A 54,689-nucleotide genomic window follows, 5' to 3' on the forward strand; every position below is an offset into this window, starting at 1 on the left:
TTCAAGAGAAGGTTGGATGTGTATCTAGCTGGGGTAATGTAGGCCCAGCGCTCTTTCCTGCTTATGCAGGGGGTCGGACTCGATGATCCATTGAGGTCCCTTCCGACCCTAGCATCTATGAATCTATGAATCTATGAATCTGTCCATGGATAGCAGCTGATAGTTAAGCAGATGTTAGGAGTGTGGAAATCTGGTGGTTGGCACCAATTCCAAACAGGGGGTTACAAACCAGAGTTGTGCATTTGATGACAGTCACTGAAAAGTTTTGGCTAAATTCCTCTCTCAGTTATACCAGGGTGAGCTTGCCTGCTGGGCTTGGGACTTCAGTTTGAGCGGCTTACTTCAAATTTATGTCAGTGCCACTGGAAGCAGAGTTTAGCCCACATACTTCACAAACAATACAACACTTAAAAAATTAAATTTAGTCTCCTTCCTGCATTTCTTTGGTAACGAGGGGTGCAGGGCTTTTGGCTGTGTGTTTCCCATGCAACTTGCTGTGTGTTAATACTCCCATAAGTAAGTGGGCCTTGCTTTGTGAAAGCCAGTGTCCTCGCTCAAGAAGGGAAGAACTCATTAGATCTGTAATAAATAAAAGCAATTTCTTTGTTTTTGTGTTCTCTTTGGGCACGCCTACATAAGACACTTCACTGTGCAGGACAGCTAATTACTGTGCAGTAAGTGCCACGTCTACACATGCAGATACTTGCTGCAAAGTATTTGGTTCTAATCATGAGTACGTTTGCTACCTGCAAATGCAAGTAGCAAATTTACTTGTAATTAGCAACTGTGCAGCAGTGCACATGTACACTTGACTGGGAGCAAATGTATTCCTGGTCAGCTGGGCAGCAGGGGCCTGGGACATTGCTCTCTGCCCCTGAAAGCTGCCTGCTGCCAGGTTGGGCTCTGCCACTGGAGCCCAAGCAGGAACAATGTTCCTCTGCCCCAGCAGCAGGGAGCTCCCAGCCCCAACTCCACAATCATTAGGCCACAGCTGGGAGATCCTTGAGCTGGTGCTGGCATTAAATATCCCCCAGCCTAGGTCCCATGACTGCAGGGCTCAGGCTCCCAGCACAGGTCCCACAACCATGGGGCGTAGGCTGGAAGATAAGGTTTTCCCAGCCTGGGTCCTGTGACTCCTGGCCTCTGGGCTAGCACCCAGGGGAAGAGGTTGGTTGCAGGACCGCAGGTACCAGGAGCAGTCTGCTGCTAGGAGCAGCAAATCAGCTCCCGCAACCCTGCACATATAGACATGTGCCTGAAAGTGTTTGCTCTCAAGTAATTTACTTGACAGTAAATTGCTCCCAGATCTTTTGTGCATGTAGATGTGCCCTCTGTGTACTTAATGAGAGATGGAAGAGGAAGGGTTTGCGAAGTCTAGCAGACTCTACCCATCTTCCTTACAAATTCCCAAGTTAGCTTTTTGCCCTTTGAGAGGATGGGAGAGAATGTGGGATCTAAAAGTGGCAAACAATGATAGCCTGTGATAGCTGGTTTTCCTTTTCTCAAGATATTTTAAAGAAGTGAGGAGGACAGGGAAAGGGAGGGCATGTGGGTTATACTCTAGGAGCCACATTCTGTTACCTTTCCTCATATGGTGTAGTTAATCTAGATGGGTGCTACTGAAACCAAAGCCCAAACAATTCTTGCTGGAGATTCAGCAAGTAAGGAGATTCTGGTTGCTAGTACAGTGTTTGGGTAGTTGTAGCAGCTGTAGGGACTCATAGGTACTATGGTGCCATAAATCACATAGTTATATATGTATGTATCCCCATCATACAGTGTGGTTCATGATTGCCATGATTTTGCCAACCACCTCAGTATGACTGCCATGACTTAGGCATGATTCTATATCTCAATTAGCCTGTCCACAACATGAGCAAAAGAAGCTCAGGTTAGAATATGGACAACTGGCTGTGGATTGCATAAGAGACTAAAAGAAGCAGAAGGAAGCAGATGTTGAAGCTTTCAGATACCAAACCCCATACCACAGAGCACTGAATGTTCCATGCCACAATTTGTGCTATGTGCATCTTGTGATCCCCAAGCAGTCATTTCAAGTGCTTATTTTTATCTCTGTTAACATGGAACCCTTTTTAAACATTAAAAACTAAACCTGGGAACTTGCTGCCAAATCAATTTGTCCAATTTGCCTAGGGCAGCTCTGCCTAAAAAGTCACTGCGGCTTTGCAAACATAAACAAACAATGCTATCGCTTACAGTGCAGTGAAACTAGTGCAGAGATAACTGCAACTCAGGTGCTAATTTATAGGTCCCAAATCTACAGTAAAAAGACCAATGAAAATTCTTATTTTAGTACAAAATAGTAGCCCTGTAAAGAAGAGTTGTTATTTTTCATTCAATTCCCTTTGTCTTCCATTCTGCTTCCATCCTTTTCCATCTGTGACTTCGTTGGCACACCAAAGGTCAAGATTGATATGGTTGCACATGTGCCCAGGCTGAAAATAGGAAAAATGAATATGCCTTGCACGATAAAGAGAGGCTTCTCCAGGAACCGGTGAACATCTCCATCCTTGGAGGTTTCTAAAGGCCTGGTTTGACAAAGCCCTGGCTGGGATGATTTAGCTGGAGATGGTCCTGCTTTAAGCACGGGGTGGACTAGACTAGATGACCTCCTGATTTCCCTTCCAACTCTAATTTTCTATGATTCTATGAAATGGCAACTGAGGTACATCTATATTAGTACAGAACAGGAGAGTAGACAGTACAGAGCTAGGTCAGATACTGGGAGCAGAGACCATGATGGGCTAAGACGGTAAAATACCCTGTACTGGACTCCATATTGCTGTGACCAGATTGCTACTAGCACCCAAGCTTGCTTGTTTTTAGCTGCACCCAGTAGGTTGCAGTCTAAACAAAAGTATACTGCAAAAGTTCTGCACCTTCACTTGCTTTTTAACGAACAGCTGTTTTCCATAGCCCACTCCTTGAAACTCACATGTAGTCACAACAAAAAATCATACTTCCTGTTTCAGAAACACATGATGGGCGGAATCGCTTTGCTGTCAGTGGTGTAGGGAAACAAACCAACAATAAGGCATTTATTTCTCCATGTAGATGACTTTCGTTTCAGAGGAAGGAGAGCAACACATAGAGAAGAAATACTTTTAAAGGCCTGGATCTTCAGTCCTCTCTCCAGCCACTTTGGGCAACTTGGTTATAGGAATTCTCAGCTGAACTGGGTGCCTAAAATTAGGCATCTAAATCCATATTTAAACACTTAATATGTGGCTTGACTTCAAGAGATGCTGAGTACCTACAAGTGAAGGTACTGAAGCCCACACACACTTCACAGATTTGCATAATTAACAATATAAATGGAAAAAAACTCTGAAGCGTTTTCAGTGATCACCTGAATAGGCTCCCTCTATGCATTTATAGTGACTGGACATGTGTGTATGATTCTGAGCTTAAGTATGATCAAGCATCAATCCAGTCTTTTGTTTTTATTGGAAGGACCTCTTTAACATGGCTTTAATACATCATTATGGCAGAAAACCACAGACCATGATATTAAAATTAACATCATATGCAGGAACACACAATGCTACATGTACACCATCAAGATGAATTATAGGCACCCGGGGACCCCCAGGTTTGTTTCCTGAAAATATATTTTTAGTTTTTTACTGTAACATAGGATTTACCATGCTGGTCCAAGACATGATTGTTGAGCCATGATGCCTGGTAACCTGCTGCCAAAAATGATTAATACCTGATGTATCAGAGTGAGGTGAAGAACTTCCATCATGCAACCAGTCTACTGAGCTATGGCATACATAGAAAGTAAATGTTTTTCCTGACTCTTGTGGTTATCGGTTTACACCCTGAAGCATGAAACTTGACTCCCTTAGTGTTATTGGAGCTTCTACTGGTACAAATGGTGCTGGTTATAAACCTGTCAAGCCTTTTTTTTAAATCTAGCAGGAGCATTTGACATTATGACTCCCTGCAGCATGAATTTCACTGGGTGACTACACACTATTTAAAGGGGTATTTGCTTTCCTTGACTAAAATGTAAAATGCCATCCATTTTATTCCCCCCACCCCACCACTTTCTTCTTGTACTAAGGACAAAAAGGAGGAATGCATCCATTCCTGTACATTTTTCACTCATAAGTACCTACAACAAGTCTTTTCCTTTACCAGGTTCTTGCATAAAATAAAATGTTCTGCTAATATTTTGGTGTTTTTGATAGGGGGGATAACAGAAAGGAGTCCAGCAACTTGCAAAATCAGGTCCTCTGAGGACCACTGGCTCTATTGATCCTTGCTCATTCCAGAGACTAAATATATGAAAATTATACATTTAATTTTCATATATTTGGTCTCTGGAATGGGCAAGGTTCCATAGAACCAGTGGTCGTCAGTGGACCTGATTTTGCAAGTTGCTGGACACTTGAAAGGGAGTTCTTCTCATAGGGCTGGATCCACTGTTCTTGTGGAAAACCTCTCAGCCCATTCACAAAATTATGATGAATGAAAGTGGGTTTTTTTCCAAATCTGCCTGGAAATTTTAGAGTTACTAGTTAGTGGTGGACCTAAGTCCTTATGTTTGATGTTAGCCCTGACAGAGTTAAGTGTTCCAAAGGTTAGCTATTCCATACATACAGACATCTAGGTTATAGATAATGTGTCAGCAGAAGGTGATCAAGAATATCTAACATAGTTCCTGAGCTTTATACATTTTAGTTTGGTCCCATTACCCTACTTCCTCAATTGAGATGTTACTTGAACAGAAGTGATTTCATACTATGGGGTTACTGGCAGTGACAGAGAGGAAGCTTTGTCATTTATTTTTACCCCAAATATGAATTCTAACACATTATGGATCACTACACTTCCTGTGCTAATGGCAACACATTGGGACCATATGTTCCGCTGAACTGAGTAGACAACATCCAATTAGGAAGGAAAATACACAGAATTGGAAGGAGAGAAAAAGCAAGCACAACACCAACAGACCACTTACATTTGGTCCCCTTTTCTGCAGCAGTTTCTTAGGGGTTCAGGAGAACTCAAAGAAAAACATTCTGTTTGGATCCAGTGGCAGGATCCAGTCTATGTTTGGCATAGATTTCCCAGGGTACAGAAGTATGTGTATTTATGATCTTATCTATCTAGCTGCCCATTATGTGTGCAATTACAGTACAACTATCCCTGTATCTGGGCAATTTTCCTGTGTGTAATAGATATGCAGGCAATTATGGGAAATTCATATATCACATCCAACTGGGCTTCCCTGTTAAAAGAGAATTTAGAGCCAAGGATTTTGTACCCCCTGTGGTACCAGAAGCTGTAGATTGCAATCTTAAAAACAATAAACTCTCTAGTATGGCAGGGGCACATTTCAAAACCTTACTCTGTTACTGAGAGACCCAGTTGAAGTAGGCCAGGCCTCAGTTCTAAGTTTGCTTTTTTGATAGTAAAACAAAACGGAGTTTGTTGTAACATTCACAATGAAGCCTGGGTTACTGTAGTAATGATTTTCAATTTATTCATTAGACGTTTCCTGTTTTCCTGAAATCTGACTTTTTTTTAATGGTCTAACTAAAGCTTTGAAAACAATGAAATGATTTGAACTGGTGAAACTCAAGCCAGGACTTTGAATGAATTTTAATAAAGACATAAAAGGCCTTGTGTAATTTTTTTTACTTCATTTGGCCAAGCATGACTGAAACAAGCAACATTGTGTGATATTTATTCCCTCTGGCATGCTCCACAAAGTTGCTGCACAGAGTTAGCAGGCCCTATGTTTTTCTAGGTGGAAGAATCTAAAACCTGACATGAGACAATGCCACATTATTATATTTTATTGCTGCTGTGAACAATTGCACATGATCAGAAGTTAAGGACCTGAAATAAATGACAAGTAGATCTGACATTCACATGAGACATTCAGTGCACAGTTGACTAATTAGCTGCACAGTAAACACCATGGCATCTACACGTGCACCCCTATTAGACCAGAGCAAACTAATTTATTTTGCAACAGGATAGTAGTTGTAAATACAAGTACTAGCCTGATGTGAGTAAAAAAACTCTGCAGCAGTGCATGTGTAGACACTGCCTGGGGCATGAGGGGGCTTCAGTATGGGGCACTGCCTGCCGGCTAGCCTCACACTGAAGCTCCCTCATGCACCAGCCAGCGCCTCTGCAGAACTGCAGTCCTGATTTGGCAGGCTGTGGCCTTGGGGGCTGCAGCCCAGAGTTGGCAGGCTGACCCCTGGTGTCCCCTGCCAGCCTGGGCTGCTCCTACTTGGTTCAAAGTGCTGTGCATGAATAAACTCCAGAGTTTATTGCTGTGGGGTTTATTGCTCCCGGGTGCACATACAAATGGCACACCCAGAAGCAATAAATTCCACAGCAATAAGCTCCAGAGTTTATTCATGCACAGTAATAGTACATGTAGATGTGTCCACTATGTGCATTTTATCTGAAGGAGGATGTGTTTCAGTGATGGCTAAAATGACCCTACATATATCTTCACTGAGACAATGATATAAAAAATTAGATGAAGTGTTAAAAAGTGCTTTGAGGTTTTAGGAATATGAAAGTGGACATACCAGTGTAAGCATAAAGTGCAGCATCTCCAAATGTCAGTCTTTGAGCAGGGATAATTTTAGGGTTTGTGAAGGTCTCAAGCTGAGGAAAGTCCGTTTTCTTTTCTGCTCTACTCACTGGATGTAGTAAGTGGATCAGGCAGTACAGTGTGTTTCTTCTCCTGTCAGGCTGCTCATCAGTGGCAGAGCTTAAGAGGTCTTAAAAAATTGAGACATAAGCATTTACTTATTCAGCTTAATCTTCAAGATGGGACTGACTGAAGTTCATCTTTCATCTTCTCCCCTTGTGCACTTCACCTCTCTTGATATAAGGTATTTGATCAATAATCCTCAAAAGTGAAATTGGTTTTGCCAATTTAAAAGGCTCAGAAATACAAGAGTGTTTCAAATTCTCCTGCTGGGAGGTCTGTATTTCTGCTGCTTGGGTAGGGGTGGGGAGATTAATGAAAGACCAATTCCCACAATATGGACAAAACCCACAGAATACTTCTGCCAATGTAGGAAATAGAATTGCTCCATAGGCAAAATGTTAGGTCCAAAGGCTGAATGAAAACTGTAAATTTGTTGGTGTTTTCCCAAATTTATGCAGCTGAGCAACAGCTAAAGGTTGTCTAGCTCCTTCCTGCAGAGGATTAACGCTTTGTAATGGAGCCCTATTTTAGCACTCAACAAATCCTGCCCTCCTGGAAAGCTGCACTTTTCAGACACTGTATAAGGTTATTTTGACTGTGTCTGCTGAGGCTTTGTGTCTTAGTGCAGCTATTTTTATAGTGCATGGCTATAGAGCTTACAGCATGAGGAATGGTTTAATCCCGCAAGTCTGAGCATCTCTGTATTATGTGTGCACTCCTTGCATCTGGTCCTTGCTTGAACCCCTGTATATAACCATTGCTGCTGTTGTACTGCAGCCAAGCCTGCAGGAGGCTTCTAAATACATCACCATAACTTGCTTATTAAACTTCAGTAAAGATGATAAGCAGATTCATTTTTATTTGGGGAAAAAACAGAAAAATGATAACATGTAAATGGAAGTTTCCACTGTAGGAAAGGACAGATGCTGCAGCTTCAGTGGCAGCCAGCAGCATTTTCAAAGGCTATACTGGTGTATGAAAGGGGCTAGGGTGGTGAACAACAAGTTTAAAGTATGCTCAGCTTCCTCTCCTATGACACATGTTGTCAGAAGAGCTTTAAACTGGCTGTTTGAGAGAGAGAAAATGGGAGGATGTCTTTGGGAAGGTTCAGGCTTAACATCCAGAAGCTGCAAGTTGGAGTCTTCTGTTTCTTTAAGTGCTTATAACAACTTTAAAATGTTTTCTTTCTTTTGACTGTTGAAGGAAACACATTACTGACTGCCACTATCTATATTTTTATTATTGGATCATTAGAAGTTCACTAAGTGTTGCTAGTGGTGGTCTGAACCCGGAGTGTATGAATGGGTATGTGGGAACATGTATTTGGATGGTCTTAACTACTCAAGAGGCTCCAAGAAAAACTTAGGTTGGGAATGTTGTCTAGAGCCTGTCACAAAGTGTACTATTGGATAAATGGTGCCTGATGGTCTCTATTAAAGAAGAGTAGTTACATTCTGCTAACATTGTACAGTAGCTGGGAGGTGCTGGGCTAGAATTGTCATTAGTATTTCTAATATTTTATGTGTGAGACAAAATGAAGGCAGGTGGAATGGTTCTTTATGTACAGGCTCACTTCTAACAAAGTTTCCTTTAAAGGGGTTTATTATACCTCAGTCGGTGTAAAATTCCATTGTATATCCTTAACTACTACTGGCCTGGTTTGAATTTACATCCAAAAATGCCAAGTGAACCCAGGCAATGACTCCTGACTTTTCTCTTTGGTTTATAAATAACATGCACAAATGCAAACAACAATTGTAGTCTTATCTGCCTCTCTGCTATCTCCGGCTATGACTCAGTGGGCGCGCCTAAACAAGATGCTACTGCACAATCATTATTGAGCATTTATTTAGTGCTTGTATTAACAATTAGTAAATAAATTTGCAGTAACCAGAGTTACTGTGCAGTAGCTTTACTAAATGTCTTTTAGGTGATGCTGCTGCACAGTAGCCTAATCATACTGGGCAGTAGCATATTAGCACTGTCCATGCTATGATGCTCTATTGCACAGTTTGTTTTTTGGCTACTGAGCAGTCAGTGTGGATGCACTTGTGTAGATGCGCTGAATATGTCTGTGCACATTTGGGTAGTTCTCGGTGCTCCCGTTTGTGCTGTACCTAAAACAGTGGAATGCTTTGATTCTGTGCTGTGTAAGTTTCCACTCATCCAATTCACAGCTCCATTTTCATCACCTGTCTTTTCAGATCAGTAGTTTACTGAAGAGCCTGGGTTCATGAACAAATTTTTACATCTTTAGAAATAAAAAAGGACAGATCCTCTCCATTGTCTACACAGGAGCTATACCAATTTTATCCAGAGGGTGGAGCCCAAAAGTTCAATACAATGAAACAGCAACAGTAACTGATGCACCAATAAATATAATATTCATTAAAAAGTATCACATTATCCCTGTTTTCCTGTGCAGATAATACAAGGAAAGCATATTGTTATTTCAGCCAGAATGTCTTTTTATAATTGCATTGACCTTGTCTTTGAGAGCCGGTGGAGACTAAGTTATGAGGAAAGATTAAAAAGTATTAAATATGTATGGCTTGGTCAGAATAATGACTAAGGGGAATTGCATAACAATTTGCAAGTATTTGAAGGGAGAGAAATTATTTAGGACAGTGCAAGGGTTATAAATAATTAGATGAAATTGCAAGTGGAAAATTTGAAGATGCATTTCAAGAAGTTCTGGGCACTGTGTTCTATTAGACTGCATCTCAAGGGAGGATGGCAGGTAGAGCATTAGAGAACAAACTGGAAGGAACAATCTTGTCCTAGTGGAGACAAGTGTCCCATTGACTAGATATTTTGATTAGTATTTTTCTATCTTCAACTTTTTTGTTTTGTCATTGTATTAGAACTGAGAATGTAGATAATAAATATTTCCCTTGTGATGGTATTACTACACACTATCTCCAGTAAGCAAATAAATCATAAGACACAAAAGACAATACCAAACTGTAATTGCAAACAATTTATACATGCACACTTCTGGTCTATGCAAAATGACCTTGTAGTATTTTCTCCCTTTCCTGTTCATTTCACATAACAACTTCAACTTAAACTAAGGCTTAACTTTAACAAAAGGAGTATTTGGATGATCAGGCCTATCTAGGACTGTAAACTCTTGAGGGCATAAACTATCTTTTATCATATAACTGTACAGCACCCAGCACAATTGTGACCTGCTTGACTAATCAACAGTGTAATGTAATCAAATGATACAAACAAATAATCATCAAAATCAGTCCTTGCATCAGAACCTTTCATATCCATATCATTAAATTTCTTTGCATCACTGTTACCAACATCATCCATATAAAGACTTTTATTCAGAGCTGCAAAACTTGAATGCCCTATTGATAAATTCAAAGGTATCTCCCCTCACTTCACTTAATAAAGTATTGGTTACTATAGACACAAGCCATCTTTCATTGCAACTTCTTTGCTCTTTAAAGATTTGATCAAGGCTCAGGTGCTGCAATCCATCAATTCTGAGGATGTAAGGAAGAGATTGTGCTCCAGGTTATCAGCTCCTGCTTCCCTGCTACAGTATCTTTTCCTTTGGGGTCTCAAAGGATCATGATGTTGATAAAAAACCTGGAAAACATTATGAACTTTTCACAGAAGCTGCTTTAAAGAAAAACACAAATCCTATAAATCTTTTGCATGTGTTGCAGCTAGCATTAATTGTAAGATATAAGGCAGCAAGTTTTTCCTAATCTTAAGAGATGTAACAGAGCCACAACTCCTCCCACAGACTACAACAGGAATACCAGGTACTCAGCAGGCACATATACACGTGCTTTTAAGGTGAAGCAATAAACTCTGGAACTTATTATGCTGGAGTTTATTGCCTCCAGGTGCTCCATTTACATGTGCCCAGGACCACAGCACATTTAGCCTGATCGGAGCAGCCTTGCCTGACAGGGGGCCCAGGGCACCAGCCTGCCAAGTTAGGACTTCTGATTTGGCTCAGTGTGGTGCAGAGGGGCTGGCTGGGGCAGGAGGGTGCTTCAGTGCGGGGCTAGCCAGCAGACAGCCCATGCAGTGAAGCACCCTCAGTGTCCCAGCCAGCCCTGTCAGTGTCTACACATGTGTTGCTGTAGAGTAAAGAACTCTACAGCAGGATAGTACTTGTATTTACAAGCACTAACCTGCAGCAGAGTTAATTAGTTCACTCTGTTCTGACAGCATTGCAGGTATAGATGTTGATGTTTTATTGCAGAGCTCCACAGTAAATGACTCCTACGGACATAACCAGCACCTGAGATTGCAGGGTAAAATTCACCCCAGTGCCAAGGGACAAAAGATGACCTGAGTAGTGCATAGGCCTCGTTCCAACCTCCTACACATGGGAGAACTTGCACTCATGCAAACTAAAATGTACTCCTTGCACTTTCAATAGATTACAGTTACTTCATTATAGTCTTCAATGAGGTGGGAGAATGCATTGCTTTACCTCTCAGTACTGGTAACCCATTTCATTCTTTCCAGTGGGCACAAGTTTGTTTTAAACCAAAAGCTTATTTCACCTTCTCCTGAAGCATTCCCCTGTACAAGTGGAGCATCAAAAAACGCTGATCCATACAAGAGACAAGCCTAGTTGTCTTTCAGAATAAACTACAAGCCTCTCAGGCTTCAAAGGATGTTGTTCCAAATAGCTTGTATTCAATGTGGCTAAGTGCCTGCATCTATAGGTGACTATGTCTCAGCATTCAGCTGCTTCAAAAGACAACAATGTCAGAACAGGTCAGCTACTGTGTGTCTTTTACTGTTACAAGTGGCTATAAAAATCTAATTCTGAAGTGACAGTCCTTCTACAGGTAGTGCAGATATAAAGATTGTGACCAGAGCATGAAGCCAAAGTATTAATAGGATGGTAAATCTGCTGAGTTTTCTCCTTTTGCTTTCCTTACTTCTGTCTCTGGCAACCACCAATCTTCACTCTCCCTGACTTCTTGGTAAAACACAATCCTCCATGGTGAGCAAGTCTTCCCATTTGTGACATCAATGTTGAAAATCTTCATCAAGCCTTTGAACCCAAATCTTGGTGGGCCTGTAGGCTCAGTAAGCCTGCGGCAAATTCTTCAGGTAAGAGTTCCTTTGGACCATGTTCATTACTCACGTGATGCAAGTGATCAAGCACCGGTCATCGGTCACTAGCTGCCTATGGAAATCTGGCTGTTGGGGTCTTAGCTGAATGGTATGTTTGTGCATAGATGCACTCATGCAGAAATTCAACTGTTACAGCATTATGTGGGAAAAATATAAAAAATTATATTGGACTATAATCATAGTTCAAGTGTACAATGTTAATAACTTCATTTAAAGATGTTGGACTGACTGGAATAACAATCTGCCATGATAGCTAATTATATATATCCAGAAATCTTGTAAAAAGTTTTTCAAACTTAAATAGCTGCACAAGTTCTGTTTAGTAGAGTAGGGCTCTCAACCCTTGAAATGCTGGTCCCCCTTGTGTGAAATGTGGTATGTTTAACAGTGAACAGCAACATTACATGTTCTTATGAAGGAAATGGGACTCTTCAGCCTGGAGAAGCAAAGGCTCAGGGGTGACTTGGTGATAGCCTATAAGTATGTAAGGGGTGTGCATCAGAAACTGGGAGAATGTCTGCTCGCCAGGGCACCCCGAGGTCACAAACTGCTGGAAGACCATTTTAGATGGGATATAAGGAAATACTTCTTTACCATCTGAGTCTCCAGAGTCTGGAATAGACTCCCCCCAGAAGTGGTGCCAGCACCTACTCTGGACATGTGCAAGAAATGCCTGAATGCTCACCTTGCTGAGGTCATCTGACCCCAACTGACTTCCTGCCCTTTGGGCAGGGGGCTGGACCTGATGATCTCACAAGGTCCCTTCCAGCCCTAACATCTATGAAATCTATGAAATCTATGAAATGGAAATAAAACTTACTGAAATGACACTACAAAGGGAACATCAAGGAACAGGAATTGAGTTACTGAAATTGGAATTTAGCTAGGACATTGTCATTAAGGCAGCTTACTTTTTAAATACACCCTGGATCTTTTTCTGGCCATATGTGATTGTGCTTTTGTTGCGCTTTATCAAAAGATATAGCTTAGTGCCTTCTAATAGCATACTGCTGTGTTTCTTTAATATTATCTTCTAAAATCTTCTTATTGCATAACCAGCACTACTTGAGTTCTGCTTGGAACTCCTCCTCCAACTGATAAGTAGACTCAAGGATAAATTTTGGTTGCATCTCAGTCTGAAGTGGCTGGGTTGTAAGGATTAGTATTGGTTACTATATAAACCTGTTAAGAAACCAGTTTCTCTACATACAATTCTTTATTGAATATTTCAAAACATTCACTCTACGGGAGTTTTCCAACTAAGCCTCAAATGGAGTTGCAACAGACATCAGCATCTCTGTTCAACGGGTCGCTACTTAATTTACACACCTGTGCCAACAATCTCAGAAAAAAATGGAAACACCAAAGGAGACTTCTTAGCTTCCAGGGATAAAAGAAGATAAATCTTTAGAAAAAGCATTGGCATTTCAGGGCAATTTTAAATTATATGCCATCATGGTATACAGATTTAATGCATCAGTTGCATGTTTCTTAAGAAATATTTACTATAGCAACATTTCCATCATATGGTATATCCCATCTCTCGCCATATAAATCCTGTCAATGAAAAGGAATTGTGAAGAATATAAGACCTTATATGGAGTAAATAAAGAGCAATTGATGGAACCAGACGAATCTGTGAAATATGGAAGGCATGCTATGAGCAAAGAAAAGACCTCATAATTCATAGCTAGTGAAGCCACAAGTGAATTACTAAGGCCTTTCATCATACATGGAATGATTCTGTTCCACAGATGTTCACTTTGTCTTATGATGATTTGGCAGCAGATTTAAAATAATATTTCATTCTTTTTATTAAAACATGAAGGTATATTTCTGTTGCTTCAGGTTGAACAGAGCTCTTCTCTGTGGGTAAAGAACATCTACTAACGAAATCAGAGGGATACTCTGGGATTTGCTTTTCTCAGTCCCAGAAGGTAAAGTGACACATATTTCAAAACACCTCATTTATTTGACAGTCAATCAAAGATTTGTCTTTAACAATGGAAAGGTACTTAGTTGGGAAGGAAAATGTTGCTGTCCTATAAAATGGGTTCTTTGTTAAACACCAGCTATAACTAAAACTAGATGCTTTGACTGGGGCAGCCTGTTGAATCAGCAGCTATAATATACTTGTACATTATAGATAAGGTACATTGTGTGTATACATTTTATATCTGAATCAGTAGCAATTGAAGTCTTGCCTAAATTTAAAGGTTTTGCCAATGCAGGTAAATTGGTAAAGGTACACTAGAAAATCGCTGTTATGGAGATACAGCTTATACCAGGAAAATAGTTCTTTTTGGACTCTGGACTTTCCCCAAAATCATAATCTGTATTGTCAAAAGGATAACAGTGTCTATATTTGAGCCTTTGCTCATATAGCTGCACATAGTAGCACTGCTAAAACTTTCTAGTGTGAACCAGAGCTGGTCCGGGAATTTAATGATTCTAAATGAGCAAAATGGCTGCAATGTGGTTACTTAAAAAGCAGGTTTGAATTCTGAAACACTTAATTCCCAACACATGTACTTGTGCTGCTGTATGGGATATAGCAGTCAGGAGCTATTGCATGGGTGAGTAAGTGATAATGGTGCGTGCACATCCACTACTTTCCTGAGCAGCCTGTCTTGTGCAGTAGAAGGTGTGTCCAAGTGCCCTGTGGCAGAGAATGAAGCAGGCTCTTTAAGATGCAACACACTTTGTAGTTTTTAAGAAGATTGTATTTTTTAATTTGTTTAAAATTCATCACATCCATATAAATATAGCAGGAGCTGGCAATATTTAGGGGCAGGGAAGCACTTTAACAGAGATTAAAGGTTGCAGCAGGTGCTTCCCAGCTCTATGGAACAGATCTGGCTTGCAGCCCATAGGTTGCCAACCCCTGGAATAATACAGCATTGTATTGTAAAGCAACAATTGCTTGGTTTGTATTTTGGTTTTAAAAGTATCAAAGTCTAGAAACAAATTTTAGTTTTATATTAAACTCAGTTATGAATTCAAATGAACTTAAATTAAACTACAGGAACAAACCATAGATAGGGAATGCTATGTTTGTCTGGATGCACGGAAACTCCATCCCAAAAGGATATCCAGTCACAGCCAGAAAGATATTCAGAACCTGCTCATTTCCTATTAATTCTCAAAATGCACAATAGTTAGACGCTTGTGGAAATACTAATTAAACAGATTAACCACTTAACAAATGTCATATGCATCACAGAATGTGAGGTGTATGCCGTAGGCTGGTGAAGCAGCATTTCCTATTTCAATAGTAAAAAGATATTTTAAAGGTAAAGAATATTTTTGTGATACAATATTAAATGCTTTTAAAGCAAAATGGTAAAACACACATTAGTTAAAATGTTAGCATAAACAATTTCTCATTATTATCACTATAACTTTGACAGAGAGAGGCAACACCACTTAGAAAGACAAAGGTGGGTCGAGATACATCTAAGAAAGTGATGACCATGCCCCCCACTCCAGTGGAAAATGAAACCACACCTAGACTGTGCCAATCTGACCAAGGAGATAAATTCCTTCCAGACCCCAAATGTGGCAGTCAGTCTGACTCTGAGCAGAGCAGCGAGAGCCATAAACTTTTCCCAACATCTTTAAATCTTCTTTCAACATTTAGCCAGTGGTGGAATTTGCTTTGTTTGCCTGCTGCTAAGCAAAACATTGGTTAATGAGGTCCAAGAAGCATGCAAGGTGTGTTTGGAAACCACTCCTTAATCTAAACAAAAACATGAATATGAGTCAATACGTGAATGTCTGACAAACTTTTTAAACTTCGTTTTGACCACTTTGAGTGCATCCAGATAAGTGCAGAAGTTCGTTTCCCTGGGGGCAAGTAGCGGCAGCCCACCTTGCACTGCTACTTGTCCCTGGGGAATGTGCCATGCATGCTCCGGTGCATGGCAGGGTATCCTGGGTGAGGTAGGGGAGGCTGGGGCCCCCAATTGCCCCCAACAGCCTTAGCTGGGATCCTGGTAGGAAGCCTGTCTGACAGTGGGATTGGGGCTCCGGCTAGCCGGGCTCCGGTTTTGGGTGGTGCATGGTTTTTTTTGGAGTGGGTTTTTTTTGACCCAGGGTCAACCCCCCCCCAACGGTGGCAGTGTGGGAAACGCCTGCACGTGCGGCATGTGGCATATTGCAAGTCTGTGGTCATTTGGACAGGGCCTTTGATATTACCTCTGTCTCAAGTGATAAATAGAAATGGAACCCTCCCCACCCCCCGGAAAAAAACTAACCCTGGATTAAGATAATTCAGTGCTTCTATTTCAAGAAGTTCCCGTGCATACAGGTTTCCTTCACTTGATGCTGCATGTGCATTGCAGGAAAAATGGCGCGTAACTCGAATTCAGCGATTCTATTTCCATAAGTGTCAAATCAAACCTTTCTGAACACCAGGCCACGACTACAACAAACCTAAACATTTTGAAGATTTTTAAAACCAAATCGAATGTTAGTAACGTCTCACAGTTTGACTTTAGAGGCCAAAAGCAAATGGGGTAAATAGTTCATGGGCCCTTTGTCACTTCTAATGTGAAAGGCCTTGAGAGAGGGAGTGAGAGCATGCTTCCTGCCAAGTATCTTTGGTCCTTTCCCTTTGGGAGAGTGGACATCTTCGGTGCCTCAGTGATACCCTAGGAGCTTTATTATTATGAGTTTCGTGGCCGTATCTTTACAAAAACCCTTGGCCGTTAGTTGAATGAGTGCAAGTTAGTCGAACGAGAGCAAATGAGATGAACAGGAGGCCCATTTTGAGGCTTGAGTGAAAACTGGCTTTGTCCCTCAAAATTGCACTGGCCCTTCAGCGTTCCACTGCAATTTAGATCAACAATGCCTGGATCGCTACTGATCAACAGGGAACTAAATGGCTGAGGTGGTCTTGCTCCTAGCAAATGTTTTGAGCTCGCTTCAGCTGTGAGAAAAGGGAGTATTTTTGTGCGGTGTGCGAGCTTCGAAGGAAAACCACAGGAAACAGCGAGACACGATCCCTGTTTTTGGAAGAGCGCGAGGTCGGGCTCAGGGAAGTGAGCTAGGGACAGGCCCGAGGGCTGCTCGTAACCGAACGGTGCGGGCACCACCTAGCGGGCACGGGCCAGGCTCGCTTGGTAGCCTGTATTTTTCCATTCCCCACCATGGCCTGCGCCTCAGCCCAGCTGCAGGCCTCATGAGCCCGGTTGTGTCCGAGTCTAGATTTTGGGGGGCCGAAGTGAAGGAGAACATGCAAACGTACGCAACTTTATTCATGACGAGATGCAAACAAGGAGGGTTGTGGCAGGAACAACACAACCATACAAAGAAAGGAGAAAACACACACACCATAACCCCACCCGCCAGCAGTTACCCGCGGCCATTTGAACAGCGCCCGCAGAACGCTCAGCCCTAGCAAGCGCCTGATTGGCTGAGCTTCCCGCGCCCAGATTGGCGGAGGCGGGGCTCCGTCGAGCCCTCCCCGACAGTTTCACCTGCCCCTCCCCCCGAGGCCCCGGCGCTCTACAGCCGCCCGCGCTCGACCTCTCAGGACCCCGCGGGCTGCCCAGGGTACTGCCTGACTCCTGGGCACTCGAGGGTGGCACCTGGAATCCCCCCGTGGGGCCCTCCAGGAGCTTCCAGGCTGGACCGAAACTCGGCGGAGGGCGCGCAGCCTCTCCCCGGCTGGCGTCTAGGGCCCCGACGGCATTTCCGCGCCGGCGTTCGGGAGGGGCGGCCGCGCCCCGGGAGGACCCACGGGGGCGGGTCCTGGCGCTGGGGAAAACGCGCCAAGTTCCCCGTGGTGGGGAGCGCGGGAGTGGGGTGTCCCGCTGTCTCCATAGCAACTGGGCGGGGGTGCGTGGCCGCTCGCGGTGTCCCGCGAGGATGTAGCGGGTGAGGATGCGGGGACCGCCCTGCCCCGGGGCGGTGGGCGCTGAGTTCCGGGAGGGGGGGCTGTCCCGTGCGGGGCGGTGACGTCAGCCCACGTCACAGAGTCTCCCCCACTTCGTGGGGGGATCCCGCGCTCGCCCGCCCACGTGCTCTTGTGCGCGTTTGACAGGCGCTACCCGCCTCGCCCCGCCAGCCAGGGAAGATGCCCGGGGTGCTGCCCAGCGAGCCGGCAAGAGGGAGCCCGTCTAAGAAGAACCGGCTGTCCCTGAAGCTCTTCCAAAAAAAGGAGGCGAAAAGAGCCCTGGACTTCACGGAGGCGCCACCGGACCATGAGCACGCAGGGTGCGAGTACGGCCGGGGCGCAGAAATGTAGGTAACCCACCGCTATCCAGTGCAGACCTGTCTTGTGCATACTTTATTTTCCTGGGAGCCCTGAGCCCCTATGGCAGAGCAGGACCTGCTCGAGAAAAGATTAGACAGGCACCTGGCGGGGGGTATCTGACCTCACCCTGCTTTCCTGCCTAGCACAGTGGGGTTGGACTCAATCTACAAGGTCCCGTCTGACCCTTGCAATCTACGAGATTTAGTAGGCGGGAAGGGCCAGGTGTCTCCATGCCTGGACTGTTTGCATCCAGGCAGGTGCAAAATTGCCCTCCCCACCCCGCTTCAGGCAGCCTGGGCAAACTTCTCCAAGCACCTGATAAGGGTTGCATGAGCCAGCTGAATGCAACCAAACTGACCCGGACGCATGGGCCCTAAGGCCGAGTTCACATCTGCCATGAATGTTTCCTCCGCCCCTTGGGTGAATTGGTTTGTTTTTTTTTTTTCATTCTCTTGCGGAGGGTGCAGTTGCTAACCTGAGTTAACAGGTGGCGGCACCTCAGATTTACGCACCCGGTGACCCAAATAGGAAGGTGACTGTATGCTTTTGCAAAACCAAAAGCTCTTTTTCAAAATGAAGTGAATCGTGCTCAGGAAAATGCCAGGGTTCTAATGTCCTATTTCTAATACATGTACAAGCAGTGGGAGTTGCGGTACTGCTTCATTACATGCCACCAATGTGTGTCAACCCTAAAAGGAGGCTACCAACTCACTTCCTTGCAGATAGTGACTAGGGCTAGGTGAGTAAAGGAGAACTAATCAAGCATGTTAAAGTATAAATGCACTGATGGTTACTTAAAATTAAGGTTACATTACCTCAATACAATATGTTACAAGTCTAATGTGTCCAGACTCATTTTTGGTTTTCTCCACGGTGGGTTGAGTCTTTCTATAGTTTATTTTCAGGAATTTTGTCATGGGAGTTGAGTGGGGGCAAGAATAGAAAGCACATGGCAGTCTTTTCAGTGCTGTAGTAACTATGAACAAGCTAAACCTAGAAAAGCTCTCCTTAGATGTTCATGTTGATTGAAAGGAAACCAGCCTCCTGATAACAGTCTGGTAAATATAGATCTGTCCTTGACTACCTTTACTGTAAAACTTGTATATAGTCCTAGAAAGTAGTGTCTATTGAATATGTCTTTCCTCGAGCATGCAACGTATTTGTATCCATTGACAACTTAGAAAGTAATCACTTTGGTACCATCTGTGGTTTGTTGACAATGTACAAAAATTAATATACACAAGTTAGTGCAAGTGTTTTAAACAGAAAGTGAAACTATTGAAAGAAGCTAATAAGGTGGCAGAGAGCAAGAGGAATATGTTTTAGGATGAAATATTTTTGCAAGTTTTTATACACTTTCTTATCTCTTCAATAGTGATCAGGTTGTTCCTGCAGCACAACCACCTTCACCCATTAGCTGTGAGAAAAAAGACAACATGTTGCCTTTTGTGGGGCTGAATAATCTTGGCAACACTTGTTATCTTAACAGCATACTTCAGGTGAGTTTGTTTTAGAAACTGGAAAAGAGATCTGAATAGTAGATTTGTAGTGTGACCAGAGTGTATAGAGGAGGAACTCCCATTATATAATGGATAAAAATGAGATTGCACCTCTCTGCACCATAGGTTATGGATATGGTGCATCTCTCGCTACTAAGGATCACGTGGGAAGTTTTGTAAGGATTAACTATTTTGCCCCAAACCACTTCCTCTGTGAATTGGCCATGCCAATTCTTTGATTACACTACGTTTCTTCTTTACTGGGTGGACTGGCCCATGTACGTGTTTACTGGAATTTATAAGGCTTTGGGTTTTTTTTCTTCCAGTCTACTGCATATTCCTTTGCTTTACAAACTTTATCAATGTGCAGAATTAAAAAAAACCCAAAAAAACTACTATTTGATTCTGTTTGCAATTGTGCATTACCAGTCTTGCAGAAAGCAGTCCATCTAATTCACAAGACCCTGAAACTGAAACTAGTAATTTCATTACTCAAATTTAGTAAAGTGGAACTAATGACATAAATAATGGAAAGCAAACAAAACTTTTTTATAATTGGTTTTTCATTTTCATTAAAGAATCTGAAACCACAACATTTCCTGTGTCTCTAAACATGCAGCTGTAGCGGAAAGCTTCACTTTGGATTTCTGAATATTTATATGCCTTTGCTAAAGCTATGGGACAAATCTAAAGTGTTAGAGGTGAGATTTTTCAAAAGTGCCCAAAGAATCAGGTGTCCAACTCCTAATTAATTTTAAACTTAGTGGGGTTGGCCACTTATTCCTTTGGAAAATATACTCATAACACTTTTTAAACTTGCTCCCATGCTTTAGCAAAGAAAAACATAAATATTTAAGAATTTAAAAGTAAGCTCTTCAAAAGTAAGAATACTTCCTAAAAAAAAGCTGAAGTACTTAAGGCAGACAAGGTTCTTTGCATGAATCTGATATCTTTTATTAGACCATTGCAAAGAATCTTGTCTGCCTATGTCCTTAGACCAGCACAGCTACAACCTACACCCCTGAACTATTTAATGCAGTTATGCATTTTGGTAAATGTATGCTGAATGGCAGTGAAAAATATTACTTTTGAAGGATGATGCTGGTTTAAACAGTTGACTGATGTTCTTCCTTTACTTACCTGCAGGGATGTTGGAAGGATAAATTCATTAATGTTTGAGAGTTTACATGATTTACACAGATACCTGGGTAGGAGTTCCATACTGTTGTGCATCAATTTTTAATGTCACTGTTACATTAATAAAAGGTGTATAAAGTGTTCTCTCCTCTACCCTTATTTGTATGCACTGGCCCATGGAAATCTGCATCCTTGTTTGTTATGCCACCTTGGGAGAAGCAGAAACACATTTTGGTTATTGACATGGCCTGGTGCAACTTCTGCTCACCTCATATTCTTTTCTTGTTTTAAATTGTTGCTGATAGGTGTTATATTTTTGCCCTGGCTTTAAATCTGGAGTGAAACATTTATTTAATATTGTTTCAAAGAAGAAAGAAATTTTAAAGGATGAAGGAGAGCAAAAATCAGAAAAGGTGAGTATATGTGCATTACTATACCTATCATTAAATATTTATTTTCTTCTAATTGTGTAAGTAACCACATGTTCCATAAGGTAAGATGTCATCTTTTCTCATGCTGTGCATAGTAAAGTGTTTTCTTTACCTCTTGTTGAATGAAAGAATATAGTTGAATTATTTAGATGCTACCCACCAACCTTGTATCTTGAAGGTTTTATAAGCAAGGATTTCACTTTCTTGAAAATCAAGATGTCTCATCACTCACTTTTCTCATGGTGCAATAACTTAACCTAGGATTCTTTTTTTAACTAGATGGAAATGTTGTTGGTAGTTTGGGGGGTAATAGAATATCAGGTGAAAACATCTTATTGTTCATATTTCTTTCTTTCAGGCAAAAGAACAATGTATTTAGTCTTAGAAGCATCTGCTTTTACCCTTCTGGCAATGATGATCAGAAAAGAGACAACAAGGAGGAAGGGAAGAAAGCTCACTGTGTTCAGAAGCGAAAATTCAAATATTTTCTTTTATGTTTTCACAGGGAAACTGTAAAGATGATTCAAGGGCAAGTTGTGAACTGATCTGCAGTTTGCACTCCTTGATTCTTTCAGTTGAACAGCTTCAGGCCAGCTTTCTCTTAAATCCAGAAAAATACACGGATGAACTTGCTACTCAGCCAAGAAGGCTACTAAATACACTTAGGTATAAATGAAATGTCAGAAACGTTTACTGAAATTTTTTATAGTTGTATATTGTGATCTCTAAAAGTTTTGTGGGTAGGTATTCTTAAATTTGAGACTTAATTTCTGGGCTTTTCCATATTTTGTAGAAGAGGCTACATCATTTTGTAGCAAGCATTCTGCTCTGTGAGAGCAGTTACATATGGAAAAGGATATAATTCCAGTCAATTTCAGTAGGGCAATGAAGTGGCAAGACCAGGAGAGAATGGCTCCCTTGTTTGTGGTTCATCTTTATGGTACCAAAGTCTGAGACCAAGTCGGAGGGTATGACCATGAAAAGGTTCTGATTACTGAGGCACATATCTAGCAAAGGACTTTGACAGATGCTAATTTTGTAGCCTAAAGTATTCTCACTGATATAAGTAGGACTACTCATATTTATTGTCAAGTATTATTTAAGTGCTCTGCTGATTTAAGGTCCATGGGGCCCAGCATCTTCCAAGATTTGAGTTTGTGAGTGGGCCATTAAGTTATAACCAGGGATCCTGGCTTTCTCCGATTTTAAAATACATTGCAAATTCTCTGATTTAAAAACCCTAAAATCCATGACTATAAAATTAAAGGCCCCCCACAGCTGCCCTGCTGGTGCTTCTCACTCACCGCCCCCCTCTGGCCCTGCTTATGCCTCTCATTCTCCCAGCCCCCAGCAGGAGGTAGCAGCTGCTGTGGCAGAGCAGAGCACTGCTCCCCCCTGATGCCTTCCTGCTGCAGTCTCAGACAGGGGAGGGCAGCTGCTTGCTGCAGTGTGCACTCCTGGGGGCAGCGGGGGACCCGTGTCACTCAGATCTGCATGGGGGGCGGGCTGTGGCTTCAGCGGGGGGTGGTAGTGCAGGTTTGCACGGGGCTGCAATCCCGCAAATCTGTCACATGTAGGGGATGTGTTGCCAGGCCGGCATGGAGCTTGCAGTGGCAGACAGCTTCTGCGTGGCTCCGCTGTTCCATGCCGCAGCAGGTTGCACCCACTAGGCTGTGGAGGTGCTGGGGAAGGGCAGCAGGGCGGAAAGCCTGAGCCTGCAGTGCTCCTGTCCTGCGCACAGATTTGGGGGGGCACAGGTAGGCTGGCCATCATAGGGGACATCTGCTACTCTGTCTTCTTTTGATATGAAACCCGACACCTTTATGTCTTCTATTTTTCTTCTTCAAGAGAAAAATAGAGGACATAAAGACGTCCATTTTTGTATTAGAGGACAACCAGCCTGTCCTCCTATGATGGCCACCCTAGGTGCAGGTTTCCCCTGCCCTAAAGGGAGTGCATGTTGCAGTCAGGAGCCAGGCCTGCTGTGTTGACCCCCCCCCCTGCCAATGAGCTGTCCATAGCCCCATCACACTTTCTGCTAGGGCCCTGTAGCTGTGTGTTGTGGCCTCAGCCCCCACTCTGCCTGACTCCCTCCCTCCCTTCCCTACAGGGGGCTAAGTTTCCCCCCCCATTCCACTTACCTGCAGGAGCTGCTCTTCAGGCTGCCTGCAGCCATGTGCAGGTACATACACATTACAGCCCCTGCCTGACTACCTTCCTCCTGCTCCCTCCCAGCCCCCTGCAGAGGGCTCGTCCCAAAACTGCAAAATCTGGGCTGCTCCAGTAAAATAAGAAACCTGCCTCTGGTAAAGGCAAAATCCATGATTGCCATCATCTGCTTTGTAAATATTCTTAGCTGCTGCATATTTAGTTTTTTCTTGTTTTGTTTCTGTTCCATGAATTTTAACACTGTGCCTAGCTCTTTGTACATTGTGGAAATAGCTGTTGTTTAATAACTGAGGTGAAGTGATAGTGTTTGTTGAAAATATATCTTGACATGGATCGTGTGGTAGTTTTTCTATTACTATGTAGCAGTGTCTATCAGTGGATGTGGGGAATTAGGGCCCTGTGGTGACAGTCAGGAGTAGATCCAGAGTAAAATACTGGATAAGATGGATCATCTTTTCTTGGCTTTAATTTTCTCACCTGTAAAATGTTCATAAATACTTATTGCATAATATTGAGGTTTGTATGTTTGTAATGTATCGTTATGCTCATGAATCTCTGACAACAGGAAAAATTCACCAAAATATACCTGTATCAGTTGTCTGTTTTTATTGCTGTTGTCCTTCTAAGATGATTAGAGCTACTAAAAGTTAGCCAGTTCCTAAAAAACTTTAAATCTGTCCTTTTTGTTGAATGTTGCCTCCTCCACCCTGTCTTATGGAGTGTTCCTCTTGCCAGATACACATGCAATCACTTTTGTATAGGAATTTTGGTTGTACGACTAGCTGGCCACGTGAGCCAGTATGTGTATAATTTTATAAACAAGTACTTATCTTTTTTTTTCCTTTTTATAGAGAGCTGAACCCTATGTATGAAGGGTACTTGCAACATGATGCCCAGGAAGTATTGCAGTGTATCTTAGGTAACATCCAGGAAACTTGTCAGCGTTTGAAGAAGGAAGAGTTGAAAAATATGCCACTAGAAGAGTCTGTAGCACAACTGGAGGAAAAGCCTAATCAAAGTATTGAAAGCAATGGCACAAACAGCCCTGGTGAGGATGATGACAATATGCCAAGTGCTCACATTGCAGAGGAATATGAGGACAAGCTACTCAAAGGAAATGGGAAAAGGAAAAGTGAAACTGAGGGTGGGAATGCAAAGAAAAAATCTAAAGTATCAAAGGAGCAAAATGCAGTAGAGGAAAATCAGAGACAAACCAGGTCAAAGAGGAAAGCAACAGGGGAAAAACTAGAACCCCAAACAGATGCCATTGCTAAGTGCTGTGTTGAAAATGAGACTGCAAAGCCAACCCAGAAGAAGTCACGAGTTAAAATAAACTGGTTAAAATCTTCAGGAAAACAGCCCAGCATTCTGTCCAAATTCTGTACTTTGGGAAAGTTAACAACAAACTTGGCATCCAAAGACCAGAAGAAAGAAACTGATGTTGGTGGACTTAAAGAGGCATCTGTGAGGTGTGAAAATGGTAACTATATAAAAGAAGAATATTGTGAGCCTGTCTCTCTGGAAAGTGCTGGTCAAAAAGGGACTGAGAAAGCAATAAAAAGTGAAGGTTTGTAAAAATCGTGTAAGACTTAAATAGAGTGTCACTTGCCTGACTGCCAGAGGTGGGTCTGGATCCAGCCTTCGGGAAAAACTCCCATGGTCTGGATCTGGCTTGTAGTGGGGCTGGACAAGTTTGCCACTGCTGGTGTACAGAATAGAGCAGTGATTCTTAGCCAGAGGACTGTTGAGTCTTCTAAGGGTGTTTTTGAGGCACCCCAAAAATTAGCACTTTAGGTGTGCAAACATCTACACAATACACAAAGTAAACCCAGAGCATTTAAATAGGAATCCATGTTGTCAAGAATATTCTGACCTGCTGTAGTCTTGCTGAGTTCATTACAACAGAGGAATTGCTTTACTATTTTTCCATAGTCAAACAATGAGTGAAAGGTAAGAACTGGCATTCTCTGAGGGGGGGGTGCCCTGAGGCTAAAAATTGAGAACCACGAGAATAGATTATGGAATTGCAGACTTAAAGTCAAAGATGTTGGGGTCCTGGAAAGAGACCTATTAGCAATTTGTTTAATGCTGGCATTGACAGTATATTAATGATTTAAAAGAAATTATTCAGGATGGGATTCAGTATTAAAGGATAAAACCAAAACCTAGTTTTAAAACAATTTGCAAAATTTGAGCAGAACCACATTGAGACAAGGATTTTCAAGTAATGCCTTATTCAGTACTGAACAGCTATCACATTTCTACTGATATGCAATAATACACATATTTGACTCTGAAACTGTGATACCATGCATGTTGTATATAGTGACCGTCCAGGAAGAAATACCCGTAACTGCCCTTCTTATGTTCTTGTCTGAATACAGAATTTCTTATACTAAGACAAAGAATATGTTATGTAACTTTCTTTAGGTGCAGAGCTAGCTGTTTATGAATTAGTGGAGAAACTCTTCCAAGGTAAACTGGTGTTGAGAACACGATGTTTGGAGTGTGAATGCTTTACTGAGAGAAGAGAAGACTTTCAGGACATAAGTGTGCCTGTGCAAGAAGATGAACTTTCTAAAACCGATGAAAGTTCTGAAAGTAAGTAATAAAGGGATTCAAATGTGTGCATCTGGTTCAGTACCTAGATTAGGAGGGGTAGGGAGGATTGTGTCTTTTTAGCATATAAATCTAATAATAAGGATATTGGAAGAAATGTTTTTTGTTATAAAAATACAGGCCAATGACTATAGTATCATCATGATTCTCTCTCAACAGGGAAAACAGCTGTGATAACATGGGTGACTGTAAAGTATTAAAAAGTTACATGAGTGTCAGGATGTACATCAAGTTGCTTGCTGTCTTTTATTCACTTGAATGAATGCTGTCAATTTGAAAATAGCATCTATATTTAGAAAACCTATATACTACCATCTATAGGTAGCAGCCAAGAGTAAAAGATTAGAGGGCTATTTTTCTTCTTTTTCTCCCTCCCACCTTGTTTATTTTGCACAGCTAAGGGGACTTATTTTATATACACAATTTCATTCCTTGTCTTGGGCCATTTAGTCCGAGCTTGCCCTTTCTCTTGCTGAGATCCTTATAAACAACAGAGGGAAAAAAAGTGATGCGCCTGCTGAAAAATTCAGGGCACTCTGACAAAAGAAATCAGAAATTTGATTAGTTTTTGGTGGTGGTGGTGATGGGCTTTGTAGTGTGTTCTCTTAAATACCTTGCGTGTAAACGTTTATCTAGAAATTAATGTTAGTGTCTCTTGTAAAACAGCCATACAGGACCACAGAAGTATTAGTGATATATACTTATTTTATATGTAGCTAAAACACCTGATCTTGATAGATAAATGCATCAAGCTTATTTCACAGATTTAAAAAAATATAACTAGAGCCTTAAATATATATGTTCTTAAAAGAAAGATAGTTTTAACTTCCACTTGCATAGTTTTAGGAAGACGTTTTTATTAGTCTTTCCTGTTTCACAGAAGAGCAAGACAGCCAACTTGCAATTCCATTTTTAACAGAGAAAGGCTGATCTTGTCTTTGACACTCTCACTGAAGCTTTTATTAAAAGGAAAACGAAACTGATTTTTAAAGTAATATGCAACGAATAACTTGCTGGTGGAGTTTTTTTGGGTTTTGTTTGTTTGTTTTAAAACCCTACTTTGTAAAATAACTTAAGTTCTGCTGTCAGATACCCATGCATAATTTCCAGATACGTCGATGTTACATGTATCTGAGAACAGAATGTGATTCAATTGATATGAACATTGTATGTTGCTTTTGTTTCAGCTTTAAATAAACTTGTTTTCCAGTTTAAAGTATTCAATATGATAAATGGTATTTTTCTTATTTTAACATTTCCCCAAATCAGGGAAAACTGAAATAAGCAAATCCTTTTGCTTAGTCTATTTGGTGCATATTAATACTTTTTGATATGATTCTCAGAAGTGTCTTTAACTTTTGCAGTCCTGTTCTTAAAATCCTGGTGGGAGGCATTAGCATTGTAAATAAGTATGTATCTTTGGATGTCAATTTTCTTTTGTAGTTTCTCCAGAGCCAAAAACAGAAATGAAGACCCTAAAATGGGCAATTTCACAGTTTGCATCAGTGGAGAGGATTGTGGGAGAGGATAAATATTTCTGTGAGAACTGCCATCATTACACAGAAGCCGAACGCAGTCTTCTATTTGATAAAATGCCTGAAGTAATAACAATTCATTTGAAGTGCTTTGCTGCTAGTGGCTTAGAGTGAGTATTGCAGATAAACCATATTAAGAAACAGAGGAATAGTGCTTCTCTCAAAGAGAAACCTTGTCAAAACAGATGCCAGTATTTAATATTTTAAATAACTGAAGACTTACTGAATTTAACTTTTTGAAGAACTCCTTGTGAAAACAGACCAATTGTTTTTTTACTTAACTACTTAGTGTATTTTATGTTGCATAGTTGAGGACAGAGCTAAACGTTTTCATAGTATGAGACTGTTGTTGTTTGTCATATCCCTCAGGGAGATGTATTTTCATTATGTCTTGCCATAATTATTATTTTCCTGTATGTCTAGAGCTTGACACTTTTTGAAATATTTTTAAAGCTTTATTTTTGTTTATTTACTAATAACTCTTGTTTGCCCAGCTTTAGGGATAGGTTTTGTTTAGTTACTTCAGAGTCAGTAAGCACAGAGCACTGAACTGGGTATGCAACCACTGACAGTAGTGCTTCAGTCACTAAACGAACAGAACACAATTTAAAGAGAAATTGGTGAAAATATACCAGTTTCTATTCATTTTACAAATGACAAGCATTGGAGCTGTAGTAGCTGAAACTGCCTTTTTAAAACATGACACTAGTTCATCTATAAATCCATGGTATACCCACATTTTTGAACACTGCATGCAGTTCTGGTTCCCACATCATCAGAAAGGAAGTAGTAGAATTAAAAAAGGTGCAAAGAAGGGCAGCCAAAATGATATGGGGCCTGGGGCAGTTGCCATACCAGGAGAGACTAAAAAAACACTAGGATTAGTCAGTTTGGAAAGGAAAAAGTTGAGAGTGGGGTGGGAGGAGGCAATGATAGACCTCCATCAGGAAGGGTATGGACAAAGCGAACAGGGAACTGTTCACCAAGTCCCGCAACACTAGAACTAGGGGGCACCTGCTGAAATGAGTAGGTGACAAGATTCAAACTAATGCGCAAGTACTTTTTTGCATAACGCTTAGTTAACTGGAGATGGTAGAAGCAGGTAGCATAGCTAGGTTTAAAAAAGGACCGAGTAAATTAATGGAGGATAGATCTATTAATGGCTGTTATACCAAATGGTTGGAGAATGTTTCCTCTGGCATTTCTAAACTAAGAATGGTGGGTGTCAGGGAGGGTACTGAAAAGGAATAGATCACTTCAGGGGAGTGATTTGCATCCTCTTTTCATTTGTGGACCCTCTGGAAATTTTTTAATGGAGGTGCGGACCCTTTCTGAATTTTATAAGTGTTAGATATCCATATACTTTGATCATAAGTAACTTTTCACAGGCTGCTTGGACATAACCTGCAGGCCCCTGGGTGTCCACAGGTTGAAAACCACTGCTTTAGAGAGAATCTGGTTCAGTGCTCTCCCTGTATAGCATCCACTTCTGCCACTGCCTGAGGCAGGATGCTGGTCTGATCCAGTGTAGCACTTCTTACTTATTACCATTTGTGTCAGTGCAGTTGCTAAGCATTAGTGATCTGCTCCCATGCTATACAAATCTTTTTATTTTACTGTAAATATTACTGTGGCTCATTTCACCATCTTTCTTCCAAAGTTAGGGATTTTGAATCAATATATTCTAAGCAAAAGAATATGAACAGTGGAAAAGACGGACAGGAATTGGGCATAGCATGTCACAGTAAATGCTACTCGAATCTCAGTAAAGAAATAACCTCAAAATGACGGAAGGACCCATCTGGATAAACTTGCCATGATACTGCAGATCCATTTGGAACGTTACTTGTTGTTCAAAACTATCCAATCCATAATTTAGAAATTTTCATTGATGCAGCATTAACTGCCATTTAGACCAATTTTGAAGTTTTTATAAGTTGAAGCATATGTAGACTGTGCTTGGCTTTCCAGCCTTGTTACTGTTATAAATGAAAAGTAGTTACTGCTTTTGCTATCTGCATCAACTCCTTTGGGATGTGGCAATGGAAAAGAAACTCTTGCTGGTTCAGTATCCCATGTGTAGAGAAGTAGGCACGCTGGAGGAGAGAGACAGGCTGCAACTAGATCTAGACAGGTTACAGAGGTGGGCCGATGAGAATAGGATGGGATTCAACACTGACAAGTGCAAGGTGTTGTACCTGGGGAGGAAGAACCAGCACCATACCTACAGGCTGGGGAACTGCCTTTTCAGCAGAGGCAGAAAAGGATCTTGGAGTCATTATAGACTCCAAGATGAACATGGGCTGCCAATGTGGGGACACAGTCAAGAAGGCTAATTGCACCTTGTCATGCAGCCAGAGATGCATCACGAGCAGGTCCAAGGAGGTGATCCTCCCCCTCTGTGACGTTGGTCAGGCCACAGTTGGGAGTACTGCGTCCAGCTCTGGGTGCCGAACTTCAAGAGGGATGTGGACAGCATCAAGAAGGTCCAGCGGTGGGCCACTGGCATGATCAGGGGGCAGCAGAGCAGGCCCTACGAGGAGAGGCTACGGGACCTGAACCTGTTCAGCTTCCACAGGAGAAGGCTGAGAGGGGATCTGGTGGCCATCTACAAACTGGCCAAGGGGGACCAGCAGGCTATGGGAGAGTCCCTGCTCCCCCAAGCACTACTGGGAGTAACGAGGCATAATGGCCACAAGCTGGCAGAGGGTAGATACAGGCTAGACAGCAGGAAGCGCTACTTCACGGTCAGGGCAGCTAGGTTCTGGAACCAACTTCCAAGGGAAGTGGTGCTCGCTCCTACCCTGGGGGTCTTCAAAAGGAGGCTAGACAATCACCTCGCCGGGATCGTTGACCCCAGCATTCTTTCCTGCCCAGGGCGGGGGGTTGGACTCGATGATCTGCTCAAGTCCCTTCTGACACTACCTGCTATGAAACTATCACTCCGCTTAAATCTCCAGAACTGTTGTTGACTGGATGGCATTCAATAGTGCACATAATTCAGGATCTCAAACCAAGTGATTCAGTTTTAATTCCACTTAAGCGTTTAGGGTTTTCTGGTGGTTGGAAAGTAAGTCTAGAAATTGGAAGATGCCTTCTATTTGGATCTTGTAAAGGCTTTCTGTATGGCCTTATTTAACTTTTCTGTGAAATGGAGATCATGCCTGCCCTACAGATGAATTTTTGAAACAAATGCCTGTAAAATACTTGTGGACCTTTTGATCAGGTAGGTAGAAGGTGGAAGTTTCTTTTTTACCTAGGAGGATTTTTTACAGTCTTTGAATTCTCCTCAGCCTGAAGATGGGTGCACGTGCCCAAAAGGTTGCAAAGAAAGGGTTTTTTTTTTTTTGCTACTATTTAGTTGGTTTAGTAAAAGCTGTTGCCTCCAACCCAAGAGCTTTGTTTATCTTAATAGCTTAAATACTTTCTAAACAACTCTGAAATCTATCGAATAGTTTTTTGACTATTGTCTTTTTGCTGTGGGTCAGATAACTACCATCTCTGCATAGTTGAGCCATCTTAAGACAAAGAGAGTAATTACTCAAATCGCTTCCAAAGGAGTATTAATTTAAAGATAACTTGCATAAACTTGGGTTTATGGTCTCTACTATGATGTGCAAAGAGGCTAAGAAAACCCTGCTTGTTCTATACATTAGATGTTGAGCTCTTTTCTTTCACTCTGGTGCTAAGTGGAGACAAAACATGGAAAGATACTAGACCCAAAAGAAGGGTGAAAGCTGAGCAACTGAGAGAAGTTGTGATTTATAATCACTGTTTAAAACTTAGTTTTTAACATTTGGTTAGCCAGCAGTAGCATTTGAAAAAGTAAGTCTTTGAATGTTCAACTTAGCTGTGAGAATTAATGCAAATACTTTAAGTCTCCCAATCATTTCTTTAGTAAAACTTGGCAAGGCCAAAAGGTGATGTTCCTGATATCTCAATGTTGAAAAACAAGCTAAAGAGGTTTTTAAAAAGCCTGTGCCTCTTCTGTATATTGGATTAACCAAAAGAAGATACAAACCCTTTTTTAACTCCCTTAAAGGAAAATTGTGTGTTTTGATGCAGTAGTCTAATTCTGTTGTTCTTCTTTCCAAGGTTTGATTGTTATGGTGGACTGTCCAAGATAAATACTCCTTTACTGACACCTCTTAAATTGTCACTAGAAGAATGGAGCACAAAACCAACCAACGATACCTATGGATTATTTGCAGTAGTAATGCACAGTGGCATTACAATCAGCAGCGGACACTATACAGCCTCTGTTAAAATTACAGATCTTAATAGTCTGGAATTAGACAAAGGCACTTTCTTCATCAACCAAATGCACGAAATGATTAAGCCAGAACCACTGAATGAGGAAGAAGCAAGAGCTGTTGCTGAAGATTATGACGATGGTGAAGTCTCCTTTAGAGTCAATGGAAACGCCCAGCCAAGTAAAGTTTTAAACAAAAAGAACATGGAAGCAGTTGGACTTCTTGGGGGACAAAAAAGTAAGACTGATTGTGACCTGTATAGCAACAAACCCACTAACCCAGAGAAGCTCATCAGTACAGTTGCGGAAAGTAGAAATCCTGGGTCTGCCAGTACCAATGGGATCTTGGATCTAGATAGAAATAATGAACGTGGTGATCAAAACGGAACTGCTTTCAGTGGACTGGAAAGCAAAACTTTGTATGCATTACAAAGCCTAAAAGAATATGAGGGAAAGTGGCTGCTTTTTGATGATTCTGAAGTCAAGGTTACAGAGGAAAAAGACTTTCTGAATACTCTCTCTCCTACTTCATCATCCACATCAACTCCTTACTTACTGTTTTATAAGAAAATTGTAGAATAATAATGTATTTTGCCTATGTAAATATTAGAGATTTGCATACTCCTATTGATATAATTTGCATCAAGACGACCTTCAAGTAACAGTTAGGGTTTTTTTTATTCCTTTTGTTTTGTTTTAGCTACTGGATGACATTTATTTTTGGTCTCTTAGTTCTGTTTTGAGTGGGACAATTTGAATTAACAAAACATGATGCACAACTTCAACTCTCCCTTACATGCTGGTGCCTAGTGCTACTGCCTCTTAGGCATACAGGTTTGTATAGTTCTTAAAGTCCAAAATACAAGGTGGTACTGGTTTTAGAACAACTCTGGTTCCCAGACATTTCTTGTATTAGCTTTTCCCCCCACTAAATAAAAGTTATTTGCATTCACATTCTGGAGTAAATTTATATTAACTAGAGAAGCTCATCAAAATCAGTATTTTTATAACTTGAGAAGCAATATTTCATATATAGTCTTTGGGGGTATATGTATATGGCACATACAGCATAGCTATAGCTTCCTGATGACACTCTCGTCTCCTCTCTTGCTCAGAGAAATTCAAAGCACAAAAATAGAGGTCCTGTCACCTCATTTAGTGTGTTGGAAGGAGTGATATGTTGTTTTAAAGCTGAACTTAACAATAGATACGTTTGGACTAACGTGTATTTTACTGCATAGGTTTAAAGTAGATTGTGTAAATATGTGCAATTTAATACTGTAATGAGGGAAGCCATTTAAATTGCTTGTCTGTGTGCAGTGTAATAAAATATTTTGTACTTTTTAAAAGCCCTCTGCATTTGCATATCTGTTTGAGTGGATTTGAATTTAGTTGTGATCCTCTTCCTTTAACTGGTTAACTCATATTTCAATGAGTTCTAAGTATGAGAAAACTAAAATGTGGCTTGATACCTTGTCAAGAATGTACATATGAAATAAAAAATGATATGCATACATTTGTCTGAGATGAATAGATCAGGTGTTGTGTTGACTGAAATCAATGGCTTTTGGAATTGCAGGGCTTGAATAGGTGCTGCATCACCTTCCTGCTTTGAGTTGTTAGCTAATGTTACTAAGGTCTGCTCTTCTAAGCACAGGCGTGTCTGCACAGACTATTTTAATGCACACTAAATCATCACTGAAAAAACCTGCTCTTTAGTTAGTGCACATTAACATTAGCCTAATGTGCATTAAGCGTCACTTAAACCATGCTCTTCAGTTAATGTGCATTAAGACAGGTTAATGCACATTCTCCTAGTACCTCACAATAGAGGTACTAAAGTTAATGCACATTTACTAAAGCACATTAATGTATGTGTACATGCACCCTCAAGCAGCAAAACAGTTCTAATGCTGCTTTCTTTGAGAAGGAGTAGTTTATGTAAAGAGACTATTTATCTCCTTTTCTTTGTGATTCTTAAACGTATCGTATATCTTTTTAATATGGGGAGAAGCTAAAATGGTACCTATAATTTAACCTGGCTAACAATCTTTTATAATGGATTAACAGTCTTGTAATCTTCAAGTAGTACTAACATCTCCATGGTTTGCACCAGACTTAATATTGGGCAGGGAGAAAGTCATGGGTGTGAGGAATACAAATGGAAAGGCATCTTTTTTTCTAAAGCAATACTAGCCTCTCACCTGGTACAGGGAACACCTGAAAGTTGTCAGTGCAGTTTAATAAGGGGGATGGAGGCTAATGGCTCCTATACATGTACAGGTAGGCTGCTCCAGCGCGCTGTAATCACAGCACGTTGAAGTAAACTCAATTAATCAAGTCTGCCAGAGCATAGTAAGTACTGGAGCTGGAGCCCCTGCCACCGTTTTTCAGCAGGGGGATACTGATACATGTGATGCTCCAGGCGCTTTAATTAGCATAGCTCTCAGAGCCATGCCAATTAAAGCATACCACCCCTGCCCCTTTGCCTCCTGGAGCACACCTATACATACCCAAAGAGCCAGGATGGACTTCTTTCTGAACCATGTACTTGGGACCTGGCATGGACTGTTCCCCCTCCCACCGGGACACAGTTTGGGCCGTCTTACTCTCCCATGGATTCTATCATCCTTTGGACACAGCACAAGGCACCATACTCTGCTCACTATTAAAAGCATTCTGCTACCAGTGAATGCAATCCCCCTGTAATCCACATGGTAGCTGAGGGGCTCAAACCCACCTGAGAATGCTTGATGAGGTGGTTTTTAATCTTAAAAAAATACCAAATTTGCACAAGCAAAGTATTAAAACATCTGGGCTGTAAAGACAAGCACTCAAAAGTTAGCAGAAACAATTGCAAGTACAACCTTACTTGGATAGTTTTTGTATTATCACATGCCCTTTTTTCTACAGGGTTTTTCATTTTCCAGACTTGAAACACAAGGGGATGGTAGCAGAGATGACCATAAGGCTGATGTTTCCTCCTTTAAAATGCTTCTTTCAGTAATTTCAGTAACTATCTTTAAACATAATTCTTTTGTATGTGGTAGAATCTTTCTGTGGAGCAACAACAGCAATTACATATCTATATTTATTATCTTTCACCATTTTTAATAAAAAAATTTTATAAAAATGTCGACACAAAGTGGTTTGGTCTCAAATATACTGCAAGACCGAACTGTGCATTAAATATGTGAAGGAACTACTGTATTGTAACTGAATTCCTGGTTTGGTAGCAATTACTGTGTAAATACATTAAGGTTACTAACACTTCTGGGCACAAAAGTTGCACCTTTATTTTATCTGAGAGCCGCGTCTACACAAGACATTGCACAGTTGTTACTGTGCAACCATTTAGTACTTGCATACACAAGTACTAAATGATTGCAGAGTAACTTGAATGACCGTACTGCACAGTAGTAATGAGCTACTGTACAGTCAGTGCCTTGTATAGATGCGGCCGGTAAGTAGAAATTATTTTTCCTTGCAACAAGTTCCTAGTCCATTTTACAGAAAAATTTAGAGATGATAGTAGTCACTGCACGTATTTAGAAAGTATTACATTAGGACTTACCTTGTCCTATATCTTTTCCAATGAGGCTGATGAGCTTTGAAGTCCAATGCGCAATGAATTAAAGTGTAAACACTCACATATTTAATAGTACCATTGAAATAAACATCACTACATTAAAAACTTCAAAAATGCATCTGCAAATGCTCCTAATATAAATTAAATATGAACTAAAAGTAAATAAATTTAACATTAAGTAATGCTATAAATAATGATAAATGTGTTTAGTGTACCTTTGAGTCAAAAATGCCTTAAAAAAACAGGTAAGTTTACAGCTTATCACCAGTACTTAATATACCATTGCCATGATTTTTTAAAACATTAAGTCTACATTTGACAATTCAAAATGATTTTTGGCCACTTAACACTTCAATGTAAGTAAGTAAAATGGGGTGGGGGGGAGGGTGTCCATGATGAAGTCCAAGTTTTATTTCTCAGTAAAACTCCTTTGATTCCCAGCGCTGATAATGCAGCTCTTTTCATTACCTTAATTTTAAGTGCTTTTTTTTTTTTTTTTTTTTTTTACTCGTCTAGATATCCATTTTGCGAAGGCTCATTCTGCTGAAGGAGTCTCTGAGGGAGAAAGAAAAACCAGTAAAATAAACACACATTTTCCATGGAGAATGAAAAAGCCTTCGCTACCCTTTAAAAGCAGTTCTGTGCCAAATGAAGTTGCTTTGCATTTTTCCGAGAATGTTGCTGACCTGAATGTTTCAGCCCGTGTGCGCGGAGGGGACAACCACCTACATCCTATTTAACATAAGTCCTCAAAGGGCTTTACTTGGAGCAAGCACTCTGCACAGAGAAACTGCATCCAGAAACAAACGTAGGTGACTGACCTGGTCAGTAACCATCTAGCCTAAAAGAGTTCAGAGAGGGAATACTTGGAGAATATTTCACAATCAACCCCAAGAGACTTAAAAAAGTCACAATGTTAAAAATGGAAGAAACAGCCATCTTTTTGTAGCATGCAGTGAGTAGGAAGAAATACACTTAAGTCCAGCAGTTATTTGTGATGGAGGTTTAGTAAAGCGCTCTGCTAGGAGCAGTTTACAACCCGCTGTATTGCCCTGTTGCTGCCCAGAGCACACACACACAAGGACACGAGAGATACGGGCTCCTCATTCTGAATGAGTTGTGTAGGGAAGTGTTAAAATCTATATTTGTATAAATAACAGTTGCACCTGTGGAGCTGAATGTATGATGAGCTGAATGTGATAAGAGAATCAGTATTCCTAGCTGCTCCTTTTCCTACTCCTTAAAAATGCACACTGGTTCAAGATTATAGGATGTGAAAGCTAAGTTAAGTCCATAGCACAATTTGTGGGGATGCTGTTCTACCCAAACTGGCTACTAAATCACTGCCAGCATTATAATGTCGTTGTTGTTACCCTTCCATCTATTCAACGAGCCACAGAGGACACAGGAATGACTATCAGGATATATTCAGGAATTTCCAAACTTTCCTTCAATAAACAAGCAACTGACACCACTGGAGCAGTATCTTCCTCAGATGCAATATTTTTGCACAGTACATTTTTGACCATAAACACACTACAGGACCTTATTAAAATCAGCTTTCACTCATATATCACACGCTTAATGTAAGGAGGCCCTGATCTGCCTGACAAAACCATTAGTAATAAAGAGGGATTTGTGTTTGGTCCCACTGTAGAAGGGAAATACTCAAGGTTCCTTCCAAAAGCACGTTTCCCGACATGGAAAACATCCTCCACCCTCTTAATCCAAAATCCCTGCCTTGCATTTGCAAGTCCTCACCACAGAGATCATTAGCAACAGCCCAAGATTCCCTCACGGCCCAGTTTTAGGTAGGGAACTGGCTCTATGAGGTGGAGGAATGATTATGAGGTTATTACGACAGGGACGACAGAGGCCACCTTACAGGACTGGGGGAACAGGCACTGTCTGAAAAACTCATGCAGGAAAACTGGCCAACCAATACATCCTGAAATCCAAGACTGATTGGGGAGGGATGAAAGAGGCAGCAAATAAGCTCATCTTCAAAGATCTGTAGTAATGAAAGGGATTTAAAACCTTCCCTGGAAAAACCTCCATTCCCATTTCTACTTCCTCTTTACACCAGACTGACCCTGCTGGGTTTGCATCCTACTTGTGCTATGCAGCTACAGCATAAAAGTCACACCCACCTATGGCAAGCAACAGGCAGCACAGCCTTGTACAGCTGTGGGATCTTCCTGTTAATCAAGGGCTGGAGAGCTTCTTTAAGACGGTGGTAGTTCCTCTCAAGCTCCCGCTGATACTCCTTTTGGTCTGGGCCTATCAGGCTCTTGTTCTTGCGCAGTGCATCTTCGCACCTAGAAAACAAACCCCAGCAGAGCAAATGGGACCTGTTAATTGACTGGGGTGAGAGAATTTCATTCCCTTCTCCTGGCTGAACACCTGATCTCCTCCTCTGAGGTGCACTCAGCTTCCCTGGCTCACCAGGGAGTTGCCTCTTCAATTGCCATTTTATTTATAGACTTGCAGTTCCTCTCTAATTTTACTTTTTTCACCTATTACATTTATACTCTGTGAAGAGGAGCTGGAAAGCTTATCCCCATCTAACCATTTTCAGGCCAAGGGGGTTTAAAGATGGATGTATCTATTCCTTCCTCCAAGAACAGATTACCCAATAGTAGGCTATTAAACTCTGGTGTTTTGAAATATGTAAATTAAACAAAATGGGTATGAAAAGAATTGATAATCTCAATGTGTCCCATTAAATGACCAGATGCCAATGTATCTTTTAGCATGGAATAGGTAGGAATAATTTTATTTCGATTATTTTTCTAAATTATTTAGTGTTCCTGAGAAGGGTTGAATTGAGAAGGCAATTTAGAAAGGGTTTCAGTCCTTCAGAGGAATCAGCCAATTGTGTTTCAGTCTTATTTTGGAGAAATCCACTCCAGGTAATTCAGTCTTCCTGCCAATTTAACAGTGTGTCATTTCAGGTGTCAGGTTCAGCAGTCAGGTGTTTGTCTGGGCCTATAGTGGGAGGGATGGTTTTTCAAATGTGGACATGTGTTCACGAGGAACTCAGCAAAAAACACCACTTCATTTCATATAAAGAGCCATGCCTAATGGCTTCAGCAACTTGAGAGCTATAGTCCCCAAGGCAAGAAGGATGTAGAGGACATATTCTTTAAACGGCCTGGATCCTTAAGCTACAGCAAAAGGTGCTATAATCTTTGGCTACATTAACAAGCATATTTAACAGGTCCTGGATACTCCCCTATATTACTGCATTTCACTTTGATGCGCTGAATATAAAGGTCTTTGGAAAGCATGAGGACAGTGCTCTTTACCTTTTTGTGAAGTCTTTGAAACAGAGCCGTAGTTTGTTATGGTGTCTGAAGAGCTTTGGATCATTGGGTATTTCAGACAAGAAAACCTGTGCAACTTCTAATGGTCCCTTTAGAAACAGAAGAGAAAATAGTAAGTTTCTGTGCACTGTCTGAAATACTTAGCGGAGAAATGTCTTGCTTGTAGAAACATTCATAAAATGCAAAATTCCCTGAGAGAATCTTTCATGATGAACTGCACTTTCAAAGTACAAAGTAAATCACCAACTGCCATGAAAACTGGAGGTGTCCGTTGTCCTCAAGGTAAATTTTTACAATGCAGTTTCTCACTTCGGGAAGCTGGCTATAAAAATGCATAAAGCTCCATGTTTGTTTTCTCTCGGCTGTTTTGAGATCACATCTGCTCAACTGACACAGACCAGATGCTTACCGCTGCAAACTGACCCAGCAGGTGTTTGCAGGATTGCAGTCAACTTGGGATCTGTAACAATGTTGTGATTTTCCCAATTTGGGCATTAGCAAAGATTCTAGGGGCAAAAAACTTCCAGCAGTCTCTACCTCTGCAATTATATTGCTTTAAGTTTCGTTGATAACACACAGACCCGAATACAATCCAGTTCGTGCGCTCTTCTGCAAGGCTAACCAAAGTGAGAAACAGCAAAACGTCATTATTGCCACGCTTCTGAATACTGACAAGGACCGGTGAGACGGGCCACCTTGACTTACTCCTTTTGCTGCTGCTGATGCAATCTTTTGGGCAGTGCCAAAGATTGCAGAACTGTGAAAATACATATACCAACTGCTCAAGAACTAACTTTAGCATCTACCTTTGCACCTACTGCTTGGGCTACAATCCTAAACTCAGCAGAAGTGACCTTGACACTGAGATGGGGGTTACAGCAAACTATTTGCCATCTCAGAGAAACGTACACTGAGTGTGTATCAGTGGTTTTGTTCAACTGTGCTTTTCACCAGTTCAGGCACAGCCATACAAGCAGAATTTCACAGGCAGCAACTCTTTTAAAAGCACCCCACTCTATAGGACAGCTGGTTTTAATACAGGGCATAACAACTAACCAGAGAAGAAAAGGTACATTTGTGCTGAGGCACATTAGGGAAGCATTTCCACAGCAAGACAAGGAATAAGATCTCGCTGTAACCTGACAGCAATTTAATTTCTGCACTGCTAGATTATCCCTTATTACCAAAGATGCCCACTCTTTGCAACATAGACAACTGCCCTAGCAAACATCTTGGATCATAAAGTTTCCATCCATTTCCTTAAAAAGAGAACAATTTAAAAAATGAAACTATCCTTGTTATTGACAAGGCACAAAGGCAGGCTCAGCCCTGTACAGGATGGAGGAAGGCTGCATCTACTACACTTGACCATGAAAGTAATCATTTGTACTGGCGCTTCCTTGAGAGAGGAATAGCAATGGTAGGTTTGTGTCTACCAGCAACAAAACCCAGCAGATTAGTTCTGACTACTTCCTGCAGGGGCAAACCTTCAGATTCCCTGATGCTTAGACTAATGTTTTCTATGTGCTCTTCGTTGTCAGGTAGGACCCAGGCTTATATAAACAATTAAAAAAAAATCCTGGCAAAACAGCTTCACGGATGCTATTTCAAAAGGGGGCCTAAGCTTCAACATGCAACTTGTTGGGTACCAGGCAACATCCAGGGTACTCAAAGCATGATGAAATGTCACTCACCTGATTTACCGTTGTGCCGACTGAACCCTGAAGCACCATCTGGAGCATCTTTGGATCTGCTGGATCTTGATGAGTTGCAAAAGCCAGTTCCTGTGTTTTTTTCTGCATGTCCTCAATGGCCACTTCAATGGGAGTCAAAATGATCTACACAGACAAACATCAGGCAGGAACAAAGAGACTTTTATCATGGCCAGGATTTTTTAAAAGAAGTGCCTGCAGGTAGGCTCTGAGGGCTTTAACAGAATTGGAAGCGACTTAGGTTTCTTCTTGCCATTAAAGAAACTGCTCTAGCAGAATGTAACTCATGCCCCAACAGGGCGTACTTTTATATCAGTTCAACAGGACTGATTTTGAAATGATTTATAGTCCAGCTGGTGCAAAAAGCTGTGCAGGTCCACACTGACTGCAGTTTAAACCAGGTGGGGTTTAGTTTAGTTTGATCAGAAGGTTTGTGGGAAAGCAAAATAAACCTCTCAAATGAAAACAGCTTGTGTCCCCATGTAGGGCTCTGCCCTGGGGTTTGATTTAGCTGGCTCAGTTCTGGACATAAACAAGGCTTCATCTGGATTGAGGTCCATTGTCTAGGAATTCCTCTTGCAATACTCCTAAGGAATGGAAACACCTGAGTCTGACATGTCAGCCAAGCAATGGAAGTGCAACTCCTAAACATACTTGGCCATTTGGAAAGCCCCTGGAACCTGGATCAAGTTTGTGGTTCAATATTTGCAGCAGAGCTTCCTGAGGGACGTGAATGCTCATAAGACGGGGGAACTGCTAGTGAGGACAGTGAATTTATGAAGTGACAGGCAAAAGTTTCAAAGTGATGATGTGCATAACTTGGGCTGGGTGAGTGAGGCACCAACTCTGGGTTCTGTTTTAGAGCAGGTGCAAGAATAGCACCTACACTGTTGCTGCCCCAACTGATGCCACCACTGTCCAGAATGCAAGGCTTCTTAGTTACGCCTCTGATGATGAGTTTTTTGAGTGCATTGAGATCTGCTGATGACTAGGTGCTATTAAAACCTAAGGATTACTATTATTCTGATTAGGGCCTGCACACAGAACACTTGCACTAGTGTAATTTACAATGGTTTTCTACACCAGTGCAAGTTACACTGGTGTCTGGAATGGACACATGCACAGCCATTCCAGAACAAGTACACTGGTGTAATGTACTCTGGTATAATTTTACCCTGGTTCCTAGGGTAATTCTACACTGGATTCAAGTGAATTATGCCAGCATAGGACTGTGCATCATGTCCCTGCTCCTTCTTTAGACTGGTAGAAATGTGTCATGTCAAGGCTCTTTCTCTGTCCCTCACAAATCATTCCAGTTAAGGAACCCTTTCTAATGTTTTCATACAGCAAATAACCAGCCATTCACCCCGCTCCATCTTTGGCACATAGCCCGCCTGATGAAGCTTGCTATGCACAGCGGTCAGCAATGGAAAAGTTCATGACCATACTGTAACATGTTATGTTATGTTACTATTTTCTTACTACACAGCACATCTCCCCCAACAGTGGCTGCCATTCAAGATTTACAATCAACAAGGGGCACAGGTCTCTTACCTCCTCTTTGTGGATGACATTTATTCTGGTTTTAATGTAAGGGAAAGCATGTGATGTAGTCAAGATTGTCTTCCTCTTGAACTGCTCATGCAGCTCCCCATGTGCCCGGCCATCCAGGGTGAAGGGCGTGCAGTACATGAAACGCCGCAAGTTATAGTTTTTGTCAAAATAGGTTATCCTGTCCTTCATCTCATACGTGTCAAAATAAGGTTCCACATAGGTTATTTGAATGTAGGCCTGGAACCAGAAAAACATGCTGACAGGCAACCAAGGCTAATGCCAAAGGAAGCCACAACACAAAGAAAGAATTCCCCTTCCTGTTGTCTAGGGGCACACCCCCCAACCTGCCTCCAAGAAACGGGACTCTTCAGTCTTCGGGTCACATCCAGGTGCTTCAACTCACTTCTCAATCTGTCCTTACTCAGAGGAAACTCCAGTTGGTTTTAGAGGGAGCTGGGGGTGTTTAACAGCTGCTCAGTCACTCATGGTGTGGGGAAATGTTGCTGCTTCCCTCCTCTCCAGAAGAGCGGGGTGGGAAATCACCCCCACTTGCAGACCTACTCTCCACCTTCTCTCCTGGCAGAGATCTGCATGGAGGGGCAGACCTGGACTGAATGAGGGAGGAGCAAGCAAACTAGGGACTGGAAAATGGAAGAAATATGTAATAAGCTGCCCTCCCTTTCTTTGTAGAAATTATGCGGAAAGGCATATGCAGCATCAGGCTATGGGGGCGGAGATCTTTGCAGGGGGGAATACTGGTAGACCATGACCTTCCTCTGATCTCCTTAGGGCTTGGAAACAGGTCGTGCAACCTACTCTGCTTTCCTCTGACAGAATGGTGCAGGGGACATCTCCAGAAGGGGGCCCTCCTGGATGTGCTGTGGCAGGGAGATGGATCCAGCCCAAGGTTTTCCCTATCGTACGTTCAATACTCAGCAATGGTTTACACACTGCCACGGTACCTTCTAATCTTACCTTGTTAGGATCTAGTTTTAATTTGTCTACAGGGTTAGAGTCTTTAATCACTTCCACAACATCTTCACCAAACCGTTCTCCGTAAAACCCCTGAAAGTGAGAACACCACACTGAAAGACCATAGCAAATGCTGCAATCACAGATGAGGAAGGGGGTAGGACAGATCCGGGCAAATTCAATATGGGTACAACTCCAACTGCCTTCAGTAGGAACCATGCCAGGGCTGGAGTTGATCTTCTGAGTCAAAGGGAAATAATCAGCTGTTTCAGGGGATACAGAAAAAACCCTGGAAGCTAATCAGGCTCTAGATCCTTTCAGTCTCATATACTGACCATCTGGTTTTGGACAAGTCTGACCTTTTATGTATCTGAACCTAACTGAAAATTGGGCTCAACACAGGATCTGTTTGAAAACCTTATGCTGCATCAGAACGGGATGCTGCTGGATTCAATAAACTGGATGCGGGGGATGTGGCAAGAGAACAGGAATGTCCAGACTCTGATCTCACAGCTTCATTCCATCACTGTGGCGCCTGAGATCAGAATCTGAGCCCAGAGTTTTGCCCTTCACTTCTTCAAGGAAGATGTCTGGATAACTGAAACTCATCAGGGTCTGAGCACACAATGCATTTACACCAGTGCACATTACATTGGTTTAAATTACACTCGGATCTCAGCTATCAAACAGTAACTGCTCGCCATGAACACTGTCTCCGTAGATGATGGGAAGCATTAACAACTTACTTGTCTTGAGCAAAGGATGAGAGTGGGCAGGTGACACAGGGATCTATTTTTAACTAAAGAAGTCCTCATACCAGTTCAGGGGCTTATTTTGTCCACCTGGTCCTGGATTACACTGGGGTAAGTGTACTGCATATCCAAGCCCTAATTTTACAAACTGTATTTCAAAGTCATTTTAGGTGTCTGCCCCATTTTTGTGCATCTAGTCTGATATACACTAAGGGACCATATTTTCCACATCAGGGTAGTAGGGAAAACTCTAGCACTTCCTGAAAATCAAATCCCTATTATTTGTCTCAAGTTTTTTTCAAGCATGTTTAGTTCAACTGGCCACATTCAATCTGCAAAAGCATGCAGAAGACTTCCTAGCCAACCAAACTAACAGCTCAGCCAGGGGAGACAAGTAACAAATACTCAGTTTTCATGGGTATTTCAACAGAATGTCTGAGTGGGCAGTCAGGAAAAAAATTAAATTAAGTACTAAGAAAGGGGAAATGTCAATGTAGAAGAAGTTCAAGAAGGAGAGAGGAATGACTGGAATACCAATGTCAGTGAGGCTTGCTGGACTAGCAGATGGCAATGCAGTACAATACACCAAGGACTTGGAAAGAACGTGTTGAGTTTTGGCATCTAGTTACAGGACTGAGTGAAGTTATTACTGTTTGGTGTCTAGTGGGAAAAGTGGGAAGGCCTTTAATCCCCTTCGTTTAGGCAGGAGGGGATGCCAGTGGTAGGACGGGCCATATCAGGTCAGGAATATGGTGCCATGACCATTCTTGGCAGTGCTAAACCACTAAGGCAATTTACTGCAGTGACCTGTGCTGCCCATTCTGTAACATGGCCATTTTGGTCCATACCGAAGCCTGGAGTCAGGCTCCAAGAGGCACAGGGAAAAGTCCCACTTACTGCCTTGGCAGAGTGATTTTAGTTCAAACCACAACATGCATTTCATGCAAGACTCCAGCTTTTAAGAGCAGAATTGCTAAAGTGCAATTTACAAGTATAAACTTTGGTCAGTCGTGACAATCTCACCTCCAGTCTATGGGATATTTCCGCCAGCTTTGTTATGGCAGGCTCCTTGTACACAAATTCTTGCTCGTCTAAGTCTCCAAATTTAGTGCCGTAAAAGCCAACCCGGAAGTATGTACCAAACATCCGCTTTCCATCCTACGTTTGGAGAGACATGAGGCATGTCAGTAAGCAGGCACAGTCACATATGCTGGCAATTTGCACAGATGCAAATTTGCCCCTAGGTTTAAACTGAATTTATGCAAAAAGAAAGTAAAATAAAATAAAATAAAATAACTGCAACTGGGGTAGTCAGCACTGAAACTCAAATACCAGCAAGCTGACAGCAAACTAACAGCATGTCACACAGAGCAGTGAAGGCCTGACCGTGCAGTGAGTTTTCTCTCTGGAGGACTCTTAACAGAGTCAGGAGATTCTGGGAGACATTTCCCAGGGAAAGCTCAGTGCAAGATCCTCAACAGGCAGACTATTCATAGCTCCAGTGAGGTCTAGTGAACTCTGCAGATATCAACCAGCTGGTTGCCACTGGCTTCTAGAGTTAAGGAAACCACTAAGGCACCAATCCTGCAATCTTTACCAAAAGGCATGCGTGGCTCCACACAAGAGCTCTACCTTTCACAGACAACTAATTGCAGGAAAGGGCCTAAACCAAGACGTAAATTATACAGTGATTTTAAAAAGAAAATGCTTTTTCTTAACAGCACGTTTAACTGAAACAGTTTTTTCTCTTGGAATAAACTCTAGGGCCAAAGTCACTCCTGGGGAAAGCAGTTGCAACTCTACTGACTTCGCACTGCTTCCATTTACGCCAGCTATGAATTTGGCCCACAGAATGGAACAGCTATAATAAATCAGAAACGTGCGGATTTTTTTTACGTAAAAAATAAGATTGAAAGAGAGGAAGAGAAACATTGTTTTGAAATCATGCCTTTGGTTTTGTTAAGGAGCAACAAAAAAACCCCCCGCACTGCATGCACAAACCAAAAGTGCTCTTCAGAAAGAAACTCCCAAATGTTCACCTTTACTCTCATGGGAACGTGTGACAGAGAGCATCATGCATCATATCTCAGTCTGACTTAGTGTCTGGGCTTGAAGCAGCACCTCAGATGTCCAGATCGGTGTATGTGATTTTTAATCATATTTTGCTATGGAAAAATTGATCATTCTGTGGCGATGGTGAAAATAAGCAGAAGGGATGCACAACTGAGAAGATAAAAGGAATCTGATCCATGAAAAAATGATGAGTCAGAGCAGTGGTCAAACAGCTGATGGGAGCAGTGGGGTAATTCATCTAAAGTCACTATAATTCTTTGTAACAAAAATGCATGATTGCTCTGCAGCTATTGTTTTGCCTCTGATCTGGTGGGTGGAGAGAAGAAAAACCAGGCAAATTAGATTGAAAATGGAAATGCCATTTCCACAGCCTCTTCCTTCCCTCAGTTAGCTCACCGGAACGTCTCTGGGTGCTCCATGGAAAATACTTCATGGGAGCTGCAGCATGTGATAGACTTTGCTCGATCAGGGCCTTTATGAACATAGTCTTTTAACAAAGGTATTGGAAGCAACCTTTGGGCATTATCCATTGATGCGGCACACGTGTCACTCAATGAAGACCCGTCCCACTCAGTACTACTCAACTGCACTATTAGACTCAGTCATTAAAGGAAGCCAGTCTAAAAGAAACCCTCCTCAACTCAACTCTGTGTTAGCCGTTTCCTTGCTTCCCCCATGTTAATGGAGCTACTTTCAGGTAAGTGTAGAACACACTTCGGGCCTCTTAATTCCTAGGCCCTTTCCTTATTCACTACAGCAGGCTCTCTCCCCTCTTGGGTCTCTGCTCCGTATGACAGACACGATCTTTCTTTTGTGTAAATAAGTGGGATTTTTGCCACAGACTTCCGCTCAGCAGAACTGGCTCAAATACCTCTTCTGCTTGGCCATAGTAGCTTGCAAAGCAACTCCTGCATCCCATTCCAGTACTGGTACCAAACAATATTAAAAATGTACTTGTGAAAGTTAATACGAAGCTCTGTTGAAGGCAGCTGCAGTGAGCACCTCCTCAGCCTGTAACTAATTGAGCTTGATGGGAACTGAGAGAATTGAGTCCTCTCCAAGAAGTGCCCAGCATCCACAGGATCGGCCATGCAGGTCAGAGGCTGTGCCGGAGGTACAGAGTGCCTTTATCTACCACAAATCTCGGTGCCCGATAAACTCATCATCATACATCAGGGTTCAACAGTGTCCAGGTGGAATGAAGGCAACTGTGGCTTGAGAAAAAGACATCTGGACTTTGCTAGTGCAACATGATGTTTTAAAAAACCCCCACACTGTCAAAGTTACTGTGTTTTTCTTGAAAAAGCTTAAAAACCTTGTGACATGTTCAAAGGAGAAGAACCACCACCCACACCCAAATTTAGGGCTCAACCACAACCTCCAGTACTTGCCTGTACTCCACGCCCCCTTCCTGGGTGAGACTGCCAGGTTAAGAAAACAAAAGGTGGCCCTGTGCTATCCTCTTTAGATGCAGAGGTGAAGTGGATGGGGAACATGTTTCTAAGTTGGGAACACCTCTCCCAGTTGCCAACAGGCTACTCTAGGATATACCTCCCCATCCCCACCCCAAGGTGTCTCCATAATACAATCAATGAGACATCTCTTTGAGGCTTCCTTTAATCTATTCTCTTGGCTTTAGCTAACCTTGATCTCTGCATCTGAGCTATGGGGTACTACATCAAATCCAAACCCATTTTCAGCTCAGCTCAGCTCAGCGAGTTTTGCTAACGTGGCACAGGGTCACTGTTGTTCCAGACCGCAGGGGGACACAGACCCTCATTTATGTGAGTGAATGTTTATGAGCTGTTTTTATCCGGCATCTATTTTTAGTAACCATGAATCTCTAAAATTGGGAAAAGCTGTTTTTAGCCTGGTTGGGATTTCTATGCGTTTGAAACTAGTGAGCTATTACATTAGAAACAGCATTGGCTAGTCAGGCTAGGGGGTTTGTTGAATCAGAGGTAGTTACATGCAGAGCGAGGATCAAGCAACCCAAGTCATTTAAGTTTGCAGCTAACAGGATTACTAAAGAAGACTGGCCAGTCACCTAGGATAAAGTCAGAAACGGAGTGACCTTAAATCCTCCTGCCTAGTGGGTGCGAAGTGGCTTTTCTAGGAGTTGGTAGACTGGGAAAGACTAAAGGAAAATATGAAGAAATGTAAGAACTGAAACAAAAATGAAATGCCACAGCTAAGCTGCTGGCAGTAGGATGAACAATAACACAGTACGGTATCAGTGACTGTGCTACGAGCATGTGGATGCTTCGGTTACTTTTGCCAATTTTTTTTCCCCACAGAAATTTAATCCAAACTCCCTGTAAAGACCGTACTAGAAAACAAAGAACTTAAAAATACTCCATGGTCTTGTTTCTGAAGAAAGCTAAAAATGCAGTTATGAGGGAGGAATTATTAAAAGCATTTGATCTCCTATTATTTCAAGAAAAATAATAGGTCTTTGGGAGAAGAGAATGAAGGTGAACACTGAATAGCCATTACAGAACTGGCAGAGCAGATAACAGCCACCATGATTTATGAAGGGTTCATGATTTGTTATTATGCATGGTAAATACCTTTCAAAATTGCTGGGAATAAAGTTTTAGAGTTATCTCTTGCACACACACCAAAAGCTTTGCCAACTAGATTTACATAACCAGTAAGTTAACAAGGAATTAGACACAGTTGAGACCAGTACAGTAACATGGACATAAATGAAAGCATAACCAGCCCAAAGTAGGTATGAATAAAAATAATTCCTTCATATCTGTTATGCAGAATGAATAACCCCAAATGTTTTTTCTATACTATGGTACATTTTCTTTTTGAATTTTAATGTGAAGAATTAAATCTCTCAGGCAGCGTTGCCAACTTTTACACGTCCTGTGAGTTTTAAGAGTTTTTCTTAAAACCTCAGCTCTTAAGAGTCTTGTGATTAGCTCAGCGTTCATGATTTAAAAAAAAGACAGTTCAAAAGTCCTGGCTTCAGGGAATAATATTAAAAGGTGATATATAACAGCTCAAAGACCTGGAGGTAAATTGTTTATTATTTTAAAATGGAGGAGAGGGAAGGGGGGTTAAGGCAAATTTCAGCAAATTTTGCAAATGCAGTAGGGCTGGACTCGTAATTTTGCACACTTGGTGTTGGCAATACTGCCCTCCCAGTACCATGCTGCGTGAATCTTATGGTTGGCATAGCTCTTTGGTAAATTGAAATTACTGGGGTTTCCACAGAGTTTAAAAAAAAAAGAGAAAAAAAGAAAAAGAAAGAAAAAAATCCACAAAGTAGGAACTTACCACAACAGACAATAGTAAAAGTGGGGAGTAGGGTCAGCAACCAGGGCGATAGAGGAGAAAACAGAAAGTATTTTAATTAGGGAAATCTCAAAAAACAAACAAGCAGCAACTGGCAGCAAATTAATTAAAAAATAGGTAAGCATCAATTAAAATATTTAAAAATAAGGAATAAAAGGAAAAACATGCAACAAATTTGGAAGCTACGAAGCAAAAGGATCAGCAAAAAAAGTGGTAACAAAAGTGCACAACAGTAGACAAGACCATAAACCATGGGTGTGTTTTACCATGCAATAAAACATGACTGAATGATGTTAAAATCATAACCAATGACAGGATATACTTCAGGGGTCGATTTAGCATCACGCAGATTGATCAAAACAGATGCTCACAGGATTTCATATTCCTTGGATACTGAATGTACATAATTTACAGTCTTATGATACAAACACTGGATTGCTGGGTTTGCTTCATCAGCTTGGACTTGTCGCAGTAAAAGCCAGTGATTTACAAGGCATGTGCTGCCACAATTAAGCTACCGAGTTTCAGTTCTTGTTTGCCCAGAAAGAGATGAAGTTGAGAGATATTTAGGCAAAATAATGGGTTCAGCATATTGCACAGAAAGCAGAAGCAGGCTCTAGCACCTGGAAATATCCTTCTGGAACTGACAAAAATGATCTGGCATCATATTTATAAAATGTGGGGAAAAGCAAAGGTTTTAAAGTTTGTAGAGTTGTAAGAGCAAAATTGAGATCAGGTGAATATGAACTGATTTATCAAAATCACAGCATGCTGGTCTGTGTACGAGACATAGCAAAGGTGGGGATTTTTCTGTTTGCTTCTTTGTTTTTAATCCAAATATATCCTGCATTTATGCATCCACCACCTCGTGTTTTAGCCTCTGCTAAAACAAGAGCGGCAAAACTAAATTTCTATGAACAGAGGAATTGAGCTATTTGACTGCTACCTAAAAATCTGCATAGCAAATATTGAAGAATTCTTCCTATTTTAATTAGCTAGACTAAATGGCCTTTAGTAAAGAGTTAATGTCTGCTTAGCTGTGACTGATTTGTTTATAACTCCTCTGAGCATTATCACTTAAATCGACCCCTGTAGGTGGGGTGAAAAAAATGGTATGAACAGATGAAATTCTGTGTCAATGTTGATGAGCAGAAATATAAATGAAGTATAAAAACAAACTAGTGATGGTACAGTGGCTCATTCACCAAAGAACCTCATTAGTGGAACACATTGGCATCCATGCACTACCTAACAGCTTCTTACAAAGAATTTCCTACAACAACCACAACTGTTTTATTGATATTTCTTTGGTTAATGAATTCAGTTTCACAGCAGACAGCAACAGAAATACCCACAACTAGCACATGTGGGGAAAGCATTGGCATAAGTCATCTGATCAATCTATTAGTGTTCTGTACTAACTAAAGTTTAGTTACCTACCTCCCAGCCAGTACTCTGTATAACAAAAAGTAAAAAGGGCATGTCACAGAAACAAAGAAAAAAAGTTTCAGAGGTCAAAACATGACCATTCCAGATTAATAATACCTCACATTTATGATCTCAACAATTATAAGTTATCATGCACCTAAGCCGACCTACTGTTCTTTCTGACCTAGAAGAACAATAAATTATCATTAGAGACGTACCAACCACTTCTTTGTTCTTTATTAGTCTGTTGATAACATCTGGTTAATATTAAGAAGTTTGGCACCGCCTGGCTGCAAGTCACAAGTTGGAGACAAAATAGGTCACATCCTCAGCAGGTGTAAATCAGAATATTTCTAGTCTGGTCAACTGAGCTACACTGATTTACGTCCTCTTGAGGGAGTTTGTCAAGCCCAGACTTTTCTAAGTGTAAATAAATGGAGTGACAAAGAATGTACCTGGTCCAGGTGAAATAAGTGCTGATCAGGGTGAGTGGCTAAAACACAGCAGCCATATGTATTTTAGCACAGGTTGCCGAGTTCGCTTTCCTCCATGGAAAAGGTCAAGTCCCACTAGCCAGTCCAAGAAAGCAATGAACAATTCCTAAAACTTGCTGGGCACTCTCATTTCCTATTGAGCTGAGGCCCACAGACTTCAATGGCAGTACAGTACCTTCCAAGGAACGCTGCTCAGAATCCCATGGCACTGATCTGCAGAGATCTGGCCCTGCAAGACACTGAGCACCTCCTAAGAGGTGCTGAGTGCCTTCAAATCCCACTAACCTCAGGCTACTACTAAGGAAAATTCCCCTTTTTCAGACCATGCTTATGTACAGACTTAAGCTTTGGCATGAATTTAAGCCCATGATTAAGTGCTTTCCTGAATCACAGCCTCTACAGCCTTGTGAAAATAGACTCAGTGAGAAGTGAACTCACCAACTGGTACCTGGAGCTTAATCTTATGCCACTGCTTTCAATGGGAGCATGACTGGGCCACAAAACAGCTAACACTTCAGGGAAAGGAGCAGGAGAATGCAGAGAAGACACCGTACAGTGCACTTGGCTGCGATTACATGTACATTACAGATGTACTTGGCTAGTATGTGGCACAGCTAAGACCATCTTCCTTCACTCCTGAATGTTTGCTTTTCCAATGACAGGCATATTATCCAACCTTTAGTTATACTGTGGATACAATTTTAAGGAACACCTTTCAGAACAGTAACAGATGCGGTCAGAAAAAAACCTAGTTTTGGGGGAAAGGGAATAAGTGTCTCTTTTTAATACAAAAAAAGATTATGGGGCAGGAAATTAAGACAAAGAAGCTCCAAAAACCCTGTTTAAGAATGTGTGTAACATAGGGAGAGCTAAATACAACCCCAACATTTCTTCATGATATACTTTAAGCTACATGTAACAAGCCCCAGTTTCCCAGCAATGCAACATGTTTTAAAGTAATAGGTGAAATTATAAACCCATAACTAAAATGCACAAAGCACTTGATGGATTTCTTCCACTGATTAATTCTGGATAATTTGTGTATTTTAGACTTAAAATTATTGTGTGGAATGGGCCTTCCTTACAAATCTAATTAAAAGTGTGCATAGAGAATCAATGCTCATAGTGACCTTCACTGTAGACTAGCATTTTGATAATGTGTAATCTGAATTATTATTATCTGCATTTAATAACCAGGTTATTTCCTTAGTAGAGTTTGGTGGGAAATGACAATAAAGCCTTTTGCCTTTCTTCATAGTTCACACTATACAGGTGGATAGGAGGACTGTTACCTGATGAACAATTTTGCTGAATGCTTCTTGAAGTTTACCATGGATTGTAGACAGTTTCTTGGCATCTCTATTAGCTTCATGAATAGGAATGAGGACTTTGTAAACCTCATTTACTGCTTCATACATGCCAGCCTATAAAAATAATGCACATGAGATGAGCCTTTGTATCAACTCAACAGGAAGAACGTGTTATACATGATACAAGCTCACAGGACTTTAGTAAGACTGTGAAATTGGCAGTGTGGCTGGCATACCTACATTTACTGTGATGTACTGAGGACTTTTTGTTTAAAATTTTCAAATCTTTAGTAAGCCACATAGCCAAAACACAGTTAGTGCTACATTTCAACTGATTCTTAATAAACTCATCTATTAGCAAAAGTAGAGATGTTTTCTTCATTTGAAATATAAGCACAGACATGCCCAGGCTGAACCAAATACTGAAAAAATGGATATCTGAATGCATCATTGGGGCCCATTATGTTTAGCATGGCATGAATCTATGTGACTTGTATATCATGTCCAGCTCTAGAAGCGGGTGGACTTACAGAATTTCTTTAGACACATCTGATATACAACACTGTTTGCCCTCTCTTGGCCTGTGCTGAACTGCCTTGATGTCCCACTCACTGTGCACAAAGAGAGGCACTGAAACTCGTGGCTCAGCCAGCCCACTGCTGGAGCTTTTTTGTTGCATTGATATCCTCCTTAAGAATCTTCCCAGGGAGATACCAAACCACACTCTGAGAAATAGGTAACTTGCTCTGAGGAGCCTATTGACTTCTGAGGGGAACACTGTTACCAGGCCACTACTGTCCCTACCTCTGCTCTCCCTTTGCACCACCAGACTGTCCTCATCCTCAGTCACAGATTGCAAACCCTCCACAGCAACCTAGAAGCCCTTCTGTGGCATGAGAATGGGGATGGCACAGAGGTAACACTGCAACTCTCCAGGTGTTTTACACAGAGGGCTGGATGGATCTATAAAAAAGCCTTTAGAGAAGATACAGATATCATTTTCATTACAGCAAGGGGGAATTAGCACTGGACCTTCCTAACTCACTAAAGCTCAAAAACCTGCAGAGCTCAGGTGGAACCTTTGGAACCACGCAAATTCCTTCCAGTGCTCAGTCGTGGCTGACTGCAGAATACTTGGGAGCGCTGGCTGAGTCGCACCCAATAGCTAATGCTACCAACAATGCAAATATGAACTAAGCAATATGGCTGAATTACACAGTCTAATATGCTAAACAGCTTCCTCAATACTGCCAAGTAGCATGAAACATGAAACAGAAATAAAGAGAGATTAAAATCTTCTACCATGGAAAAAGATGCTGCAGCCTGTTCCAGCAATCCCACCAGACCTGCTTCTGTAAAATGCTTTCCAGAGCAGATACCTTCTTCGTCTGGTGATACAACATCATCAGAAACTGCAGATTCTTCCAAAACATTAGAAGATATGTTCTAAGGAGACACAGTTTCAACCCAATCAAAATGTTTTATTTAGGCAATAACATTTTATACCCCAAAGGACAAGGTTTATTTGATACTGGATCAAATTCTAAAATCTTTATTCACGTTTTTACTCAGACAACATCCTCTTTGTGAGGCAAATTTCTCTTTTCCTCTCACTAAGGTTTTGACCCAGAAGGGCACTTAAGCCTCTTTATTGTTAAGCCAGTGGGACTAGACAATTTATACATTCAGTGCTAAGCACTGGCTTAAGTGCTTTTCCTGGATTGAAGCCTAATGCTATTAGGCACAACCTAAACACAGTTGTTTTCAGCAAACATTGCAGAAAAGTTATGCCTCACACGCTGCTGGGTTTAGAACAGCTATTTTCATATTTGATGAAGCCACTTTCAAAACTGCTTCTTAAATATAGTGCCTTGATATGGCCAAAATACATTCCAGTTCACTGTTTGGTGGCAGAAAGTTAAGAAAACAAAACACTCCCACAGAATAAAACAATAAAAACCACATTCCTACCTGAAATGTGACACATCCTACAGGCAGGTATTTCCGATCTTCAAGCATGCTTAAATATTCAGCCACAAGTGCTGCAGAGTGGACAAAACACTGTGCGGATTCGGCATGGTTGCTCCTTTCGGAATGTTTTCCGGCCATGTTCTGTAACCAGGTCAGTCGCAGGTCGGGGGAATTCTGATAGCCTTTGGCAATTCTAGTTGAAAATCAATGTCTTGGGATTACTATATGGTGACTTAGGTTTATCCATAACTCCTGGCTTCCTAGAAATACTAGAGATCCACTGATACGAGCTACAAAAGCATACTAAATAATTGTATATCTCTGTACATCCCTGAAGGTCTTTGTTACATGAAGGTAGGCCTGTGAGAAGCGAAAAGTATCCGATTCGGCTTTGGGATTTGGCCTATTTGGAGAGACAGTGATTTGATTCGGTGATTCGAATCACTGTCCTGATTCGATTGC

General features: G+C 41.5%; 2 protein-coding genes across 10 annotated transcripts in view; one reads left to right on the top strand and one right to left on the bottom strand.

The window, feature by feature from the left end:
• Nucleotides 1-17,583: 17,583 nt before the first annotated feature.
• Nucleotides 17,584-33,251, top strand: USP1 (ubiquitin specific peptidase 1). Of its 2 annotated transcripts, none has more exons than XM_019531559.1 (9): nt 17,584-17,716; nt 17,883-18,082; nt 19,471-19,594; nt 21,037-21,144; nt 21,668-21,828; nt 24,183-24,898; nt 25,762-25,932; nt 27,394-27,595; nt 31,581-33,251. In XM_019531559.1, the coding sequence occupies exons 2-9, from the start codon at nt 17,916-17,918 to the stop codon at nt 32,317-32,319; spliced, it is 2,388 nt and encodes a 795-aa protein (XP_019387104.1). In that variant the 5' UTR covers nt 17,584-17,716; nt 17,883-17,915; the 3' UTR covers nt 32,320-33,251. The 2 variants fall into 2 exon arrangements, with proteins under 2 accessions (XP_019387104.1, XP_019387105.1); XM_019531560.1 differs by lacking the exon at nt 17,584-17,716 and adding an exon at nt 18,734-18,834 and having other exon boundaries at nt 17,993-18,082.
• A 2,539-nt stretch (nt 33,252-35,790) lies between these two features.
• Nucleotides 35,791-54,689, bottom strand: part of DOCK7 (dedicator of cytokinesis 7) — a 150,914-nt gene continuing 132,015 nt past the window's right edge. For 3 of the 8 annotated variants that reach the window (XM_019531555.1, XM_019531556.1, XM_019531551.1), the window contains 11 exons: nt 54,228-54,420; nt 53,559-53,702; nt 52,239-52,370; nt 50,465-50,479; nt 44,666-44,800; nt 42,894-42,983; nt 41,919-42,155; nt 40,347-40,490; nt 38,635-38,741; nt 37,477-37,644; nt 35,791-35,881 (listed from right to left, as the gene is read on the bottom strand). In XM_019531555.1, coding sequence (XP_019387100.1) covers nt 35,839-35,881; nt 37,477-37,644; nt 38,635-38,741; nt 40,347-40,490; nt 41,919-42,155; nt 42,894-42,983; nt 44,666-44,800; nt 50,465-50,479; nt 52,239-52,370; nt 53,559-53,702; nt 54,228-54,420 — 1,408 coding nt within the window. In that variant the 3' untranslated portion in view covers nt 35,791-35,838. The remainder of the gene's footprint in view (nt 35,882-37,476; nt 37,645-38,634; nt 38,742-40,346; nt 40,491-41,918; nt 42,156-42,893; nt 42,984-44,665; nt 44,801-50,464; nt 50,480-52,238; nt 52,371-53,558; nt 53,703-54,227; nt 54,421-54,689) is intronic. The other 5 variants (XM_019531557.1, XM_019531552.1, XM_019531553.1 and 2 more) reach the window with 3 other exon arrangements.

The sequence above is a fragment of the Crocodylus porosus genome, unplaced genomic scaffold (assembly GCF_001723895.1).
Source record: "Crocodylus porosus isolate Cpor-Errol unplaced genomic scaffold, CroPor_comp1, whole genome shotgun sequence".
Taxonomy (NCBI): Eukaryota; Metazoa; Chordata; order Crocodylia; family Crocodylidae; genus Crocodylus; species Crocodylus porosus.

Coding starts and splice junctions, on each gene's coding strand:
- USP1 (XM_019531559.1), top strand. CDS start 17,916: ATGCCCGGGGTGCTGCCCAGCGAGCCGGCAAGAGGGAGCCCGTCTAAG. Junction 21,829..24,182: donor AGGCTACTAAATACACTTAG/GTATAAATGAAA, acceptor TCCTTTTTATAG/AGAGCTGAACCCTATGTATG. Junction 24,899..25,761: donor GAAAGCAATAAAAAGTGAAG/GTTTGTAAAAAT, acceptor AACTTTCTTTAG/GTGCAGAGCTAGCTGTTTAT.